We start from the raw sequence: 72,089 nt of genomic DNA, 5'->3' as shown, positions 1-72,089 counted from the left end.
CTAGGATGAATTTCTAGTATTTCTTTATCTTTTACCCCAAAATTAACTTTAGAAAAAGTTAATAAAATACTATTACTAGAAGAAAATATGGCATTGAAAATAGCAACTGAGCATGAATGTTTGGATGACCAAACTTAATACCTAGAGGTCCAAAACTAAAAAAGTAATGAGTATATTGTCTTTGAAGTATAAAATAAATAAGTACTATTGGCAAATTGTAAGTTAATTGTTCTAAATCAAAATTCCTAATTATAATTTCCATTTAATATGGAAAATAACAATAATTATGAAAATTAATCCATCAGAAAATTCTAGAAAGCATGAGCTAGAAATTCAGTTAAAATAATAAAAATAAGACAGGATAGAGGGAGCATGCTGTCATATTTAAGATATATCCTATGGAACCAAAAAACTGAAGGAAAAAGATGGTTTGGGAAAGATGAGAGGAAATGATAGAAAAGGTGATATCAACCAAGATGCACTGCACTTACAGACTGACATATTGAACAAAGGAAAACTTTTACTGGATGTAGTTTATTTTGCAGATTAAGCTTTACAAACCACATCAATGGTTAAGAATTGTGAAACAGCTGTGCACTGGTGACTCATACCTGTAGTCCTAGCTACTCAGGAGGCTGAAAGCTGAGGATCACGGTTGAAAGCCATGCGGTTCAAAGCTAGCCCAGGCAGGAAAGTCTGTGAGATGCTTAGCTCCAATTAACCACTAGAAAGCAGAAAGTGGCGTTGTGGTTCAAGTGGTGGAGCTCTCGCCTTGAGCTGAAGAGCTGAGGGACAGCGCCCAGGCCCAGAGTTCAAGCCCCACAATTGACCACCACAACAAAAAAAGAATTGTGAAACAAAATTAAATTGAAAATGAAAAGTGAAAATACGAAAACAGACATAAAGCAAGCTTTGAAAACAAAAGTAAACAAATGCCCCTCTTGTGCTGCTTTAGTGTTTACAACATCCAGAAATAAATTAATGGCTTTTAAAAAAAGATTCTATTTTAGAACTCAAGACACAAGGGTTAAATCGAAGTCTTTCGCTTCCACCACCAGCCATCACGGGTCTGTAGAGAGTAAGAACCCAAGTCACCGTCTGCAAACAGGAACTTAGAACCTCTCAGTCAAAGAAAAGCTCAGGCCTACTCACCCTCTACTTTGCTGCCATCCTGGTTTGGAGGGCTGAGGTCCTGACAGCAGCACAGTTTCCCAGAAAAATGTGAGTGACTGAGTACTATCTACACATTCAGTCCATGCAGATGCTGACTCAGACTCACTCAACGTGCTCCACAGGCCTCTCTCCAATCATCGTGACGAGCCTCTGCAAAGCAGAGCTACATCAGTAGCTATCTCTCTTAGTCTCACTTCCCATTAATACACAATGGAGAGAAAAAATAAAACCAGCTGTGTGCATGTAAGCCAGTGTACTTCCCTCTCTGAGCCTTGTCCCTCCCTTTCTCTGGGGATTCAGCAAGTGATATAGGAGAAGCCCCAAAAGTATCTCAAAAAGACGTAAGTTAAGGACAGGTTAGTGATTATTCTTCATCACACTGCATATGTTTTACCTGGCCCTTATCTGGACTCTATCTGGATCGGTAACCTTTCATGTTATTTTGACAGGACACTTTAGACTCAAACAGCATCACTCTAAAATCAGAAACCTGAGTCCAAATAGCAGCTCTTGTTACTAGCAGTAGTATAATTTTTGCCCAAATCTTTCTGACAGAGACAATTAATATGGCTCTGAGTCAACGCTGCATGTGTACTGCTTTCCATGCTAGGTAACTGCTAAGACTCTCCAACCTGTTGATATGAAAAGATCACATCATCTACTACATATGGATGCAAGGTGCGCCTATGTAATTCCACCTGCCTACTATTAAAGTTTAAAATTAGGCTACAGCTATTGTTTCTGATTTAAATATGATTTAACGTATAACTTTAGTGACACAGACTGGCATACTTAAATATCACCTAAATCCCCATTAATGAACAGGGAATTGCCATCATTCCACAAGGTTCAATTCTATACCTTCTAAGTCAATTACTATCCCTGCTTCCAGAGGCTAAGACTACTATTTTTTTCTCTCATTAATTAGTCTTGCCTGTTATATATTTTCATAAAAATGTATATTCATATTTGAACTGCTTATCTTGTAGAAAAGACACAATTAGAACTACTTATTTCTTAATAGGGTCTATTCTTGCTTCCCATACCACGATGCTCTGTTATTGGATACACATACATTTATAATAGCTAGATTTTTAAAATAAATTGACTTCTAACATCATGAAACATGTTTCTTTATTACTGGTAATATTCTGTCTTGAATTCAATTTTCTCTGATATTGCAATAATCATTCCAGCCTTCTTAAGCTACTTACATATCTTTTCCATCTATTACTTTTAATGTTTCTGTGTTCTTGAGCTATTTATTGACATTGAACTTGGGTCTTTCTTTTTTATTTACTTTGATAATAACTATTTTTATTTGGAATATTTTGTCCATTAGCATTTATTATAATATTCAATATGATTAGACTTTGGTCTACATATTTTGTATATGTTTGCTTCTTGGTCTCCAGTTTTGTTCTGTTTTGATCATTATATCTATGCTCTTCTTTTGCTAACATGTTTAACATTATTTGATTTTTTTTGAATCATTTATAAATTCATTTATTGGCTTTTAGGTATAATTATGATACTTTTGAAATGGTTGGTGTAGTGACTGCCATATATTTTGCACAGTCTTCTTAGAATTACTGTTGTACTAATGCATATAAAATCTAGAGAAATGGATTTCATACATATATTTCATGAAAATGGAATGTTTACTTCACATAAAAGATAAAGAACTTGTAAGCACATGATTACATTTATCTCCCTCTTTTAGGATCCAGTTCATATACGCATTATCTCTACATACTCAAAGTTCACAAGTAGGTGCTCTACTTGTTGTTTTTTCATATATAATGGGTTTTTTGGGGGGTCCAATCGTGGGACCTGAACTCTGGGCCTGGGCACTGTCCCTCAGCTCTTCAGCTCAAGGCTAGCCCTCTACCACTTGAGCCACAGCGCCACTTCCGGCTTTTTTCTTTTTCCTTATGTGGTGCTGAGGAATCGAAACCAGGGCATCATGCATGCAAGGCAAACGTTCTACCATTGAGCCACCTTCCCAGCCCATTTCATATATAATTTTTAACTGAGAAAAAAATCTATTTTCCTGAGTATTTAAATTTCTCATATTCCTTGTTTCTTCTTGAATATCTGATTTTCATCCCATATAATTTTCTTTTGATCTGAGAAACTTCCCTTGGCATTTCTTTGAGTGCAGTTCAGCGGGCAACAAATTCTTAGGGTTTTTGTTTTCCATCTGAAAATGTCTTTATTTCACATGTATTCTTGAGGGAGACTTGGACTGGGTAGAAAATAATTGAATGTATCATTATGTTCAACACTTGAATTTTTTTCTAGGCTTTAATGTGTAGTTCCAGAGTCTTCTAGCCCCCATAGTGTCTGATGAATTATTCAAATTATTCCTTCCTTTGGTGAAATAGTTCATTTATATTCAGCTCCTTTCTCTCTTTCCTTCTCTCTCCTCTCTCTCTCTCTGTCTGTCTCTGTCTGTCTCTGTCTCTGTCTCTGTCTCTGTCTCTCTGTCTGTCTGTCTGTCTGTCTGTCTGTCTCTGTCTCTGTCTCTCTGTCTCTCTGTCTCTCTGTCTCTCTGTCTCTCTGTCTCTCTGTCTCTCTGTCTCTCTGTCTCTCTCTCTCTGTCTCTCTGTCTCTCTCTCTGTCTCTCTCTCTGTCTCTCTCTCTCTCTCTCTCTCTCTCTCTCTCTCTCTCTCTCTCTCTCTCTCTCTCTCTCTCTCTCTTTCTCTCTCTCTCTCTCTGCCTCTCCCTGCCCCCTCAGCAGGGTCTCATTTACATTTACCAAACTGGGCTGGGAATTTAGCATGTAGCCCAGGCAACTGGGATTATGAGATTATGCCACCACACCCAGTTTTCAAGGTTCTCCACTCTAATTTTTTAGCACTTCCACTATGATTCCTTAAGTGTGGTTTTCTTCCTAATTGGCTTAGTTGAAGTATACTGAGCCCCATTAGCATTTACTTACATCTCAAAATTTATAAAAGTTTAGGCTATGCTTTTGTTTTACCAAGATGATTTGAATACCAGTGTATACTTTTCCTCAAATTAATAATAAATCTGAAAAAAAGTTGCCTGTATTCTGTATGTCTCTTTAGTTTCTGAAATGGACTTGGCACCATGTCTGAATCCTTTTGTTCTGCCCTGCTTTTCTATATTTAGGGGAATATGAAAATAGATTTTGCTCTATTTTTGTGCTAAATAGTGACAATTCTTCTTTACATGTGTTTTCAAAGTCCTAGTTTTTTTATTACATTTTGGAACAGTGATTAGATTTGATTTGTACTATTCCATTTTTCTTAGGTAGCTTCCTTTGAGATATATTTCATGAAAAATCTTAACTGTAAAAATAACTGAAATGAACATACATTGTATAAAAAGCAAAATAATATACTTACAACATCTGTTTGTATGTAAGACAGTATATAAAGAATGTACACTAATTGACCAAGGAAAGAGACCAGTAGCATGTAGAAGAAATTAGCTTTTCATTTACTAGTAGGTTTTTTACTATGTGTTTATTTATTTCCATGTAAATGCATTATTTTCATTAAAAAATCAGAAACTAAGGAAACTCTTGTAACAACCAAAAACTGCACCAAGAGCTCTATTTTCAACAAAATCTTGTTTACATGAATTTATCTAAGTTCACAAGCTTAAAAAGGCAGCAAAGTGGATGAATACCAGAAAGCAGAGACAACCCTTGTCAACTGAGAAATGAAGTTAGACAACAATGGATATCTTATTCTTTTTTTAAAAAAAGAAAGTATTAAGCAACTCCATTTGTAATAGCCCCACAAAAAATAAAATACCTAGGAATTAACTTAACTAAAGAAGTGAAGGACCTCTATGATGAAAACTTTAAAATCTTAAAAAAGGAAATCAACATAGAACTTAAAAAATGGCAAAACCTCCCATGCTCCTGGATTGGAAATATTAACATAGTGAAAATGGCAATACTTCCCAAGGCTATCTACAAATTCAACGCTATACCTATCAAAATTCCAACCTCATTCTTCAAGGAAATAGAAGAGGCAATCCAAAAATTCATATGGAACAATAAAAGACCCCGAATAGCAAAAACGCTCCTCAATGGAAAGAACACTGCTGGAGGAATAACAATACAAAATTTCAAACTCTACTATAAAGCCATAGTAATCAAAAGAGCTTGGTATTGGCATAAGAACAGACTTCAGGACCAATGGAATAGAATTGAAAACCCAGAAATGAACCTACAGACCTATAGCCATCTAATCTTCGATAATGGAGCTAAAACAATAGAATGGAAGAAAGACAACCTCTTCAGTAAATGGTGCTGGCAAAATTGGTTAACTACATGTAGAAAACTAAAGCTAGACCCTTATATATCACCCTGCACCAGAATGAACTCCAAATGGATCAAAGACCTTGAAGTCAAAGCAGACACTCTGAAAACATTACAAGATGGAATAGGAGAAACCCTAGGTCTCCTTGGCTCAGGCCGAAATTTTCTGAATAGAGACACGGAAACACAACAAATCAAAGAAAGGTTGGACAAATGGGATTGCATAAAGTTGCAGAGCTTCTGCAGGGCAAATGACATAGCTAGCAAGATCAATAGAAAGCCTACAGATTGGGAAAAGATCTTTACTAGCCATACAACGGACAAGGGTCTCATATCTAAAATATACTTGGAACTCAAAAAATTAACCCCCCCAACAACAAATCTTCAAAGAAACAACTGCCCAATAAATAAGTGGGCTAAAGATTTAAAGAGAAACTTCTCTGAAGAAGAAAGAAGGATGGCCAATAGACACATGAAGAAATGTTCAACATCTCTAGCCATAAAAGAAATGCAAATCAAAACAACATTGAGATATCACCTCACCCCAGTTAGAACAGCAAAAATCAAGAACTCTAACAACAACAGATGCTGGAGGGGATGTGGACAGAAAGGAACCTTACTTCATTGTTGGTGGGAATGTAAACTTGTTCATCCACTTTGGAAAGCAGTATGGAGGTTCCTCAAAAGACTTCACAAAGATCTCCCCTATGGTCCAGCAATCCCACTTTTGGGCATTTACCCAAATGTTTACAAACAAGACCACACTAAAGCTACCAGCACAACAATGTTTATTGCAGCATTATTTACCATAGCTAAGATATGGAACCAACTCACAGATGCCCCTCAGTAGGTGACTCGATCAAGAAAATGTGGTATATATACACAATGTAATTCTATGCCTCCATCAGAAAGAATGACATTGCCCCATTTGTTAGGAAATGGAAAAACTTGGAAAAAATTATATTAAGTGAAGTAAGCCAGGCCCAAAGAAACATAGGTCCCATGGTTTCCCTTATTTGCAATATCTAGTATAGGTATGAGTCAAGCGGAGAAGGTCAGATAATGTGATGTTAGGAAAATGAACCCTTAAATATGTATTTTAATGTTTTCGTTTCTTTCATGCATGTGTTTCTAATGCATTTAAAAGATTATTTCTTTGTTGCTTTGTATGTCCCTCCCCCACAGTGTAACCCCCACTTTCACTATATTTGATGTCAGTATAACATGTGGAGGAGATGGGGACAAACAAGTCGTTTAAGGATTCAGGTGGACCTGTTGCAACAATGAGAAGTAAAAAATGTCATGTCAAAACCAGCTTTACAATGTCGGTGTGGGGGAGGGAGGGGGGTATGATTGGGTGGGGGTGAGGGGGGAGGCTGGGAAGGGAGGTGAAGGGTAAACAAAGGAGGAGGCTGCAATGCTTGGTAAGAAATGTATGCATTATCCTGCCCATGTAATTGTAACCCCTCTGTACAGTATGTTCTCAAATAAAATAAAATAAAAAAAGAAAATGTGGTATATATACACAATGGAATTCTATGCCTCCATCAGAAAGAATGACATTGCCCCATTTGTTAGGAAATGGAAAAACTTGGGAAAAATTATATTAGGTGAAGTAAACCAGGCCCAAAGAAACATAGGTCCCATGGTTTCCCTTATTTGTAATATCTAGTAGATGTATGAGTCAAGTGGGAAAGGTCAGATAATGTGATGTCAGGAAATGAACCCTTAGATATGTATTTTAAGGTTTTTTTCTTTTATGCATGTGTTTCTAACGCATTTATAAGATTATCTCTTTGTTGCTTTGTATGTCCCTCCCCCACAGTATAACCCCTGCTTTCACTATATTTGAGGTCAGTATAACTTGTGGAGGAGATGGGGGAAAAAACAGTTGTTTAAGGATACAGGTGGACCTGTTGCAACAATGAGAAGTACAAGTTGTCATGTCCAAAAGGAGCTTTACAGCGTCGGTGCAGGGGGGGGGGGAAGGGGGGAAGGAGAAGGATTGGGATTGCGATTGGGGGGGAGGGGGGAGGCTGGGAAGGGATGTGAAGGGTAAACAAAGGAGGAGGCTGCAATGCTTGGTAAGAAATGTACGCATTATCCTGCCCATGTAATTGTAACTCCTCTGTACAGTATGTTCACAAATAAAATTAAATTAAATTAAAAAAAAAGAATACAGTATGGTTCAATTTATATGAAGTTAAAGAACAGACAAAATTAAAAAAAAAAGAAAGTATTAAGATACTGAGCATTGGTTTTCTCAGACATATACTAGTTATTACAAATAACGGAAACCATGGGACCTATGTTTCTTTGGGCCTGGCTTACTTCACTTAATATAATTTTTTCCAAGTCTTTCAATTTCTTAACAAATTGGGCAATGTCATTCTTTCTGATGGAGGCATAGAATTCATATATATATATATTTTTTTCTTGATCCAGTCACCTACTGAGGGGCATCTGTGAGTTGGTTCCATATCTTAGCTATGGTAAATAATGCTCCAATAAACATAGTTGTGCTGGTAGCTTTAGTGTAGTCTTGTTTGTGATCATTCGGGTAAATGCCCAAAAGTGCGATTGCTGGATCATAGGGGAGCTCTATGGAGTCTTTTGATGTTAGGCGAAAAGAACCCCAAGATAAGGACTTAAATGGTTTTTCTTGCTTGCGATTGTTTCTAACATATTTATAAGATGATTTCTTTGTTGCTTTGTATGTTCCTCCCCCACGGTATAACCCCTGTTTCCACTGTATTTGATGTCGGCATAATTTGTGGAAGGGGAAGGGAAAAACTAATTGTTTAAATAGGGATACAGTTGGACCAATTGCAACAATGAGATATACAAGACGTTATGTCAAAAAACAAATTTTACAACTTTGGCGTGGGGGGAGGGGGACGGGGGGGGGGAATGGGAAGGGGAAACAAAGGAGGAGGCAACAATGCTGGATAAGAAATGTACCCATTACCTTGCTCATGTAATTGTAACCCCTCTGTATGGTATTTTCAAAATAAAAAAATAAATAATTTTTTAAAAAAAGGTACTGAGCATTGGAAATAACAAGATAAACCACTAAAATGTCTTTGCATACTTCCAAGTCTCCCTTTACAAGTCAAACATCTTTCCTCCCTTTTTTTTTTGTTGGTCATGGGGCCTGAACTCTGGGCCTGGGAGCTGTCCCTCAAGTGTTCAGCTCAAGGCTAGCGCTCTACTGTTGAGCCACAGTGCCACTTCCGGTTTTCTGGTGGTTTTTATTGGACATAAGAGCCTCTTGGACTTTCCCGCCTGGGCTGGCTTTGAACCAAGATCCTCATATCTCAACCTCCTGAGTAGCCAGGATTACAGTCCTGAGCCACTGACGCCCAGCCCCTCCCCATTTTGACTTACTGTTAAGCTGTATGTAATTCAACCAAAATATCTTATGACTCTCCAAAGCCTAAGCCATAATGAAACCAAACATGTCTTACGTATTCATAATTTGTATTATGCATACGCGCCCTGGAATAGAGTTTATAAATAGGTTTCATTTTTCGGGTTGTTGTCTCTATGCTTTTATTTCATTCACAGTTCTATGGGATGTAACAGAAGGATGGTGGCTTGTATCCCATGTGACCTCACTGGAAGCAGCCCAATCTTGTTGCTTAGTGAAGCTAAGTCTGGTGTCCAAATCCACAACACTGTGCGTTAGTTTACTCACCAAATGTCTGATAGTTTGGGGAACTAGAGTGGCCAAACTGCAGCACTGTGTTCTACAGTGCATGCCAAGTCATAAAACAAGAATATGAACATCACACCATAGCCTAATATTTTAGAGAGAATAAATTAGTCTTTTTGAATGATAAATGAATCATTGGATAACATTTATTGTGCCAGTACACTTTAAACATGGTATCCTATTTAATCTTCATAAGAATACTTTCAAGCACAAATTACAGCCCATATTGTAAAGACAGGCTACCAATGTTGAGAATGCTTATGTTCATTTCCACACAGATGGTGAGTGTCAGAACTGAGATTCAACCTCAATTTTACATGTTGTCCATATTTTTCCTTCCTTCAATCTATTTGTATAGGAAGATATATCTTTATTTAAACCTGTTGCTGGTCATACCTAGAATAACTTATAAGATGAGAAATATTATGCATAAATATATTGCATAGATACAGTATTTAATTATATGCACAAAATATTTTTACTTCCTTGGAGTTGGCAAGGACTGGAATCATCATAGCATTGGATGACCCATGTTACTTTCTCTGTATATTTGTGTCCATCAATAAGATATGTGTGTATACTGCAAAATTGGATGTCTTTTATAATAATAGCAGAAGGCACATTATTTTGACCATTTACAAAAGAGTGTGATTAACCACGTCTACTAGAAATGTGAGTATAAAGCAGATGACACACAGTTAATGATTAATAGTACTGTTGCTCACCAGCAATTATTTCTTTTTCTCCTGGAAACATGATGATTAGCCAAAGACACTCAGAATCTGGCTCCATAATAGAGGGTTGGGTCCAAAGCCAAGTTTCCTGGTAACTCTGTAAATAACAATATGTCCCACAGACCAGATTCCTAGCCTGCAGGTACCATTATATCACATCCTCCAGTACTGTGCATTGGCGACTGCTCATAGACTTACATCTTGGAAGAAACTCAGTTGGAATTACAAATAAAAATTCTAGCCTTGCTAAACTACTACTTCAAACAAGTGAGCAAGTCTAAATGAGAGCTACATTTCTAAGTAGCCAGTCTCCATGACTGTGCTGCTATGGGTAAGTAGTAGGGAACAAAGAGAGAAGTATATTATAATATAGCTCCAGAGATTTAGCACAGGCAGGTTACAGGCAGAACTCATGCTCTTATGCACAACCCTTGGTAAGTCTCTTAGCCTCTCTCATTTCTGGAGGAAAAAGCAATGATAGCAATGAATCCAGATGCTCTGAAAGTTTATTATTAATATATAAGAAACTATTTAGTTGGTCTGGCCATAATTTAGTAAAATTACATTTTAGTTAAGGTGCTTGGATCACAGGCAGGTGGGATATCAAGTTACACTTCCATGGCTTCACTGATTTTGGAAGTGCCACATTTTCATTACCATCTCTTTAATATTTCTTCTTCCTGTCTTTCCACCTATGTCAATTGAGTTTCATTCATATATACAGCACATGCTTATAAAGTGTTTCCCATGTTACGCATTACTTTCATACTTTCTTCTAAATTGACCTAGTTCAAATGCAGGCAGCTCTGTTGTCTTCCAGGATTAAAATTAAGACCTCCAGAAGTATGGTGTATTCTTTTATAAGGTACATTCTAAGCAGATATGACTAATTAAATAAAAACTCATGGTTTATACTATAATAAAGCTAAGTTCAAAATTTCAAATGATTTCCTGAAACACCCACAGGGCTGAGCTTAGGACAAGTTTCCCGATTCCTGCCTCCAATTTTCATATTTATTAAGTGCATAAAAAGTACAAGGAATTCAATTATTTTGCTCATCTGAAATTGTGTGTCTGTGAGAGGGTTGAGGGTTATCTGAGCCACCATTTTTCCTCGTCATTCTGAAGCAATCAACCTGAAAGCCGTGCCAAACCTTCTTAAAACACTGACATCTTCTAAAACGAATGGATCCAAAGACTGAATTTCCAGTCTTTTGAGATTTTATCTAGGACTCTATATCAGAGCTTCATAAGGTCCCTTTATCTGAACAGTTTCCTAAATCAGGATATTTCTCTTCATATCAATTTAAGGCTCTCACAAACATTTTGCTGATTCCAGGAGGCCGGGTTCTGATCACAATGTACCACTTATCAGTGGTTTCCAAGAGGCTCATGTCATTCAATGAGATACTTGTGACCTACTAAGGATTAAAATTCAGGTCTGAGTTATATATGCATTGGCCCATCACTTCCTATTCTTCAGTTTGTGTCTCCAAATACAATTTTGAAAGTCTAGACACACATTTCACATGGCTGATGGATAACATCCCCAAACGCCAACAGAAGAGATCGTGTTTTCTTTAAAACTATCAGAAGCTACTTCTTGATTTCCACTTCCAACCATGAGATTTTCAGTGATTCAAGTCAAAATTGATAATGTTCCCTTTGTATTTAAGGAGTCAATCTTACTATAAAATATGATCATTTTTCTTCCTTTTGGAATCTTTTCCAACTTAATTCTTCCTTAGGTTCTGAGACTTATTATCAAGTCTAAAGTAATATTGTTTCACAAGAGTCTTCTATTTGGAGTATCAACCTTTAGTTTCTCTTGTCAATTCAATTTATATATTAAGCAAGATTAATTTTATCAAAGTACTTCATTGACCCTTCTTCTGCCAAGAACATGTAATGTCATAATGTCTTCCTGGTATCTAGGAAATACATTTTGTGGTCCTTATCTGCTATTTAAAGCTGACAGGATTTAGTATTTCCAGCCTTGGGCTGACTCTGCCAAACCATTCATTTGTTGAAGTGGCAGCCTCCATTATACAGAAAGTAACCATACTTAGACATAAGATCATAATAAGGAAAATAAGTTAAAATGAGGATGATACCTGGGTTCCTTATCCAATTTGACAGACACCCTTATTAAAAAAAAAAAAAAAAAAAAAAAAGGAATGCTTACCTGGTGTCCAGGCAGCAAGAGCATGTAGCAAGCCAAACAGAAAACCACAGAAAAATCCAACCCTAGGGTAGTATCTAGAGTTAGATTCCATCCTCCAGAGTAGTAAGAAAATAAATTTCTATCATTTAGTCTAGGACATTTTGTTATGATTGCCCTAGAAAGTATATCTATTCCAAACATAACTTTTTTTTTTTGCCAATTCCTCTCTATCCATTGAATGGTTTTCCTACATTGCCCTTATTCCGTTGGGGATTAACTTTCTTATCAAATCCCATTTTAACTTACATCCATTTTACTAACCCATCATTAAGAAAACATTTCCCAAACTGGCAATTCCATAACCTACTAAATTATAACTCCTTAAGTCCCTACTTGAAGACAATCAATGGATTCACTTATTAACAAAATCACCATTTGTGTGTGTGTGTGTGTGTACATTATCTCCTTATACTCTGTCAGATTCTTCAACAAAAGAAGTATGAATCATTGTTCTTAGCACTCCCCAAAAGAGCCCTGCCTATACAGAGCCTGTATCATGAACACTATCCATATAATAAATTACTAAATGATACCAAAGTCAAATGATAGCAATAAGAAAAAGATAATGGCCACATACTGTATATAGACAGTGAATCATTCATTGAACCATCACATTTTGAAGTAGGTGTTAGTCACAACTAGTCTTATTTCCATTTGGAAGATGGGAAATGTTGAATGTTAGAATGCTTCAATATTTGAATGTAAGTATAAACATTAAGCACAGTTGACTCTTGGGTTCTATATCTGCCAATTCAATCAACTATTGATGAAAAATACTTAGTGAAAAATTTTGTTTGTATTCAATATATATTTATTTTTCCCTAAATATAAAAATGTAAGTAATGACATAGCATGTATGTTAAGTATCATAATTAATCCACATATGATTAAAAGCAAAAAGGAATATATGTGTATGCATTATATGTATGATAGATATATGTATTGTAAATCTGTTTATGTATACAAATATATGTATATTTGTTTTACTGTATACATAGGTGTGTATAGATAGATAGATAGATGGACATAGGTATGTGTTTATGTATATAAAATGTGTGTATTTGTACGTATATGTATACATAGATGTAGGGAGATAGATAGATAGATAGATAGATAGATAGATAGATAGATAGATAGATAGATAGATAGATAGATAGATAGACAGACAGACAGACAGATAGATGCAAATACTATGCATCCTCTGGCTTGGGAAAACAAGGATGGGGTGAGGGGTTCTTCAACTAGTTCTCTGGGGATACTAAGAGTTCAGTACAGATGACCACAAAATATGTACTTTTACTTTTTCTACTGCTTTACATTGCCTTGTTATTATAACACAATTTAAAACATATTCATCTAAGAACATCTTAGAATAGCAGAGTAACAATTTAAAAAATGTCTGGAGAGTTGCCTTCAAGACATGGGCTTAGTTCTGGTGAAGTAAGAGGATAAAGAATATGTTGTTGTGGGTGTTGTTGTTTAAATGCCACTGTCTCTTCTATGTAGCACACCCACTCAGGATAAGAGCAGCACTTTCACAATGGACAATTCCTCTTGAATTTGTGAGAAAGCTCACCATACAAACCTATGTCTCCCATTCCTTAATATAGATAGCTAGAGCTGCAGACAGCTAGTTTATGGCATCTTCAATCTCGGGATCTTATTCAAAAACTGCCTCACAGAAATCAGCTCTCCTTAATAGAATGATTTTTTTTCTAAAAGTATTAGAAATTTTGATTTTTTTAAACAACCCTCATGTCTCCAAAGTAATCTACATGGATAACAAAAATAACTTATTCTTCAGAGGTATCTCTTAAATGACATGATCTTATGATAACACACAGAATTTTCTGGCACAGACTTAAATAAAAAATTGGAAGGTGTACTTGACCATTAAAAATAAAATAAATCAAATATCTATTATGTGCATATTGTGGCTCTTAATGAAAATTTCCTACCATTAAGTTGATAAAATGGTTCCATTATCTATTGCATCTTTAATTCTTCAAAAGACAGCTATGTAAAAAAAAGAGGATTTAGAGAGACCAGTGATTTTACAATAATACACTTATCTGTAATTAGATAAAATTTGTACTTTCTGTGGCTTTAATCTCCTCCTTCTAAATCTCATGAACAGTAAATAAAGAATGAATAGACTAGGCTATCTCCAATGTGCCCTGCATCCACAGGAAGGTTCAAGAGAAAACCACTCATCTATTCACTCAAACAGTTCGTTAGTATGTGCACACTTTGAGCTAAGAATAGGAGGTGAAAAGCACAATTCCTGCCTTGAAGGCAGTTTATATAAAATGAGGAAGGCAGATGTGAAACATAGCATTGTGAGTTTGTCTTGTAGGAGTTGAAAAGACCAAGGGAACAGAGTGTTTCTACCACTCCAGTTCAATAGCTAAGTTCTTTGTAAAGGTGAATTGCTTTGGAACAAATCAACCAACCTTTTTTTTTTTTTTTTTTTTTGGTGCTGGAGATGTAACAGAAAGCTACAGAGACTTGTACGTGCTGAGAAGCTGTCTAGCCCTGAACTACAACTCCAGTCCAACATCAACCAACATCCAAATGAATGTCTGATATCATTTGGAGGTAGGGGTGGGGAGGTTAATAATTTAACCCTTTGAAATATAAAAAGTATGAAATTATAAATAAAGCATACTCATTTAAATTGAAATTAGATTTTTAATCATCAAATTTCTCCCTGCCAGCTAAAATTCTTCAAAGTATTTTTTAAATAAGATTGCATGTTTGCTAGAAACAGCCCTTTCTTGTTTGGAGGCTCCAGAGAGAAAGGATATACTGATCAACCTTTTCTTTATTTCTAGTTTTGAAAGACCCTTATATTTGAGTTGGCTTCAAAGTTTGTTTTGATAGCTGCATCAAATGATAAAATCAATGGCTAGTTAATAAATTATGCTAATAAAATTGACAAACAATAAGCTTATTAATTTTCTCCTTTGTAATCCATTGTTTTCTCATTTATAAAATTCTTAACATAGCCCTTGGTATTCAAGATGATTAATTAACTGTCTCATCTGATGAGTGAAGCAATTTATGAATAAAATATTTGGGAAGTATTAAAAATTGAATACAATTGAAATGTTTTCAGGTTTTTGTTGGCTTTATTTTGTTTTCTATGGTTTGTTAGACATTGTGATATGCTTTTGCATTTGATCCAGTGCATAATCTCTTGAAATTACTCCTGTTTTACTCATGAAGACAATAAATTCTAGATTAAAAAGAGTCCCTCTGCACCCCCTCCAAAAAAACCCTTCTACAACTAGTGTAGAGCAAGAAGAAATAGAGAATTTTTCATAAAAATAAAGTGATAGTTGAACTGGAGAATTAGTAGGAAGTAGAAATAGAAATGCAAAAAGGAAACGTTCTTGGCACCTGTATTCTAGATCATAAAATACAAGATCTTCATACTTCCAAGAAATTTCTAAAAGGCTTATTTCGAAGTTGGTTTGAGAAGGAAACAATCATAAGTGTGTTTATGATCATTGGGACATTCTATGGGGTGTTTGAATGAGGAAGAGTCGAGTAACAGCAAGACACAACAAGAAGGAAAAGGGAAATATCTCACAATCTGGTTTGAACATTTATATGAAAAAAGAGAGTCCTCTGATGTAAGATTGTAGATCAGAAGTTTTTGTTTTGTTTTGTTTTTTCCTCTGAAGAGGAAAGAAGGATGGCTAATAGATATATGAAGAAATGCTCAACTTCCCTACCCATAAAAGAAATGCAAATCAAAACAGCATTGAGATACCACCTCACCTCAGTTAGAATGGCTATAAAACAAGAACTCTAATAACAACAAATGCTGGAGGGGATGTGGACAGAAGGGAACCTTACTTCATTGTTGGTGGGAGTGTAAACTTGTTCAACCACTTTGGAAAGTAGTATGTAGGTTCCTCAAAAGACTCCATATAGAGCTCCCCTATGACCCAGCAATCCCACTTTTGGGCATTTACCCGACTGATCACAAAGAAAACCATACTAGAGCTACCAGCACAACTATGTTTATTGCAGTATTATTTACCATAGATCAGAAGTTTTATCTGTAATTCTATGAGTGAGAAGAGGGGAATAAGAAAGGGTTAGTGGGGTGATATGATCCAAGTACACTATATACATGTTCATGAAATTCCATAAAGAAACACTTCTATAAACTAAGGTTAGGTTAATAAAAAATTTAAAAAGAAAGCACTATATATTCCAATTGGTCTTTCAAAGTACTAGTTTATGCTTATTGACCAGGCATGATTATTAAGAGCACCCCTTCATTTTTGTGAAGCACCCCTATTTGGATGATGTATTATATAGTTATGCTACTAATTAACAAACTAAAGAACATATGGTTATGTTCCCGGTCCTAGAATCTCAAGGAACTTTCACCCACACACCTGTCTTTGTCTCCACTTTAGGGACATATGTAGTTTGGTTCACAGGTATCACTTCCTCATAGGAATATTTAGAAGCTCAGTGCAGACTAACAGCTGAAATACAAAAAAAATCATGAAATATGGGACTCACTGTGAAAAGGAGGTAGATGCTGCTCCAAAAAGAACATTTAGACAGCAGGAACAAAAGCAGGATGTGGAACAATATGCAAATCTGAACCCTCCAGGTGAGCTAATCCTTAAAAGCAACATATGTACTGAGATAAGAACTAATTTCTAGAAATAATGAGAAATTTAGCTGTGGTTTTTGTTTTTTGTTACTTTACATATAAAACATATTTTTGCACATTATATCTGTACACATATTTTTGTTGCTTTGGTGTGTGTGTGTGTGTGTGTGTGTGTGTGTGTGTGTGTGTGTGTGTGTAATTCACCTAATAGATAAGGGGAAGAAGCAAGAGAAAAGACAAAGGCAAAACAAAGTATCTGAATGGGAAGATTGTCTTCCTTTCCTTCATTGAAAAAAACAAAAACAACTAAACAGCAGATTGCTTGCTTAGCAAACACAAGACATTGAGTTCAATCCCTAGAACTGCCAAGAAAAAAAAAGAAAGAAAAAAACTAAACTAAATATAATGGATCTTTAAGAAGAAAACTATCATCATTTTTTAAGAAATTTTGTATTCTCCTGTGGGATTGATTCACAAGACAGAAATCATCTTTCTGAAATTTCCCATCCAAACATCTACCCTCCTCACAGTCTCAGACTCCAAAATGCATGCACATTACCAAGATCTAAGTGATGATTTTTTATAGCACTGGACTATGAAGTCAGAGTTTTGGCTTGCTAGGCAGGTACTCTACTACTTAAGCCATATCCCCCAGTCCTTTTTCTTTTCAGCTATTATTTAAGAAGAGTCTCCTGTCTTTGCCATAGGTGAGCCTCGCTATTTTCTTTGGCTGATCTAAACCATGCATCTCCCAGTCTCAGCCTCCAAGTACCTGGATTACAGGTGTGGCACACAGCACCTAGCCACTACAAGATTCTTGAACCTACCAATGCCACAATAATGCTACCATCCTCCTACAACTGAATTACTCAGAAGAGTTAGACAAGAGAATTCACCCAGAAACTAGGTTAGCCTACACAGATGTTTTGAAATATATAATAGTTTTATCAAAGGGACAATGGCCAATTGATACAGTCATTTCATTTTAATTGTATCAGTATTGTTTAATAGAATGGTCAAATCTCTTGGAGATGAACATCTCGTTTGTACAATCAAGACACAGTGGGAAAATGCTGAGAAAACTTTGGAACCTGATTGAGACACTTGCATGGTCTTTCCTTTGAATCTCAGCTCCTCATTTGTGAACTGGAATCTGGCCACTGTACTTACTATATGACATTATCTTTCTCCTTCTTGATTTGCTCTACTAACTTTAATCTCTCTGATTTTGCCCTCAAAGCAATTTATATTAAAATATTTTCTGCAAAGCTCCTGATATTGACCCATTTCCAAAACCTAATATATACAAATAAGCATGGCAAATTTAAGACAGAGAAAGTAATATATCTTTACTATTGGTTTTAAAATAAGTTCTAATACTCAAGCGAGTTGCCCTTATTTCAACGTACTTTATTAAGACCTCTACATAGACTGAAAGACATCTGTGAACTTCTTGGAAATATGGTAAAGTATTTTGAGACCTGTGTTGAAAAGTCTTTTACTAACCAGAAATATGTATATATACATATATACATATATATATATATATATATAATTACAAAAACTGTTTATGTAATTGGGATTTTGGACAAGATCTGGAATACTTTTCAACATGAACACAGATAGGACCTGATTTCTGATCTTAAAGATGAGAAAGAAATAGTGATTTTCCAGTTTGGATCTGAAATGTTCCCCCAAAGACCAGCCTGTGACACTGTTGGGAGGTGGTGCAAGCTTTAGGAGCGCAAGTCTAGTCCACGGAAGCGATGTCATTGAGGGTGGGCCTGGAAAGGGATATTGAGGCCCTGTCCTCCTCTCTCCCTTCCCCTCTCCTGCCCTTGCTCCTGCCTTCACTCCCCCTAGCTCTCACTATCCCTCTCATGCTTCCTGCCCCTGGGGCTCTGGCGACCACCCATCCTTCCTTCTCCCTCTCTCCATCCTGCACATTATGAGATGAACAGCCTCTCTGTCACACACTCCTACCACCATGTTGTTCTATCAGACCACACTAGTAAAAGCAGAGGAACCAACCAATCATCGATCAAATTTGAGAAACTGTCAATTAAAATAGAAAGTCTTTTCCTTCTTTGAAATTCCCTCAGGCATCTAGCAAAAAGCAGACTAATATAGGAAACTACGGTATCATCACCCAACAGGCTGGGAGCCTATATGGAGCAAAACGTGAAAGGAGGAAGTGCATACATATTTGTGTGGGGTTGGTTTTGTTTTTTTTTTTTTGCATACTTGATTCTTGACAACAGATTCCAGCTTTAACCTTTCAATGTGGACTCACACCACTGACTCTCCAGAAAACCTTCCAGGCCTTCTTTCAGCCTTAGACTGGGGCTCCATCATCAGTCCCTCTTGTTCCAGGGCTTCTAGCTTCTGACCGAGCAGCTACTAGGCTCTCTGGCTCTCCAGCATGAAGATACTCATTGTGACCCCTATAGCCTCTCTAATACATAGGCCAACCTAACACATTTCCTTTCAGAACTATACATTCATATCCTGCTGCATGTGCTTCTGTGAAGAACTTGACTAATAAAAGAGACAATCTAAATGAAGACAGAATGATGTAAAGCTTACAGTTTGAGCAGCATGTACCGCTCTGTGGATGTCAAGCTTTGTGGTCCTTACATCACTGGGGGGGGGGGGGCGGGAATGGCAGATCTCTATTCATGCTTTCTCACCAGTATTCACCCCTTTTCTAGGGATGTAAAAATGGTTGACAATAAAATGGACATTTGAGTCTTCTTGATTGCTAGCAATTCAAGTTTATATAGGAAACAGAGTGTTTATGAAAATAACATAAGGAACTGTGTTAACCAGTTTCTAAAGGACTTCTACATTTGTGAAAAAATTACTTTTCCTTTCTCTGTGTAGGGAGGGAGGGTGGAGAATACATTAGTTTTAAAATATTTAATGACAAAGTATTATCTAGTGGAACACAGAACTTGTCACTTATAACCTTATTTTAAACTAATTAAACTATCAGTCTTCTTCAGCTATTCTAAACAGAACACAGTCTTTGCACTTGTTTCTGGTCAGTTCTTAATGGGATGAATGTGAAGTCATTTATCTTTCCCAGAATCCCCTCAGCTATATCTAAGCTACTTTCCTATAAATGCCTAAGATTTTTAATTCAAGCTTACATTTAGCAAGATATATAGCAGCCTGTTTGACAGCAATTGGGACACACACCATGACAAGCTCTATAAAGAATGTTGAGAGTTTCACCAGGAAAAGAGCAAGTGGAGTCTTGCTGTTTCTAACCCTCAGAAATTGAGATTTAATATCGCTTGACATCTGAGCACTGAAACTCAACCCAGACTTGTAAAAGTTCTTATTTAATTCTTAGCATTGCTTAAGAGTATCAACGGTAAGACTAAATTTATCCAAGCCATATCAAGGTCTAAAATTTTATTACTGTCTCAATTTTCCCACTGGGAATATTTAGGGTTCTCTTGGAAAACAGTTTCTAGATAGTCTCCCCCCCTTTTAGTCTAAAAGAAATATGAGAAGAGCACTATCTTATCTTGTGAATCACCAGTGCCACAGTTTCACAACTGAACATCTCTCAAAGTCCCTTAGAAGGCTTGGTGCCCAAACCGTGGCACTGCCAGGAAGGGATGAGACTTCTGAACAAGTGAGGCCTATACTACACACACAGATAATCCTAGACGCTTTATACGCTTTATACATACAAGATTTTCATTCTGATTCTGCAAAGCAGGTCTTTATGTATTCTTTATGTATGTGTGAGTACATACAGGTATTATGACATATGCATACATAATAAACATAGAGGAAATGTAAGTTAAAATCATAATGAAGTACTACTTCCTACCCACAGCCCATGGCAGCTAAAATGAAAACCAAGGTGAAAAATGCAACCTATGAGCAAGGATGCCACTTGCTAATGGAAACATAAATTTGGGGAAATATTAGCAGTAATGCACTAGAATACTGACTCTACTCATATCTTACGAACCAGTAATTCAACCCCTAGATGTAAATCAACAAAACTTGCTAAACATGTTCATCAAAACACAGGTCCTAGGAGGAGGCAACAATGCTTGATAAGAAATGTACTCATTATCTTGCTCATGTAATTGTAACTCCTCTGTATGATATTTTCATAATAATAATAAAAATGAACAGTAAAAAAAGTACTAGAGTGTTCAAAGTAACACTATGCAAAACCTGTAATTAAACCGATATCCATTAACTTGCCTAAAAAGGCTGTAACTAGGGCTATAAAAATGGATGACAAAAAATGGAAATTTGATAGCTGGGAGCCGGTGGCTCACGCCTGTAATCCTAGCTACTCAGGAGGCTGAGGATCTCAGTTCAAAGCCAGCCCAGGCATGAAAGTCTGTGAGACTCTTATCTCCAATAAACCACCAGGAAACCAGAGTGGCTCTGTGGCTCAAGTGGTAGAGCACTTGCCTTGAGCTGAAGAGCTGACGGACAGTGCCCAGGCCCAGAGTTCAAGCCCCATGACTGAACCAAAAAAAAAATGGATATTTGAGTCTTGCTGATTGCTAGCAATTTGATACTGGTAAGAAAACATGACTAACAGGAGCAATAAATAAACTGTAGGACATTTGCACAATTAATTAAAGCAAAATCAAGTGTGAAAAATAAGGATGACACCATTGATATAAAAATAGTAAGCAAGGCAATTTTAAACTGTATTGCTAAAAGGAAGAAAGTCAACAAAATGGTTATGCAAGAAGAAAAGAGAAAGATTATCAGTATACGATCAGAGATCAAAGGCATCGGTAGGAAAAGACCTGATGGCATGCTGGTCATGTTCTCTTTATAAATCTTGTGACTAACCAGTTTTATTAAAAAGAAATTTTCCAGCTTCTGTGACCTGAAAGCTTACAATATGTACTTTAGTGTATATATACCAAATATAGGTAGGTAGATAGATAATTATATATACACCAATATATTGTTAGCATATATATATATATATATATATGGATATATACACCTATAGTATACATAGGTATATATACCTATAGTATATATAGGTGTGTGTGTATATATATATATATATATAGGTGTATATATACATATATTAATCCTAAAACAGATTATCTGAATTTAGATAGAATTATAAGCATTTAGAAAGGTCTGTTGAAAAACAAATTTTTCAAAAGGACTCAATATTTGTTGTATTTTTCTGATAGGATGTTTTAAAATACAGAGGAGGGGCTGGGAAGGTGGCTCAGTGGTAGAGCGTTTGCCTTGTATGCCTAAGGCCCTGGGTTCGATTCCTTAGCACCACATAAGCAAAAAGAAAAAAGCCAGAAGTGGCACTGTGGCTCAAGTGGTAGAGCGCTAGCCTTGAGCTGAAGAGCTGAGGGACAGTGCCCAGGCCCAGAGTTCAGGCCCCATGACCGGACCAAAAAAAAAAAAATACAGAGGAATGGGAGGTTTATCTAAACTGTGTTCTGGTATATAGGTGTATCTAAACTATGCTCTCTATATATGTATAAATATTACCTAAAGTTTGTGAGTTACAGAGACACTTCTCTGAAGAGGAAAAAGGATGGCCAATAGACACATGAAGAAATGCTCAACCTCTCTAGCCATAAAAGAAATGCAAATCAAAACAACATTGAGATACCACCTCACACCAGTTAGAATGGCTAGAATCAAGAACTTTAATAACAACAAATGCTAGAAGGGATGTGGACAGAAGGGAACCCTACTGCATTGTTGGTGGTAGTTTAAGCTTGTTCAACCACTTTGGAAAGTAATATGGAAGTTCCTCAAAAGACTCCACATAGAGCTCCCCTATGACCCAGCAATCCCACTTTTGGGCATTTACCCGAATGATCACAAAGAAGACCATACTAAAGCTACCAGCACATCTATGTTTATTGCAGCATTATTTGCCATAGCTAAGAACCAACCCAGATGCCCCTCAGTAGATGAATGGATCAAGAAAATGTAGTATATATACACAATGGAATTCTATGCCTCCATCAGAAAGAATGACATTGCCCCATTTGTTAGGAAATGGAAAGACTTGGAAAAAAATATATGAAGTGAAGTAAGCCAAGCCCAAAGAAATATAGGTCCCATGGTTTCCTTATTTGCAATAACTAGTATATGTCTGAGACAAGTAGAAATGGTCAGATAAGTTGATGTTAGGCTAAATGAAGCCCAAGTTAAGGACTCAAATGTTTTTTTTTCTTTCTTGTGATTGTTTCTAACATATTTATGATTTCTTTGTTGCTTTGTATGTCCCTCCCCCACAATATAACCCCTGTTTTCATTGTGTTTGATGTTGGTATAATTTGGGGAGAGGAAGGGAAAAAACAAATCATGTAAATAGGGACACAGGTGGACCTATTGCAACAATGACATATACAATTGGGTATGTCGAAAAATGAACTTTACAACTTTGGCTGGGGTGTGGGGGAGTTGGGGGTTGGGGGGGTGGGAGATGGAAAGGGATGGGAAGGGGAAACAAAGGAGGAGGCAGCAATGCTTGATAAGAAATGTACTCATTACCTTGTCCATGTAATTGTAACCCCTCTGTACGATATTTTCACAATGAAAAAAAAGCATTTAAGCCCATAAAAAAAGAAAAACTGAACTTTACAACTTTGGGGGGAGTGAAGGGGGGGCGGATTGCAAGGGAAGGGGAAACAAAGGAGGAGGAAACAATACTTGATAAGAAATATACTCATTACCTTGGCTCATGTAATTGTAACCCCTCTGTAGGGTATTTTCACGATTTAAAAAAATCACCTTTTCTTGCCTTGATTTAAATAAAGAATTCAAGTACTCACTTAGATATTTGGCTGAATATTTATTTCTGCTACATAAAGCCAAACCAAAATCCTTGAACCAACCAAGGGAATTTGCCAGGGGAGAATCTCAGTCAAATGCTAATCCCTTATTTTGAGTCATTTTACGCAGCCTTTCAAGTTTTTTCTGTTACTCATATTAATAATAATTTAGTTTATGACAAAATTTACATTATCCATTTGTATGATAGTTACGCCCACCAGGCATGGCATACTGGCATACGATCACTGGATATGTCACACATATCATAAAAGTGGGACTTGGGGCATCAGAAAAAATCCTTTTCCATTATGACTCTCCTTTTATATTACAATATTGTGCACAAGTACCAAACCTCTCTGCGTGTCAGAACTCTCATCTCTATAATGAGAGCGAAGGTCTACCCACATGACATGTGAGGATTAAGTGATATAAACTATGCAAAAGATTTTCTATTTCAGGATTCTGGTTTTTTTCTGAAATCCAAATACATAAGCAGTTTGGTCACTAAAATTATTGTATTCATATTATATACAATTCCACCAAAGCTTTATGTTTATTCTAATCCCTCTTGAACCGGAGCTCAACTATGTTTTAAACTAATGAATAAATGCATGCATGTACTCACATATACTTGTGATGCAGTGGCAAAGTTTAAGAAGACTATTCTATGTTGAAAATACTGTTGTAGGTTCTCCAGGTATATTTACGAATCAAGCAGATGTAGTCCTGTTCTCATGCAACTTTAAATCTGATTATGCATGTAAAATTGTTACTTGTAGCACAAGTATGTTTCATATAACAAAAGCAACTACTGAGGAACTACCAGGCTGATTCTTCAGCCCATTTCAACCATCAAAATCACTTTTATAAGCATGCACGTTTCTCACTAGACTCAGGGTTCTGTCACAGGCTCTGAAATGGTACACAAGAATTTAACTAGGTTAGTCACACTGCTTTATATTTGTACACACATATACATAAATGTTCAACAATATTTTCTCTATGATATGTATTATGTATATTGTACACTATGTTGTGCATTATATTGTGTACCATAGGGTGTCGTAGAACACATATATTTGTGCATATACATATGTATACAAACCAGCAAGATTAACAGAGTTACAGCTTTACTATAACATAAAAATATATGCAAGTATACAGAGCATATATCACAGAATAATATTATTATAATTACTTACTTTGTTTAGTGTGCGTTGTTTCAGTAAGACCACAAAGAAAAAGGTATGTAACATCAGCCTATGATATTAATAAGTCCCATATTACCTACTGTGTACACATCATATCATAGGAGCTAAAATATGTTAAGCATTTGGTGAATATCACTAAGCAAATGTAATATATTTGTGAATAAATATATTACATTTTTCTGAAAACATGTGTATGTGCATTAGGCTGATTTCTAATATACATCAGAAAATTAATTGTGTGGAAAACTTCTAAAATAGACATTTGGTCTTAATTTGTTTCCCAATTCAGATGTAGGTATAAACATATTATTTGGGGCCAAAGAATCTAATATTTTTAATTAAGTTATTTGTATTCTGATTCTGTTTTGCCTGAATAATTTACATGAAACTAGAAACAGATATAAAATGGAAGAGGAAAGCCTTTTCTTAATATATTGTAAAAATAGAATACAACTTAGATATACCACCCATTCCTCTGCATTTTTAAATCATCCTGTCTCAAAAAAACACAACAAACAAATATTGACTCCTTTTGAAAAATTGGTTTTGCAACAGACCTTTCTAAATGCTTACAATTCTAGCTAAATTCAGATAATCTGTTTTAGGCTTTAAAACAACATGTCCAGTATCATGTCCTTACACTGATACATCACAGGCAGAGAATATTAACCACATCACAAAACTGTAAAGAGAAAAGAGTGTGATCACCTTCAGCCAGTACCAATATTTTAAATAATGCATAGCAAAGATGTTATATGAAATCCATTATTCATGGATTTTCTCATACATATATTTGAAAGTGGAATGGTACTAGATGCCCTGGGAATTTTTGTCATGGTGTGTTATGTAGTTCATAACTTTCCACTCTACCACACTTTTTTCCCTAAAAAGAACTCTCTAATTGGATTGTCAGTCATTTATGCATTACCTTCTGCCTCCCTGGCAAATGACATGTTCTCTTCACCCATTTTCTTCTCAGTCTTGGCTATTGGCTGCCTTTGACTCTTTCACACACACGCACATCCTTCTACTTACAGAATGCCTTTCTGAACTAAATTTGGGGCCTCAGATCTAATTGTCACTCAGTCCAGAATTGTATAAAAACAAGTATATGGTATGCTACATGTGCGAGAAGGCAACAGAGAATTACTGAAATCTCTAACTAATGATAAATAATGTAACCTTCTCCAAATCCTAATTGATGCCTTGATCTGATGTATTTTGCTATTAATTTCATTATATAATGTATGTAATGTGTTCTATGTAATGTGTATATATGCCTATATAAACTATCTGGAGAAATCTTAAAAGAAACATCACCTTCAGCATCATTTTGGACTAAACTCATGATTTAATGTTAAAATTTTCACAGTAATGCTCTCAGATTGGATTTAAAAGGAAAAGTAAATGTAAAATAAATTAGAAATTAATGCCTGAATACAAAGCAAAGAAAATCATTTATAATGGGTTTTGAATGGTTTCAGACAAGGTAGCAATAGATTCAGATAGTTTATTGAAGTTCAAATGATTCTTGGTAGAGTGTTGTTGAACACTGGTGACAATCAGTGAACAGGGCAGCAAAAGGAGGAGGCAAGAGTGTCACTGCTTCATGGTAGAGACCATGGCATTGTGTACAAGGCTTTGGGTTCAACCCTGATACAAAAAATGCCGGAAGGTGGCTGAGTGGTGGACTGCTTTTCTTGCATGCATGAGGCCCTGGGTTCAATTCCTCAGCACCACATAAGGAGGAAAAGCCAGAAGTGGCGCTGTGGCTCAAGTGGTAGAGCCTTAGCCTTGAGCTGACTGAGCTGAGGGACAGCGCCCAGGCCCAGAGTTCAGGCCCCACGATCGACCAAAAAAAAAAAAAATCCAAGAGAGAGAGAGAGAGATTTTGTACAGAACATAAATTTCCATTTAGAAAAATGAAAGAAAGACATGCACATAAGCTGTGTAAATAAAATATGATGTGGTCATGCAATCATGAATGTGATTCTTTATGTCAAAAGGCAGAGAGATGGAGGACAATGGAGTGCCCTTTAGGCAGGCAGCTGGCATTTATGCTGGGTTTCTTAGGATGAATGGAATGTTACTGATGGAAAGGGGACATTGTGTCTCAGAGCAGGTAAATACATAATAATGAAGGCTGCAAAAAGATCTACCTGACCTAGGTGAATAAGACCCAGCGCGCCAAGGCTGAGAATTGAATATACAATTGCAAATACTGGTGCTTTGATGGAAGAAAATAGGGGAAAGACAAGGTGGGGAAAAGCTTCAAAGTTGTAGGTCATACACGCCTGTCTGGACAAAGCTAGGGGAATTGAGGGAGAGAAGAAACCTCTATTAGCTTTAGGGGGTGAAATAGTACATCATCCTGAACAGTCATGGCTACTGGTGTGTTAGATATTTTGTAGAGACAAATTCATTACATCGATTAGTCAAGTCATATACATGACTGGACCAACTGCTAATTTGTTTTCAGTCTTCAAAAAGTCCAAGGGCAAGCACTATAAATTCTTTATTTCATTGGCATCACTGTCTGGTACCCAGCAAATACGTTACTCTTGGAGAAAGCTTAAAGTCTTAGAAGTCTTCATCATTGACCCAGTTATTAGTTCAAGAAGAAAGATATTCAAGGATCCTGATAGGGACTACCATTCAACTTGCCAAAAATTTTCACAAATCATCCTAAGATCAATATGATGCAAACAGTATTTCACATGAAAGGCTCATCAGTGGATTAATACATTCCAGCAATATAGTGGAATTCTTTTTCTGTAAAGTAATAATTCCTAAAGATATAAGTAAAGAATAGCATTAGTTTTTATTTTGACTAACATTGTATTTATCAATTCCAATCATAAGAGTCAGAACGACATAATTCTAAAAGTGGATCTGAAAAGAAGATAGTAGGAGCTATATTCCAATATGAGAGATTAAAAAAGCTCTAACAGTATGCTTTCAAAGATAACTGCACAAAATAATTATGCAAAAAAGACAAAACCCAAAGGTTCTTCCTCTTGGTTTCCTACTTAACTGTCATCATCATCATCAATTCTCTCACAAATCTATAAGTTTAAGTAATAATTAATTGTATTGGTATCTTTCTTTTTCTCAAAACAATCCTTTGTAGAACTAGTTAGAATCCACACTAAAGAACAGCAATTTGAAAATAAATAGTCCTCCACTTGAGCACGAATAGAGCATACAGCTATCAGCTAAATTACATAATACAATGTGTGTGTGTGTGTGTGTGTGTGTGTGTGTGTGTGTGTGTGTGTGTGTGTGTGTGTGTGTGTGTGTGTGTAAAGCACACACTAACTCTGAGAAAACAAATCTCTGGAGGAAGTTTGTATAAGAAAGCATTTCTTAAGGCATGCTATATGGAAAATTTTTAGTGTTTTCCCCAAGAGTAAATTATTTCAAAAACTGATAAGTTCAACAAATGGAGTATGTATGTACTAAGGAAAAAATATCAATGCATCAGAGAAAACCAATCTAAGTCAATTTTCTCAACAGAGTGAGTCTCTATGTGTCATCCACCCTACAAGATTACTAGTTTCTTCAAGTCAACCATTCTTGAGAAGATAATAGCTACATAATCTGGATATGAAAGAAATGCTGTATTTTTTTCAACTTAATACATGATATGCATAAAATATAATGGTGTTAAACAGCACATCTTCATTTTTCTCTCTGTCACACTCACATTACACACACATGCTTATATGTATGTATGAATGTGAAATTTATCATGGAGACAACCTCGGGCTCACATAAAATCTGAGTCTAGATTTTTTTCTGTTTAACTTTCTGCCCGCTAGTAACAAGGCACAAAAGATTCTGATGACTGTTTTGGACTTCATTGGTAATTTGAACTATATAACCTCTCCTTATCACTCAAAAGTTACGAATTTTGTACAGTTCTTAATGTTTCATGAATAAAACCTTTGTCCAGAGACAATAGCGTGACTGTCATGAGTAGTTTATCTGTATTTAGACTAAGTTGCCTCTTACCAATGAAGACAGAATCATGTTATCAATGAGAATCAAAGTCATGTTAATGTGAAAAATGTAAAGAAATTTCAAACTCCACAAGTAGACTGTGATGTATTATAATTTATTAAATGGCTCCTTTTTGTTTCTATTTCAGAAAAACAGTAGTAATCAATTAAACTTTAATTTTAACCTCTATCTATATGTGTATACTTACTGAATTATTCGTCATCTCAAAAGTGTTGACTGAGAATTGACTGCAATTAAGCCAAACAATTTTATTTCTTTTTTTAATTTAATTTTATTTTATTTGTGAACATACTGTACAGAGGAGTTACAATTACATGGGCAGGATAATGCGTACTTTTCTTACCAAGCATTGCAGCCTCCTCCTGTGTTTACCCTTCACATACATTCCCAGCCTCCCCCTCCCCCCCAATCCCAATCCTTCTCCTTCCCCCCCCTTCCCCCCTCCCCCCGCACCGACGTTGTAAAGCTTGTTTTGGACATGACAACTTGTACTTCTCATTGTTGCAACAGGTCCACCTGTATCCTTAAACAACTGTTTTTTCCCCATCTCCTCCACAAGTTATACTGACATCAAATATAGTGAAAGCAGGGGTTATACTGTGGAGGAGGGACATACAAAGCAACAAAGAGATAATCTTATAAATGCGTTAGAAACACATGCATGAAAGAAAAAAACCTTAAAATACACATCTAAGGGTTCATTTTCCTGACATCACATTATCTGACCTTTTCTACTTGACTCATACATATACTAGATATTACAAATAAGGGAAACCATGGGACCTATGTTTCTTTGGGCCTGGCTTACTTCACTTAATATAATTTTATTTCTATTTAAGAAAGACAGATGGTGGAGTTCAGCCTCTAAAGAGTTAAATATTTATAGCTAATCTCTCCTAGATCTTCTTTGTAAAGATATAAGGATTCTCTAAGTTAGAGTAATAGTGTCTGATTTGTTCATTTCCCTTACTGTTTCCCTTTTGAATCTTTGATGCAAGCAAAATAAAAAGGAAATGACAGGCTTTCAAGCTATTGTCTTACAACTTTCATGAACAAGTTCCACATTTCAATTCTTTAATGATCTTATGTATCGCTGTGCTATGGAATTTTAAACCTATATTTCTGCCTTTCAGAAGATAAGGTCAAACCACCTTCCCTTCCTTCATCATTTTCCTCGATGTTATTTTTACTGCTGTGGTTTCAACAGTATTCTTTCACTATCTTTACTCTAGCTCCTTCCAGTGGTTAATCACAAATGTGCTTGCAGACAGCAAATATCTGGGAGTGTGTGGAAGAGGCCAGTATAATGATGGTATTGCCTCTGTCCTTTTCCTAGTTTCTCTTGCTCCCGGATTTAAAATTGAGTGTGAGCTTCTAGTGGAGTCTGGATCTAGGGTCCAAGTTTATTTGGAAATCAGAAGGCACTTAATTCACATAGGCACAGCACCTCTCATACTGTTGAAAGTAGAACAGTTCTTAAAATGCGTAGATAAGAATTTCCAAACCTTGGCAAAAATCCAGGAACACATTCCATGAAACACATGATATGTACATTTCCACCAATGGACTTTTCCTCTGGGTTCTAGAGAAAATACTGCTTTCTAATAATGGCAGCAGGTGTTTTTACTAATTATCTTCTAACAGTATTTTTGATGGTTTTAATTAAACCCCAAATATTATTTGTTGAAAAAACAAAGAACAAATAAGTTTCTAAGGCAAAATGAATCGTGTTTTTAAGGATGCATTAAAAAAAGAAAATGTGAACACTACATCTTGTCTCATTACTGAGAGCAAGTGATGTCTTAGTAAAGTGTAACTGGAAGTACAATAATTGAGAAGTTAAATTACTATGATAAATGTGGATTAAAGTTACTGATAGGAAAAGTTCAATAGTTTTGTTAAAGAAACAATACTGTATCTTGTCCCTAAAATAATAGAGAACATAGTATATATACTCACCACCATAAAGCAGTTTTAAATGCATATTGATATATATGAACAATGGCTGACATTTGATACTAATTTTGATTTTTTTTAAATCAGACATAGTGATGTGTGCCTATAATTATAGCACTTGGGAAGGAGATTGTAAAGTCAAGATCTGTCTGGGCATATAATAAAAATGACTGAAAAAAAATGATGAACAGTATCAAAATCTCAAGCAAACCTGATTCCATTCCTAAGAGTTGGCCTTGAGCTCAAGGTAGATTTGAATGAGGAAAGCATCTTCTATTTGGCAGGATTAATCAACCTATTTTAAGACTAGAGATGAGATGGCTTAGCTTTGTGTCAGAGGCACAAGCTGGTAATTTTATTATTTCTCACATTTCATCTCTTCAGCCAAAAGCCTAACCCTAAAAGGTACCCATTCGTAAGAATGTCCAGTTGTATAGCCTCAATTTCTCTTGTCCAACACATTAATAGAAAGAAACATCTCAGAAACAAGGCTTCAGTGAGTATCCCTACTGTCTCCAGAAAATGCGTTCTTGGTCTACTTTCAATGCTTACTGGTTTCAATGCTTACTGATCTGAGGCTGAAGGCAGAGCTATTGTCCATACTTTCTTTGTGGAAGGCTCTCCAGAAAACTTGAGTTAAAGATTAGGATAAGATCATTTTCAAAATACTGTCGTGTACATCTCATTGTTACAATGGGTCATCCTGTATTCTTATTTCAGCATTTTGTTATTTCCCCTCCCTTCCCCAAATTAGAAAAATGTGTATACAAGATGCAGGGCACCAGAACCAAATGCAGTGACAACAGGGGTTATACCATGGGGGAAGAACATACAAAAGAAACCAAAAAAAATCACACAGTACATTATAAGTACATTAAGAACGGTGACATAGATAAAACTTCTTCTGTCCCTATCTTGGGGTTCATTTCATTTAGCATCAAGTTATATGGTCATATGTACATAGTTTTTGACCTCTTCTGCTTGTCCTAGACATATACTAGTTATTGCAGATAAGGGAAACCATGGGATCTATGTTTCTTTGAGTCTGGCTCAAAGAAAGAGGAGGGAGAAGTTGGGGAGGTCGGGAGGAAAGCGATGGTAAGGGAAATATAAAGGAGGGCGTAACAATGCTCAATAGAAAATGGATTCATTACCTTGCTCATGTAACTATAACCCCTCTCTCTGTACAGTATCTTTACAATAAAAATATATATTAAAAAATTAGGATAACAGGTTGGACAATGCTACCTTCTGCTTTTTTTTAATTAAATTTCAATACCACTACCCCATGTTATTTATACCAAAGACAGACTTACTGGCCATCCAAATAGGTGTTTGTCAAATTTAATCAAAATCATAAACTATATAAAGTTAGAACACTTGGTTTCCCATCACTAATAGAAAAATGGTACATTTGCACTTTCTTTTTTTTTTGACTCTGAATTTGTGTTTTTATTGAGAGCACGCTAATTAAATGTAGGCTTAAAACATAATAAACCAGACCCTGACACCTTTGCAAAATCTGATTCGTTTTCCAGGCCACCAGGTCAAGTCCCTTTTTCCTCTGTTTCCAAGTTCGGGGCAGGGAATAGATGAAGATTAGAATGGCCTGGTGGTGAATATGCATAGGCTTGTAAAATCCATATAAATTGGTTAAAGGGCAGTAAAATGTCTTCCTATTTCATGAAGCCTTGGCAGTGTTATGAAGACATGAACATATTTTCAGATGTCAGTGACTGCAGCCCTTGATATGTTGAATTATTTTCAAGGTCATTTCTTTTAACAAAATCAAGGCAAGCTAGAATATGTCAGATGACCTACAAGTGTAGAATGAGCCCTTGTTTTCATTGTCATTTTATAGACATATAGAGTGTGGCTTTGAGGTTCCTGGTTAAAACCAGCCATTGAGCATAAGAGTCACAATAGTTTGCAATATTAGGCACGTGTGGCATCTGTTATCTATATAATGGCTTGAGTTCCCAGGGTCCTTCCAAATGAAAGACTTGCAATACATTTGTACTTTCTGACCATTACGCACTGTCTGATTTCTTCTGCCTCCTTCTAACCCAGGTTTTCCACCCTGTACCAAAATCCACCTCTGGGAATGTCATACTACTTTTACTTTCAGGAAATAAAATCAGAGACACTAGCACAACAAGCTTAGAACTTACTTCCTCACAAGTTGTGTCTGATAATGAGTCCCCAAGATTCTCAATACACCTTTAACAAGGAAACCACACAGGAAAAAAAAAACTGATGGCAAAACAGAAGTATCTCAGAGCACTTAAAAAATAAATCTCATCCTGTATTTATATTTTTTATTTACAGTTTACATTATTTAAGATGAAGTTATCTATCAAATTAAACAAATGATATGTCCATGATACATGACACACATAATAGCCATTTTATTTCTTATGTAGAATTTTAAATGGTATATTTTATCAAGGAGAGAGTCCTACAGGAATGATTCTGAGTCCTAATATCTCCACCACTGTCCACTTGCAACTTCCTGTCACAAGATGAAAAAAAGGGAGGAAACAAAGATAATAGAAGGCAAAACCGTTTTATCATAATCTTGACCCATGTTCTCATGTTCTACTTGTAAATTAGTCATAACTAACAGCCAGCATGCTGGGAAAGGTTATCTCTGTAGGTATCTACTTCCCATCAGCAATTCTGAGCTGTGATAAGGCTTGTGAGTATGGACTGATTGTTGAAGTGTCTAACACATAGTTCATATTGTATTGAGTTAAAACTGATAGCATGAGAAAGCCCTTTTCTTTTTTTTAATTTAATTTAATTTAATTTGTGAACATACTGTACAGAGGGGTTACAATTACATGGGCAGGATAATGCGTACATTTCTTACCAAGCATTGCAGCCTCCTCCTTTGTTTACCCTTCACATCCCTTCCAGGCCTCCCCCCTCCCCCCCAATCCCAATCCTTCTCCTTCGCCCCCTTCCCCCTCCCACCCCCCCCCACCGACGTTGTATAGCTCATTTTGGACATGACAACTTGTACTTCTCATTGTTGCAACAGGTCCACCTGTATCCTTAAACAACTGGTTTTTCCCCATCTCCTCCACAAGTTATACTGACATCAAATATAGTGAAAGCAGGGGTTATACTGTGGGGGAGGGACATACAAAGCAACAAAGAGATAATCTTATAAATGTGTTAGAAACACATGCATGAAAGAAAAAAACCTTAAAATACATATCTAAGGGTTCATTTTCCTGACATCATATTATCTGACCTTTTCCACTTGACTCATACCTATACTAGATATTGCAAATAAAGGAAACCATGGGACCTATGTTTCTTTGGCCCTGGCTTACTTCACTTAATATAATTTTTTCCAAGTTTTTCCATTTCCTAACAAATGGGGAAATGTCATTCTTTCTGATGGAGGCATAGAATTCCATTGTGTATATATACCACATTTTCTTGATCCATTCATCTACTGAGGGGCATCTGGGTTGGTTCCATATCTTAGCTATGGTAAATAATGCTGCAATAAACATTGTTGTGCTGGTAGCTTTAGTGTGGTCTTGTTTGTAAACATTTGGGTAAATGCCCAAAAGTGGGATTGCTGGGTCATAGGGGAGTTCTATGTGAAGTCTTTTGAGGAACCTCCATACTGCTTTCCAAAGTGGTTGAACAAGTTTACATTCCCACCAACAATGAAGTAAGGTTCCTTTCTGTCCACATCCCCTCCAGCATCTGTTGTTGTTAGAGTTCTTGATTTTTGCCATTCTAACTGGAGTGAGGTGATATCTCAATGTTGTTTTGATTTGCATTACTTTTATGGCTAGGGATGTTGAACATTTCTTCATGTGTCTATTGGCCATCCTTCTTTCTTCTTCAGAGAAGTTTCTCTTTAAATCTTTAGCCCACTTATTTATTGGGCAGTTGTTTCTTTGAGGATTTGTTGTTGGGGGGTTTAATTTTTTGAGTTCCAAATATATTTTAGATATGAGACCCTTGTCCGTTGTATGGCTAGTAAAGATCTTCTCCCAATCCGTGGGCTGAGAAAGCCTTTTTCTAACAAGTTAAGTAGAGCTACCCTATGATCCCTGCTAGGTATATTCTGTAAAGAACTAAAAGTAAGTGTTCAAACCAAAGCTTGTGTACACATGTTCATAACAACACAGTTTAAAACATCTACAAGTTGTTTTAAAAAATATCCATCAAAGGATGAATAAACAAACTGAGGTATATTCATATAATGGAATATTGATGAGATACTATAACAAACTTTGTAAGAATTAATGCTAAGTTAGATAAACACAAAAAGTATAATTCCACTTATAGTAGAATGGAAAATTTTTAATAACTAAAAATAGATTTGTGATTTCCAGGAGCTAGTGGGAATAGAGTTCGAGGAATGATTGCTCAGTGAGGGAAGGATTTTAATTAGAAGCTGATGGAATAATATTCTGGAATTAGATAGTGTTGATAGTTGTATAACATCTCAATGTACTCAATGCCACTCAATTGTAAAAATTACAAACTTAATATGTTTATTTTACTACAATTTCAAAAGAAAGACAAGTTGGTTTTTTGGAACATGTACTGAATTAAACCTTAAGCCTATAATGTTTTATCATATTTAATGACACATGTTAATATAATATCATCAGTAGAGTATTAAGCATTATTTCTTGTTTAAATTTATTTTGTAATTTCATAATTTTGTCTTTCTTTAGCACCACAAATTCTACTTTTTAAACAACTTTTAATTTCAGACACTGAGATGTGTGTTTATCATTACCATAGATCCAAAGCCTTGCAAGCATCTGACAATAGATGAAGAGAACCAGGTCCTAGGTGAAGGACACAGGTCTTCAGTCAACATAGAACCTCATCAACAATGGCATGGCAATAATGTTATACTGTACCACAAAGGTCAGATGTTTTGTTACAAAGATTCTTAGCAATTGGAATGCCACCAACTTGTTGATGCTTTTGTGATGTTTCTTTACACAGTGATACATGTGTCACATCACACTTGTTATATGAAAGGCCTTGCTAGTCTCAACCTTAGTGAACATCTGAACACTTCCACTTCAGTATGAGGGGGATGCTGCTCAGAAATCTGGGGAAAAAAAGCATCATCCAATCATAATTCTCCACATGGATGATGTGACATTCTGAACAATGTGTAACAGAACAACCCCAAATCTGCCTATATTTGGATTTGAATCTTGATTTATTTTCTCCGTTATCCTTTTGTGCTTGCTTGCCCAAGCATATTTTAGCTCAATGTCATGGTATATGTGGTTTATTGTCTCAAATGGCAGATGACAACAAAAGGTAGTCTTAAATATTCTGAGAGGCCTATTAGTACAGCTGGATTGAAATTTAACTAAAAATGTCACTATACCAGACCTGTAAGTCCTTCAAATGTTATACATCTTGATCTCTTCATTAATATATAAGAACAAACAAAAATACATGGATGTGTATTTTCATTAGTCACTTACAAAGGTATCGTATGTTTTCGTTTGGACCTACTATCTCTCAGTAATTAGTAGTAATGCCTCTTTTCATTCTCAAAATCTCCAGGTTTAAAAAAGAAATCAGATATTCATCTAGCCAATGTCTCATTTGATACTGTGGATCACTTATGGAGTATTATACAGGACATCTATCCATACAAAACAGAGATGTACATACACATAACACTTAGATCTAGTTAACTGGTAACCCCAAGTTAAGAATCGTTGATGTATGTGTCAGATTCATTACACTAAGTTAATTGATTGATATGCCCAGACCACAGCTAGGAAAGCATGATGCCTACTAAAACACCACACTCCCCTGAAGTAAATTTTATTGCACTCACAAGACTGAAACTAGACTAAATAGATGCCATGACATGACGTGGTACAGTCAGGACTTGAACTAATCACTTAATTTTGTTCACCATGACATGGGCTGAGTACAAGATTCCATATAATAACACATAAGACAAGTAAGACTAACAGAGTAGTAAGTGAATGATATTTACTAGTTATTTGAGTCCAGGCAAGATGCTTAATTTATTTTACCATGTCTTTCTAATTTCTAAAATAGAAAATAGTAAAATAGTAGAGGCATCAACCTCATTGTGATTTATAAGGATTAAGCAAAATAATCTGCTAGCAATGCTTGCAAGACCACCTGGAATATAATAATCCCTTGATAAATGTTAGATATTATTACTAAGCAGCACTGCTCTGTGCAATAACACATAACGTGAATACATGAATACTTAAGTAGACTATTGGACAATCCCCAAAACCAAGAGTTCAGAAATAGTGAAGATTTAATAAAATAAGACATTGCCTTCTCAGTACACATGTATTCTCAAAACATTTTCCCACTTAAAATGGTGATCTGAATCAGAGATAAAAGAAAGTAGATTATTTTTAAAGCACAAAATATTCTATGCGTCTAGCTAACAGAAAATTTCAGGATAGAGTTTAGAGAAACATCCAAAAATAAAATGCTTTAAAATATATACCCCAGTATCATATGACTATTCCTACAAAAAATATTACTAATTTCAGTGGACTATCAATATTCATACTTTGATAACACAATATCCCTTTGCCTACAATTATTCCCCAATGTGGCATACATTGAAGCTATCTCTATTTCTACAGATTTATTAATTTTCAAGGTACAACACTGAACTTCATGTCAGTGGCATGAAGTATTCATTGACAGAAGTCTATTAGTCTATAAATAATGAACTTACAATTTTTGTCCAGAGCAAAGTCTCCATTTTAATATAGGACCAACTTTCTTATCAGAACCAGCTCAAAGAAGGCAGAATAGAAGGAAGAGCGATAATGCTCAGCTAAATTATGTCCTCATATAATTCATGCAGCTTCTTCATCTCAGTTTCCTTCAAACAACAGAATAGGACTTTGAAACATTTTTTCTTAGTTGGGAATCTTACTGGCTATAACAAGTTAGACTGTAAGTTGCTTGACCACAATAGCTCTGAGAAAACTAGGAAGTATCTTTATTTGTTATGTTCACCTCTGGCCTGCATTTGCTCTACTCTGAATTTTTTTCTCTGAAGACTAGAAGAACAGCACCCAAAACATCTGTCCATTTCATGGTATAATATTCTTTATTGAAAATGAACTCTTAAAAACTCTACTGATATCACACATAGCATCTACCATAAACAAGGACACAAATATCAAAGAGAAATTGTTTCTAGAAAACAGGACATTTCTGATACAAATTGATTTTAATTGCTTTATTTCATGTACAGTAATAGTGGACTAGACATCAATCAATGAATTATATCTTTCTCTCAAAAATATTGTATACTTTCGTTATACAGTCTCCTATCATCGTAGTTTTAAAAAGTACTATGCAAACTTGCAAAAAAAATTTTCAAAAATAAATCCAAGTGATTAAAGACATTAAATTATCAAGTCAAGTGACCTGAACACTGAGCATTACTTTGTTAATAAGACTGAATTTCTATGGAGAATGGTTTAAGTAATAGGCGCTACAGCAAGGAATTTGTTAGATCCTTAGAATTCTACAAAGTTATTTCCCAACTTCTTGAAATAAATCAAAGAAAGGCTAAATGTGGAAGTTGATATTAAAAGATGCATCATTGAATTTGGTATTCCAACAAATGCTAGTTTCTTAGAACCCACAGGAAACAGACTATTACATAACACCAATTCTGCAGTCTTAAAAATAGGCATGTCCCTGCCATTCTTCATGAGGAGAATATGATAACTACTGCTTCTCCTTCCAAAAGGGTTTCTACGGGAACTGAGGAAGAAACAAAGTGTTGGAGAAGGCTGGGAGGGAGTTATTATTTCAGTGTTTGGATGTTGAACATGTCTTTACAGAAAAGGTCAACATGTGCAAGCAAGTTGCTTGGAATAGAAAGTTCCTGGGGAAACAGGATAGTAAGATTCAGTCGTGTAGAAGGAATATCAAGGAGGTGTGAAAGGGCTTAACCAGCTTGGGAAGCAACTATTCAGCTGAAGTTGGCAAAGTTGTTATATAAACAGAATATTAATCAGCATCTAGAATCTAGAAATGAAATCTCTCTTTTGATCATTTTCTGTCACTTGTTTAACAATTATTTATGCAGTGCCTCTTTTCTCAGGTACTAAGTTAAACTTAAAACGGTGAAGTCTCATCTCGCAATCTGACAGGAGAGTAAGTAGGACAAAGAAACAACCATTGTCGAACTGACCAAGTGTTTGTGCTTGTGAAATAAGAAAATGACAAATGTCTCAAAGATTAAGAGGAGGGGACACAGCCCAATCTCACATCAGGGTACTGTACTTCACTTTGAGCTGGGTTTTGCAGGAAATTTTCACTTTCAGTGGTCCAATGAAAGTAGGAAGGTGAGGATGAGAAGCAGTATATAAATCTTCTCATTGTCTTAAAACTTGGAAGATTAAGATCCAGGTTAAAAAAATCAATCAACTTTCTAGTCAAGGTAGTGAAGTGAAACATGTCCAGGCAAATACCTGAAATTCTGTCTACCAAAACTTGAACTCACATATAATTATAAGCTCTTCTCCATGCCAACATACTTCTTGATGCAAAACAATGGTAGAGAAGACCAACTAAGATAGACATGCCATTGTTTTTTGTTGTTGTTGTTTGTGTCTCTGCATCATGCATCCCAGAATTATATCCACTTCATCTACAGGCCTTCCTCATGCTCACTAGTGACTTTCTAAAAAGTTTCTAGAATGTTACTTTTGTATGTTCAATAGCATATGCACATTCACAGTGAAGTAAAGTACAAACCATGGAAAACCACTCTAAAGCTTTAAAAAATAAAGACATAATCAGACATAGTGGAAATTATAAAGCAGTCATTACAAATTTGTGAATAAGTCAAAGGTGGCATTGTTTCCAGTTTTGTAAGGCTTTTCAATATGAGGCAGGGAATTGATTGATGGTTAAGAAGATTCAAGTTCAATTATTAATCAAATGTTTGATTGCTACCCAGTAAGTAAGTAAGGAAATAAATAAGTAATAGCATGTGCCATCTCCTTCCTCAGTTATTAAAAAATAGTTAATTTCCATTTGTCTTGACAGAAGACAGTGTAGGGAGAAAAAAAGTTCAAAAACTGACATTTATTGAACTTATCAGTAGGAGTTTAATTCAGTTTCATCTAAGGATTTATAAAATACCTGCCATGCATTCTATTCAAAAATTTGAGGGCTACATGCTAAATGCAGAGTGTGTGTTAGTTTAATATGTCTTATGAATATATGTGCTTGGGCTCAAAGGGACTAGTCACAGAAGGTGCTTACAGTGCCCCATGTTAAATATGATCACGGACTGAACGCTCCCAGCACACAAACAGTAGCAATGCACTGTAATTTTCACCTTTCTCTCAACAGCTTGTAGCTCTGACACACAGATACAAAAAGCACAGTTCACCTAACCTTTTATTTATAATGGAGACTGATGAAGAAGATGCTTCAGGCCTTGTTCTTAGAAATTTTGATGTGGAAATGAACAGATAAGCCTGGTGAGAGATGACACATGTATGACTCTCAGTACACATGCTTCTCTGGCCACTTTTCAACCCCCAGCATCTAGTCCCGGGAACTGTCTCCTCATCATGTATAAGGATCATCTAGCAAATTATGGAGGCTTATGTCAGGCAAAGCCCTCATTTAAAAAAAAATCGATGTAGGTAGCCTTAATAATGGCATTCACTTCTTGACTTCTTTTGCATGTGTGTCAGTACTAGGGCTTCACCTCAAGACCTTGGCACTGTCCCTCAGCTTTCTTACTCAAGATTGGCACTCTACCCCGTGAGGCACATCTCCACTTCTGTCTTTTTTTTTTTTTTTTGGCAGTTGTGGGGCTTGAACTCAGAACCTGAGTGCTGTCCCTGAGCTCTTTGTGCTCAATGCTAGCTCTCTAGCACACAAGCCACAGCACCACTTCTAGTTTTTTTGACTGGTTAATTGGAGTTAAGAATCTCACAGGGACTTTTCTGCCTGAGATGGCTTCGAACCTTGATCCTCAGATCTCAGCCTCCTGAGCAGCTAGTATTATAGGCATGAGCCACTGGCACCAGACCATTTCTGTCTTTTTATGAGTTAATTGGAGACATAGTCTCACAGACTTTCCTTCTCAAGCTGGTTTTCAAACCACAACCCTCAGATCCAACCTCCTGAGCAGGTAGGATTAGAGGTATGAGTCACTGATGCTGGGCTAACATTTGACTATTTTAAGTTTATAAAATAGTGACTAGAACATAGTATGAGATCAGTAAAATTATTTGAATTAATTATTGGCGTTGATTATTGTTATCATTAAGACTGATTTATTTTATTATTTATCAGGAGAGAATTAAGACCATGGCAAAAGAATAGTACATATTATTTCTCTAAATAATACAGGAAGAAACATTTTATCATAATTATGGGGTTTCAAGAGGATTCCTAACAGGCATATTATGCTATAAGTTCATGTGCTAGATTAGAGGTTAGCAAGTTCTGCTGTAAAGGAGCAGAAAGTTAACAGTACAGGTCACTGGGCAACACCCCCAACTGTTCTTGCTGAAAGGCTAGTAGTTTAGTTTGTATTTCATACTTTATATTTGAAAATGTAAACATTAATCTTAGCTTTAAAGCCAAACAGATACAGGCAATAGGGTGAATTTAACATACAATCAATCCATAGTTTTTCAATGTCTTTGCTAGAAAATCACTAAACTATCTTTTTTTTATCACTGGGAAGACATATGTCATGTATATACATTCACACATCCACTTATATGTGTTTTAATGTCTTCAATTGGTAAGAAAATGTAATGCATGTGATTTCGATTGTATGAATATCTACAATACTATTGATAGTGTGACTAAAACAATATGGTGGCACATACCTGTAATTCTAGCATTTGGGAGGCAAAAGCAGGAGAATTAAGAGTTTAAGGTCATACCAGATATATAGTGAGACAGTATCTCAAAAAATAATTTAAAAGAAAGTATGAAGATTATGTTAAGCAAAATGAACCCCAAGATAGAGACACAAGTGGGTTTTTTTCTTTCTTGCTATTGTTTTTAACGTATTTATAATGTACTATGTGATCTTATTTTATTTCTTTTGTGTGTTCTTCTCCCATAGTATAACCCCTGTTTTCACTGTTTTTGATTACGGTGCCCTGCTTCTTGTATATACATTTTTATAATTCGGGGAGGGGAAGGTAAATAACAAAATGGTTAAATAAGGATACAGGTTGACCCATTGTAACAGTGAGTATAAGATACTTGTTGAAAATGAACTTTACAACTTGGATGGGTGGGGGGGGGAGGGAGGAGCTGAGGAGATGGGGAAGGAAGGGATGGTAGGGGAAAAACAAAGGAAGAGGTAACAATGCTCACTAAGAAATGTACTTGTATAACTGTACCCCCTCTGTACAGTATTTTTACAATAAAAATATATAATGAAAAGAAAATATGATACCACCAGTGCTTTAAAAAATCACCTCAAGAATTAATCATTCAAATAAAGTTGAATATATAGACCGCTTTTTCTTATTGTACCTTTCAACAAAAATTTTAAGAGATTTGTATATTTATTATTAACCAAAGAACTAAACACATGAAAAAAAGCTAATTCCTTTAGGAGCAGTCAATCTAATCTGTATACCACTTAACAGGCCCAATGCCTTTAGAAATACTTCACATAGAGAGAATGGCACCAGGGCTCCAGAACAAAGCTTTTTAGAATTTTATGTACCATATCCTACATGGTTTATTTCCTATGTCTAGAGAAATCACGTATAGTTGCTGGAGTGTATTCCATTTCCCTTAGTCTATTTAGATTTACTATCTATTTAATGAATATTATATTCAGAACTTTCTAATCAGGAAAAAGTACAATGCCTGGCACTTGGCAAAAATATAAATAGATAATGTTTTTCTTTGTTCTTTCCATTATTTACATTTCCATAAGTTGTATTTTAGTGGTAGAGAGAAGTGATGGCAAGTAATCCAAGTTATTAAGATAACTTGGGTCTGAAGGAAAGAAAATGGTGCAGTGCTGGATTATAACAGAGGTGGGTTTTCTTTGCATAGAAGGCCAACAAAAGCTTCCTCAGAGAGTTAGCATTTCCATGGGGCTCTGAGGATTTAGGAGTCAGGCAGGAAAACAATGCATAAACTCCTTCCCAAGTAAGAAATTCCCAGAGCAGGATTTCCTATGTGCAAGAAATTGTCAGAAAGCCTGTGGCTGGAGTAGAATGAGCCACAGAGAAATAAATGCATGAGATCAAATAAATAGGCTGCCATAAAACATGGGAAGACACACTAATAGGAGAAGTTTGACTAGCACTCAAGAGTGGTGTGAGACCACAGAAGGAATTTTTAAAAAGATACAGTTGTACAGTGCAGTGAATAGACCAAAACCTAGAAGTTCTTTTATGCCTTTTTTTTTTTTTTTTTAGCATTAGTCTTTCTAGGAAGTCGAATGGATAATGTAGTACTTAAAATAGTCTTTGGTTTTGCCATGGACTCTGTTCCCTAGACGCTCATGATTGACAGTTTTGAAATCTCTGCTCACATGTCTCCTGAGGTTGTGTCATAATTTCAGTAATCACCATGGCGATTTAACCACTCCGTCCAAAGTGAAAAAGACATTGTCATCCCCCATGATTTCTCAGTGTTAGGCAGGGGAAAACAATCCCTGATTTACAATCATCATGAAGATCTTAGCCCCTCGGGGAAGCTATGGTGTTGGCTGCTGTCATGCCTCCAGATATTCATTCTAACATCACTGAGCATCCTTCATCACTGCAAATTATACTGTCTGTGAACTGTGAACGCAGAAAGGCACGGCCACACAAGACACTACTCTCTCAACTACTTCAGGGTTCATCCAGAAATTTTTCTGGGGTGCTGTTCTAAGGTGCTGAAATTTTAGGGAGACCAAAACAAAACTCCTATTCCTCATGAAGTTACTATAATCTGTTGGAATTGTTTCCACATTATATATGCCACATTTGCTTACAAAACTACTTTTTCAAAATTGCCATTTTTTTCATAAAAATAAAATTACAGCTAAAATACCTGCCTCTGTCTCCAAATTGCAAAGAGGTACTATGATGGCTAATTTTAGGTGTCAGTGCTTTATATAAGGATGATTCTGGAGAAGATTGGCCTGGGAACAAGTGGGCTGAGTCAAGATGACTCACCTCCTTCAGTGAGGGTTTCATTCAATTGGCTGGGGATCTAGATAGAGCAAAGGTGCAGAAAAAAGAATATACACATATATAAACTGCAGTGCCTTTCTTCTACTGTCCTTGGAAACTTTTTTTTAGCTTCCGACTCTGAGGCTTACCCCAGAAACCATCAGCTTCTTTGTTCAAGATGATTTTAGACTTGAAATACAGCAAACTACTAATTTCTCTGAGTTTCCCCTTACAGGCATCCTTGAGGTTTCTCATTCCTCACAATACTGAAAGCCAATACCCCTAAATAAATGCCCTCTCATTCATCAATAAACAGGTGATGATAGATAGTTAGGTGGGTAGATAGTCACAGGTAGGTAGACAGAGAGACAGAGAGACAAACAGACAGACAGACAGAGAGACAGACAGACAGACAGACAGACAGACAGACAGACAGACAGACAGACAGACAGACAGACAGACAGACCGACAGACAGACAGACAGACAGACAGATAGACAGATAGATAGATAGATAGATAGATAGATAGATAGATAGATAGATAGATAGATAGATAGATAGATAGATAGATAGATAGATAGATAGATAGATAGATAGATACCCTACTTGGTTTGGTCCCTCTGGAGACCCTGACTAATACTGGTACCAGTTCTGAAGCTGTATGATATGATGGCTGAAGATTCTATGTCAAATACACCTGGAAAGACAATAAAATCATGCAGTCAGCTTAAACACTGCTTATAAATGGCTAACCTGAGACTTGCAGAACAGAAGGAACCTGATTTAACACGTGTATCTTAACATGTGCTCTCTAGGGGTGTTCCTATCACATCTCAAAGGAAGCCCCAGGGCCCTCTCAGTTTTGTAGACAAGTGAGTGAACTCAGAGAAGTACAGAGATATGCCCAAAGGCATACACATTTCAAGAAACAGAGCTACTATTAGAACCCAAATTGTCTTCTTCCCAGTCCAGTCCTCTTTCCACTAAATAAAAAGATGATCAGTTATAGAAGTCTAACTCAGCAATATGACCTTTCCAACATGACCTTTTTTGACTTATATTCAAGGAATTTCATGACATTCATTCTTAAGAATGTCAACCTTGCTTGAACTACTGTAATTGTGGCAAAAGAATGGTCATAGAAATTGCTTCAAATAAAAAAAAAACATGTTAACTAAGGTAAATGAAAGGACAACTGCTTTAAAGGAGTACAGTAATCTATTAAGGAAGAATACTACAATAATAAGATGAACATTTTCTGGGTGCTAGAGAACTAATATCTGTACATTTATCATTTCATTTAATGGGACTTATTTAAAGCTACTGTAACACTTCACTTATCAAGAGAATAAATGTCAAGTTCTTATTCCTAGCAATAAAGATCAGACACATACTGATTGCTATGCATTCAAAACCAGAAAACTAGACATATTCTTAGACGGGCCAAGAGCAGACTGACATACTTAATTTTTTACCCACAGACTGTACTCTTAATCCTGGTCAGCCTAAGATTTGGCTACCTTAGCAAAAGAGCATGTCATCTGTAAAGGTGAATACATGGAAGAAGTCAGGAAACAAAAGCAGAAGGCAGAAAATCATTGGCTCCATTCGCTATTTCAAGCTAAAGATTTACAGAGAAACTTCTCTGAAGAGGAAAGAAGGATGGCCAACAGACATATGAAGAAATGCTCAACCTCTCTAGCCATAAAAGAAATGCAAATCAAAACAACATTTAGATACCACCTCACCCCAGTTAGAATGGATAGAATCAAGAACTCTAATAACAACAGATGCTGGAGGGGATGTAGCCAGAACCCTATTGCATTGTTGGTGGGAGTGTAAACTTGTTCAACCACTTTGGAAAGTAGTATGAAGGGTCCTCAAAAGACTCCATATAGAGCTCCCCTATGACCCAGCAATCCCACTTTTGGGCATTTACCCGAATGATCACAAAGAAGATCACACTAAAGCTACCAGCACAACTATGTTTATTGCAGCATTATTTACCATATCTAAGATATGGAACCAATCCAGATGCCCCTCAATAGATGAATGGATCAAGAAATTGTAACACATTTTTTCCACATAATCCAAACTCCAAACTCACAAGGTTTCAAAAACTGGCCAGATTATTTAAGAAAGCCATCTATGCAACATAATTGCTTACAGAATTGTACACACACGCTACTTTGAATTTCCAAGAATGGGATAGTTTTTGACATTTCTTTGAAAGAGAATAATTTTGTTTTATCCCATATCTTTTAAAAAAGCGGGGCGTTCTCTTGTCTGAGAAGAGGAAGTTTTGATGTTTCTGATGGCAGATTACAAAGATCTTAATTAGATACAGTGTCACTGTGATTGGTTTAGAGCAATGGATGAACTAGATGTACAATGAGAGCATTTAATCACCCTGGCTACCAACTTCCAATTTTAACTCATGGGGCTTCATGGTTTCAGGTGTCTGTGTCTATGTGCTGTGCTTGTAGAGCTAAATATTACCTGCAGTAAAGCCACATCAATATTACCTAGAAACGTTATAGATGTAGAATGTCAGGCCCCATGCCAAACCTATTAAATGCAAATCTTCATTTCCATAACATCAATACTATTTTGGTGTACTCTGAAGCTCACAATCACAGCTCTGTATGCCACTCCTTACAGAGGAAAGTTTGATCTTTTCTAGTTTCCTAAATTTTTTACTTTTTAAAAATTATTATAAAGGTGATGTGCAGAAGGGTCACAGTTACATAAGCAAAAAAAGAGTGTATTTCCTTTTGGACAATGTCACCCATTTCCTTGCTCTCTCCTAATTTTTCCTTCCCATTCCCACCCATAAATTGTATAGTATAGTTCATTGTCAACATGGTGTCCAGTAAGTAACATTGTTGCATTTGTTCACCCTTTGTCCCTCTATTTCTGGGAACACCTCCCTTACCCTCCCAAAGACATGTAAATGAACTGAGAAAAGGGGAAAAAACAAAAACAGCAAAAAAAAACCTCTTCTTTTCATTTCCTGGAGTTCATTTCAATAAATATTATTTTATATGATCTATGCACATAGGCATTGTGCCTTTCTGTTCCTCTCCTAAGGGGGCATTAATTTTTTGCGAAAGAGAGTGGCTAGGATTTGGACTTGAGTCTTCCCAACTTGTAAACCTCCATGCTTCTCACTGTGAAATACACTAGTGGTAAGTACCTCAGCTGGAAATACATCAAGTGCTTATAGTAGTACTTGCTCAATAAAAATGGTGGTTATTGGTGGCAATAAAAATAAAGGTGGTGATAAAGAAACATGATCAGGATAATGCTGATAATAATAGAGATTAGTAGGGGGGGTGGTAAGATGTGTGTTTTAGATGTAATTAAAAAGGATAGATGTAACAAGAAATAAAGCTAAGAAACAAGAAAAAAATTAAAAAACGAAAGACTAGCTTGTCCCTAACCAGTACCTTTCTCAATAGACTCTTTCTATAAAATAGTGTGTCCTTCACTATATGGCTCAAAATTAAGACACAGAATGATTTTATCCAGGAAAGAAACACCTAGAAAGACAGGTAGTAAGAAAGTGAGGTCTTCTGTGATCAAAGACTATAGCTAACTTGTCTGGAACCAGAATGGATAGCAGTGCCGTCTACAGCCAGGTGCAGGCAGGGGAGTCCTGGGCATTGTCGGGGGTACATAGAGCAGAAAGGAGTGGTAATTGCAGTTTTCTTGTGCTGTTTGGCAGACTAGGACTAAGTAAAGCGGGACTTTTGTAGAAAAGGTATTTTCCATTAAAATGGTTTTACTCTGACTTAAAAGATCCACTAAATCTGCCAACTAGTTCAATTAACCTAGATACCAAGTTTTAGAGTTGAAAATTCCACATCTCAGAAAAAAAAAATCTTTGGCAAACTGGAATCATTTCTAGCTCAGCTTTTTAATACTGCTTTATTCTGATTCAATGTATGCAAAAGATATTCTTAATTTTTTTTAAATTCTGTATATTTATGAAATTAGTCGCAACCCATCATAGAAGATAAATGATAGGTATATAGAGACAACAGATGCTAGAAAGATAGATTCGCTCTCCCTTTCTTTAAAATTATTTCCTTAAGGAAAAAAATATAAAATAAATTCTAAAACAAAACTAATTATCTGAGAAGTTGGAACAAAGGGTGAACAAATACAACCCTGGCACTCACTAGACATGGAAAATGAACTATACATCTTATGGGTGGGGACAGGAGGAAAACACTGGGAGAAAGTGAGGGAAGGGGAGACATGGCTCAGAAAGCATTGAACTCATCACCTGACTCGGGTGACTGTAACCCCTGTGTATATCACCGCTACAATAACAATAAACTATATTTTGAAAACCCCAATGATCTAATTGCGGAGGGTGAAAATTATGAGACAGGTACATTTATGTACATTTTTATTCATTTCCTTTGAACTGAAATCCTCACAGCTTTCAGGGACAAATACAAGGACCAACCTGAAAACCTTCTAGCATGTGCAGAACAAAAATATCAGGCTAGAACAAATAAGCAATTCTGGTCTGGGAGTGCAGTCTGGGATCTGCCCTTTAAAAGGGCAACGGTCTAACAGCTTGTTAGTAGGCCTTTCTAAAGGCCAGCAACTAGGAAAACAGACCACTGGATATGGGTCACCCCGTAGAAAACAAGCCACGTTCCTAAGGATATTTGCAATGCAATGAGAACCTCCTGTCCAGAAGTAAACCCAGTCACTCTTGGACAGGAGCACCAGAATAGAATTTCAAAATGTTGCTCTGCTGCTACATGTGCTTGACCTGGGAGCACTTTTTTTTTAAGGAATGTATGCTAAAGAAATAAACCAAGTGACAAAGAAAAAGATTCTATACAGAAATGTTCATTTCAAAGTTATTTGATAATACTAACAAAACTTTTAGCCATAACAGAACAATTACATAAAAAATAGTTTTCCTACCTAATGGCTACCATAAAAATCAAGTGAATAGTAGTTGAGGAAGATAGTATTCTGTATGGCTTAAGTAACCATTTTCACTTTGTCCTTACAATAACTCTTTGAGCTATACATCATCTTCATCTTTATTGTATTCATTAGTAAATAAATCATTAAAAAGATGAAAATGAATGTTCTACAGCCACACATCCTATAAGTTTCACAAGGAGGATTTTGTGTGTGTGTGTGTATGGCTGTGTATACACACATACAGCTATGTATTTCAGAGGGAAAATTTGACACTGTTCCATAATTTTTTATAATTTAAAAACATATATGAGCATTTCCCATTAAAATTAGTGTATGTTATAGACAACAAACTACTATATTTTAAAAGAATATTTTTGGCCTAAGTAGATGAATGGATCAAGAAAATGAGATATCTATCTATCTATCTATCTATCTATCTATCTATCTATCTATCTATCTATCTATCTATCTATATTCTATGCCTCCATCAGAAAGAATGGCATTACCCCAGTTGTTAGGAAATGGAAAGACTTGAAAAAAATCTAAAAATAATTGTCTGTGATGATTAATTTCTCAATCTACCTTTGATGCTGTTTTTTAAATTTCTTTGGCCTTCACAGAATGTACTTCTGTATTTTCTTTTACTTTCCATTTATCTTGTTTAGAAGATATATTATCTTTAAATAAAGAGGCAAATGTTATTTGAGCAAAGGCTAGGGACACATTCTGTGCCCTTAATACAAATAATTTTAACCAATTTGACAGATAGAGTGCCATTACATCATTTTAGATACTAATGGGCATAATAATTCTTCAACCTCCTCATGAAAGAGAGCTCTAAAATGAGACGACTGAATGAAAAGAAAATGTCAAGTTATTTATGGTTTCTATCTCTATTTTATGACTCATAGATGGAAGGTGGTCTCTTTCTGGAGCCATGTGTCTAGCCTGACCTTGTCTTCAAGGGAAATTTGTTGCTTTTGGCCAGTGTCTTCTTCCACTTGTTTATGTAAGCTGCTCAATCTGGAAGCCACCCTTTCCTGTACTTAGTACACAGAGCTCAGGGAGGCCCCAAGTCCAGTCTTCCAACACAGCTATCATAACCAGAACCTCATGTCTTCGGGGCTGCCACGAAGTGTGTATCAAAGAGCCTACTATCTATACATTTCCCTCCATGACATGTGTCTAACAAGAGAAATATTGAGTAGGACATCTCGCTACTCAAGAGGCTGAGAGCTGAGGATCGAGCACCAGTCAGGACAAGAAAGTCTGTGAGCCTCATCTCCAATTAACCACGGAAAAAATCTATGTAAGTGTGGCTGTGGCTCAATTGATAGAGCACTAACCTAGAGCAAAGCTGAGCTCAGAGACAGTGCCCAGGTCCAGAGTTCCAGCCTCAGGACTGGCAGAGAAAGAGAGAGACAGAGACAGAGACAGAGAGAGATTTATTACAGTAGCATAATATCTTATTAATTTAATAACTTCAACAATATGAATTAAAATAAGGCTATTACTGGGGTAGGGAAAACTATCCTTTCACCAAAAAAAATAATCTTTGTGAGTTTATCAATAAACATACTGAGCATACCTAGTCCCAAGATCTGAAATTCAAAGTGTCTCCAATTCCAAAATGTTGGGACTACCATCATGATACAAATGAGAGATTTCATACAATTAATCATTATTCATGTACAAAAATGATTCAGAACATTTTATAAAATTACCTTCAGACTATGTGTTTATGGTATAAATGAAGCATAAACAAATCTGATGTTTAGATTTGGGTCCCATTCCAAAAATACCTCCTGGTATATATGCAAATATTCTGAAATCTGAAAAAAAAAATCTGAAACCAAAAAATTATCAATGCCAAGCATTTTGGATAAGGGATACTTAATCTGTATTCAAACAGAGATTTTTCTTCCACATCATTGCCTGTCATGTAAAAACCCTAGTGAATTAACAAAGCAAGCATCAAAATCCATTTTCATCTTTCTCCCTAACATCCACACAAGATTGCAGTTATAGATTTGAAAACTCACTTTGCATAATTGTCAAGTGTTGGCATTGAACTGCAAACTTGACTCAAAAGTGTAAAAAAATAAAAATAAAAAGACATAACGTAGGAGGTAAAAGGATTTTGAAGGTCATCTAGCCCTTTAGGAAATTTCCACAAGTCTCACAATTAGTTGCTGCAAAGAAAATCTGGTCTTTATACATCCTCAATCTAACTTTATTTTCCTCAATATACAAAATGTTTTTATCTTGTCACTGAAGTATTGTTTTTAAATATAAAGATGGCAGCTACACAGAAAATGTGCATTGTGAAGTTCTGACTTTCCAAAACCCATGGTTCTATCATATATGTGGATGCCTCATTTAATTAGGACATGCTATCTGTACTTCCAACACACTTCCTTCTTATTTTCTTGGGGAACTATGAGTTCGGTTTTGTTATTTTCTCTGGCCTCTGCCACTTGAACCATGCTCATTTGCTGCTTTCTTTGTATCCCTATGTAACCGCTGTTTATGGGTAGACGTGTCTCCCTGCAAGGAGGTGGCTATTTGTTTGCTTTAGAGATCTTCCTTTCTAATAGTCTGAGATGTTACAAATAGTATGTGCTGTATAATACACAGTATTAAAAATTACATGATGATCACTATCGGAATTTTCCCATGTATAAGTGAAGAGACATTGCATTTATCTTTTATTATCGACATCCTCATATCATAAGCAAGAAAAATAAAACATGGATTGTAGAACTGGTACAAAGCAGAACAAGGATTTAAACAAGGCTTGGTAATAATGTCTACAATTTTACCCCTGTATAATATCTCAATGCACATATCTGAGTTTATCAGGGAATATACAGTTTGAAAGAGTAAAACTTAGTAGCATAATATAGAACAGATAATTAATTTAATGCCAACAGAAGCTACCTTGTGAAGAAAATCTCTTGTAAGTCTTCCAGGTTAGTTAGCATGTCACTGACATACACTGGATAAGCAATGATTTGTTCAGTGGATTCATGGGTAGTTAAATAAAACTGGAGAATGGTGTACAAATGGAAAAGGGATGATTAAAAATCATTTGAAATCATGTCTCAAACTATGTTATGCTATCAAACTTTCAAAATTCTTTGTGTTTATGGACGTCTGCATTGTTTATATAGGAAAATGAGATCAAAGAAGGTTACAGAAAAAGAAATCCTGAGGCTAATTCTGTGTATCATGCAGGTTAAAATACTCCTTATTTATTTGCACTTTAAATCTCACTTTCCCCTAAAAATATTCTCCCTGGACTCACATAAATCCATGTGAAAATGTTACATTTTAAAATGTCAACACAATATTAAGTGTTTATGTCATTTCGTCTTAGATACCATTCCATGAGTTTTTTCTAGATATAATTTTCTGATTAAAGTAAAACTGATTAAAAACAAATTAAAAGTAAACACGCACAGATTGTTTCCTATTCTGATCTTGACTTGGAAATAGAAATAGGAATAAATGTCTTATATTCAATGCTGGCCACACTGGTGGAACTTTGACAATTTATATGCAGCAGTTAGAAGTTGTTGGTTCACTTTTTTCTTTCTTTTTCCCCCCTTTGGTTTATTCCCTGTGGTCACTGTGCTTTATTTATATACTCTTATATAAGTTTATCTGATTTATGGAAGGGAAGGGGAATCACAGAAATGGTGGGATAACGGGTGAACCAATGCAACAGCGATACTCACTAGACACTATGTTGAAATGAACTTTACAATTTGGTGGGGGGATGTGGAGGAAAACTGGGAGAAAATAAGGGAATGGGTACCACTGTTCAAAAAGAAATATACTCATTACCTTAGTTTTGTAACTGTAATCCCTCTGTACATCAGCTTTACAATAAAATTTATATTTAAAAAAGTTGTTGGCTCATTGAATTGCAGATATAAGGACCACCAGAGGTTATTTGAATCAGATAACATTTTGCACTACCCAGATGTGGCTTTTGTGGTTGCAACCAAATACTTGACATCCACATGGTGACAACATTCCAGGTAGAAATGTTTCTCAGGGATTTCAAGACTGATTTTAAAAAATGCTGTTGATGGTTGCAATCAAAGGAAGGATTTTAATTTTTTAAAAAGTAAGCTTAGCCGGGTGCCGATGGCTCACGCCTATAATCCTAGCTACTCAGGAGGCTGAGATCTGAGGATCGAGGTTCAAAGCCAGCCGGAGCAGGAAAGTCCGTGACTCTTATCTCCAATAAACCACTAGAAAACCGGAAGTGGCACTGTGGCTCAAGCGGTAGAGCGCTTGCCTTGAGCTGAAGCGCACAGGGACAGGGCCCAAGCCCAGAGTTCAAGCCCCACAACTAACCAAAAAAAAAAAAAAAAAAAGTAAGCTTTACATATAGTAGACACACATCAACATACTCTAAAAATGTTTTTTAAACTAAACTCTCATGTTGAAAATAAATGCTCTGTGACTGGTTAGTGGAGTTAGAAACTCACCTATTCTATAGCCAGTTACATTTGTCTCTAAAGTCTGCCTGTATGTATCAGACATTAGAGCGTGAACTTAACCCAGTGCAACTTGCATTTGTAAGTGGGCAACTATATCAAGTCATAGAACAGCAGCTTGAAGCCACGTACTCCCGTCCTTCTCCCCAGGGAGACTTCATTTTCCCAGAGAATTTTTCTTCATTCCTTCCCTGACATAAACATAGCACATTATTTTAATGGTAGTGGTTATTATTGTTGATGTCGCCTCCCAAATGATGCATCCTAATGTAAGAATTTTCAAAAACAGTGGAAGTTATTGGCAGAAAATCATAGGTATTTAGCATCCTAAAGAGATTTATTGGTTATGAAGTTCAGACAACCTGTGTTTTTATTTGGTTTTGCAAAGTCTGTATAAGCGCACTTTTAAAACAAGAGCATATTCTCTAGAAGTGAACGTTTTGCCGCAAGCATTCAGAGCCTTCACTTTTTTTCTTTGAGATCTTAGAGTTAAATACTATTCAGCATGTATGATGTATCGGGTGATGTCCTCGCCCCACAGCTATTACTCTCTATTCCACTGACCACTGACAATCTGGCATCAAGTTGCAATGGTTCCTGTGTCCTAATTACTGCTGAGAAGAGGTCAATATCCACTCTGCTAAGATTAGTATCATGGCTTTGACAGACACTCTTCACAATCCAAGCAGACATTCTCAGTCGCCTCAGGCAGCCTGTGAGTGGGGGTCGGCACTGGAGGGCCCAGCTACTGTGTGGCCTAGAGGGAAAACAATGGAGTTCATACACTAGAAACACAAACCAGACTCAGCCTCTGTGCTTACAAACATTTTCTGACTCTTCAGAAGGGGCTGGAGAATTGCAAGGAGGAAGTGTGCTGTGGTATTTGCCAGTTTCTATGCTGTTCCTGCTCCTGCTATGATTTGTTTCAAGCTGCCAATTTGATATTCATGGGTTTGTAGAACAATTGGTTCTTGTGAACGGTGTGAGCTGCCTCCAGCACACCATTGAGTATCTAATAAACATGTCCATAAATAAATGAAAAATGGTTACTGTGATAAGTGCTATGAAGGAAAGAAGGCAAGTCTAAAGAAGTATGTGGTGGGAGCATTTTTGTTAACAAGAAGGTCAATAGAGAGGTAGCAGATCCTGATACACACACACGCGTGTGCACACACACACACACACACACACATACACACACACACACAACTATCCCATAAACATTCACCAGTTCAATCTATGCTAATAGCATTCTACTGCAAACACCTGAGACTAATTGCAGGCTTTCTCTCACACCATGCCTGGGCCAAACAAGAAATGCTAGGGCATGAATGCCCTTGGGAGCAATCCTCCAACAATGACAGATGGGAGTAGGAAGACAAAGCATTAGAGGCTTGTTGTTCTACAATGTGTTCCACACTATTCCTCTGAAGTTCTCTGCAGACTTCAACCCCAGATGCCCATAGAAGGAGCTGGCTAATCAATGCTCCCTGTATACAGGCTTTCTGTCCATTTGTGGCATGTCTGCCACCCCCTCCTATGGGTTTTTCCTAGAATCACCTCCCCAGTAAATTATATGAACTCCAAATCCTTGCTTCTACGGACAATAAACCAAATGCAGTGTTTATTTTTAGAGATAAATCTGAAGAAAGATTAAGAGTTGAGTAGTAGAAGAAGGAAGGCAGAGAAAGGAGCACAGGAGATTTATGGCATGACAAAGAGTTCCTATTCCTAAAATCACCATGTTATACAACAGGTCATACAAAACCACAGACAAAATGCTTCACTACTGGGAAAAAACCTGATAGGAACCTAGTAAAAATGGCAGTGTAATTTTCATGTTAATGATTATGAATGCATAAGCAATGCCTAGAATTAGTTGTAAAAAAATGATTGTAAGCCAGGTGCAGGTGGCTCATGCCTGTAATCCTAGCTACTCAGGAGGCTGAGATCTGAGGACTGCAGTTCAAAGCCAACTCAGGCAGGAAAGGCTGTGAGACTCCAATAAACCACGCAGAAATCTGGAAGTGGCGCTATGGCTCAAGTGGTAGAGCATTAGTCTTGAGCTGAAGAGCTGAGGGACAGCGCCCAGGCCCAGAGTTCAAACCCCACAACAGACAAAAAAAAATGATCATAGCTTTTTATGCTTTCGGTGTGCGTGGTGAAAATAATATCAACTTTTTCAAGAATACAATGTACTATCATTAACTATTGCTGCCATGCTGTGCTATAGATCTTTTAGACTAATTTTTTTAGCTTTGATCAACATCTCTCCACCCCATTCGTTTGCTTTCAGTCATCATGTGTATACATGTTCCAAAACAACATGTAGTGACCATCAATATTTGCACTTTGCTAATTGAAAATAAATAGGACAGAAACGTAACAAACAGAAAAAGAAAAGATACAGCTTGTGACTTCATGAAAACAGAGATGACCAAACTTTACAATATTTTGCAGAAAGACCCTGGCATATGTGTCTCTACCTTTGAGACGTATGTCCATTGAGACATGTATCTATATTAGCGACTCATTTCGTCAAAATAAAAAAACCGAATTCAACAAACACCTTGTTCATTTAATTTCTGGCATCAGCACTGAAAACCTCATGGAGTCTCACTATGTAGCCCAGGCTGAGCTGGAACTCTCTCGGTATGAGGCCCAGACCTACCTCAAACTCATAATCACAGAGCCTCTCCCTCTCGAGAGCTGGGATTGCAAGTGTGAGCCCATCAGGCCCAGATCACTTTTAAATGGCTTTCTCATCAGTACTCTGGCTTTGCCCAATAGTGAAAGGCTTTAGAAATTGTAGTAATGTTTGAAACCACCATGCCAGATACTACTAGTACTAAAAGGAGGCACTTGTGCAGAATTAGATGGTTTTGCTGAAGGTCCTTATATACAGATAGCACTTTCTCCTTCATTGTGAGAACTGTTGATCCTAATTTTTTTCTCTTTCTCTTTTGTCTCCAATCTATGTGCTTAACAATCTTTCTGTTTCTGTGAACACTTCAAGCCAGGTTTTTCTTCACAGCACTCCAAGTCACAGATATTTCTTTTCTTTTAGTGACAGAAACTGGTGGCTTACAATGTAGATTCCTTCATTGCTCAGAAAATATCACATGTTCTTTCATTTATTTCAGTATTTAAAGCTTTCCTTTTACATGCCTTACTGGTGATTTTGACTGGGAATCTTGAACATGTTTCTAGTTTAAACTGAGTTAGGGTTTGGGGTTTTTTTTTTGTTGTTGTTTTTTTTGGGTCTGGTCGTGGGGCCTGAACTCTGGGCCTGGATACTGTCCCTCAGCTTTCAGCTCAAGACTAGCGCTCTACCACTTGAGCCACAGCGCCACTTCCGGCTTTTTTTTTCTTTTTGCTTATGTGGTGCTGAGGAATTGAACCCAGGGCCTCATGCATGCAAGGCAAGCGCTCTACCACTGAGCCACCTTCCCAGCCCGGGGTTTTGTTTTTTTACACAGAAAAGTTCACAAACACAAAAGAGCAAAATACAACACTGTAATTTATGCCAAAAACCAATGTAGCTGGTATATATTAAAGGGCACTAATGGAATGTGTGAATGTGCATGTATCCATGGTTTTTGTTTGCCTACATGGTCAACTTAGTGTAGTTATCTGAATTTGCCTAATGTTACCTATAGGAGAAATAGCATATATGTAAGCACAAACTCACGACACAGTAGAACTGTCCTAATCTGTCGATGATATTGGGACAAATTCACATTTCAAAGCAAAACAAAATACCATCTGTGTGTGCGTGTGTGTGTGTGTGTGTGTGTGTGTGTGTGTGTGTGTGTGTGTGTGTGTGTGTGTGTGTGTGTGTGTGTGTGAAATATGGTGAAGTGTTTCTTACAGAATAAAATGCTAAGTACATATGTGGGTCAACAAAATAAAGAAAACAATATCTTCCCTAATTGGTCTTCTAAAATATTCTGACCTCCTTTAATGTATTTATGTTGGGAAAATATCTCTTGGTTTACATATATACAGAGCAAGGGATATGCCTTTCATCTGCAATGTTTCACAATTATAAAGACAGATTCGAGATAGATACTAGAGGAAATCAGAATATGACTGTCCAGTAAAGTTGAATACTTTCCAATTCAAACACTGAAGACAATAAAATCTTAGGGCAAGTTTACTACTGGAGGCAGAATATAAGCTACACATTCATGTTCTATTTGTGAGTAGACACTACTATTAACAATATTATTAACACATCAGCAGTTTATTACAGATACACTTTTAAGGAAAGGGGCAGAAGCTAAGCAAATATGTAGTTTCAAGTGAAGCCTAATTTCATCCTGATCCATTTTGAAACTCTAAAGAATAAATTACACGTCCGAATGTATCCTATCTGGATACAAAGGAGGTGGACTTCTGAATCCTTGCCATGGTCAACTATTAGCCATGATGCCAGTGAAGGAGTTCAACTTGAATATGTCTTCAGGAAAGGTTGCCAGATCAAAGAGCAGGCATCTGGAGTAGTTGTATGGGTGAATCCTAGAGCAGCCCCTAGAGCCAGTTGGTGGATGGAAATAGATAAAAATGTATCCATAATACCTGAGAAGTATACTCACTATATCTGCTACAGAGAGCAAGCACTATTTTCGAGGGCTGTGTGTCAGAAATCAACACATTATCTTATTTAGAGTCCTCAATTACCTTGTGTGATAGACAATATTATTATCACCATCTGATAAATAAATGTGAGGCTTTTAGTGTTTAGGCAATTTGTTCACCGTCACACACGAGTTAGTGTGAAAGTCCATTACACATCTTTTCAGTCCACACCTCATTGCCTTTCTCCACAGTTATGTAATATTAGATGACTTTTGTTTTTAGTTTTTTCTTATTTGCTAGACTAGACATGTTTCTTTCAATGAGAGTTTAGAGAAACCAGCTCTGGAAAACATGAATCAGAGAGGGCCTGTCTTGGATCTCCATCTCATCTGCCCATGTGGAACAACTGAGCTACCATACAAAGCTACCTTCTATGGGTTTCAATCCTTCATGGGTTTCTATTTTCCAAGCAAGATGCTGAGAGCTTCTATTCTGGGCCACATTTCAAAGATACATGCATTGTGAACAGCCTGAGGCAAAAAAAGACAATGTCTCCATCTAAGTCAGAGGACAGATGTCTTGCTTGAACAGAACATCTCAGGGCAAAGTGTGGACAGTCTTGCTCACAGATCACCATCACCTCTTACAAGAAAGGCTATTTTACCCTGTGTAGAATCCTCAGACACAGAATCCCTCCCTTCCTCCCACCATCCACCTCTGCACTGTCCCGTGGCATTTTGGGGAACAAGAAAAAACAATGTAAACATGAATCTCATGCCATGCATAATACAGTTTTTTTTGTCACTGACCCAGGAGTCTGTGTCTGCCTCCAGCACGTATGAAACTAACTTGTTAGCTTTCATAGAGAGTACAATCTCATATCCTTCACAGTTCCTGGTATGCCCACCTTCTGTCCTTGTAGGACATTATGAAGTATAACTCATTAATTGACATTGTCAAATGATGAACTTTCTGGAACTTGGTACATAATTCAGCTGAGAACTGGTGCTCATGTTCCCCAAGGACATTCCAAACCAAGCTGTGCAGCTGAGACAAACTCAAAGGAAGACCCAAGCCTTTGACAGTCAGAATCACATTCAAGCATGCCAACAGCCCACTGATGTGACATGCATGTTTCCAAATGAAACAGTTTGGAACAAAGCTAGCAGACAGAATGGCCCTCTCAAAAGCTGTGAAGGGCATTTGGCTATTTAGGCTACTTATTGGAAGCGGTACGAGTTTGGGTTTAACTTGATTGCCTGGTGTTTCATCCCTGTGTGAGTTCCCTTTATAAAATCACTGCACAGTGTGACTTGGAGAATTAGAAAGAACATGGGTACTCTGGGGTCTGTAACAAATATCAAGACAGGAGACTCTTCAATAGGAACTCTAGTACTCAATAGAGGTAGGAAGAGTTTAGATAAACACATGACACATGAAATATATGATATATTAATATTCACTTTGTTCAATATTGAAAACATATGCCAATTAGATTCAGTAGTTACTATTATAGATACCTCTAGCTCTGCATAAAAGCCATCATTGCTTATGAGTATTTTCAGAAGTTAGACACAAAATTGTCTTCTTTTTCAGTTTGTGGTGCACATAGCATATAAAAGAAATATTCATTATAGTTGGCATAAATAATAATAAGTAACATTTATGAATCATTTATGAAATTCATGTCTCGCTGCTAAGCTTTTTACATCTATAACCCACTTAAGTATAACCATAACCAATGACAAAGCTATTATTTCAAACAGCTTGCAAATAAGAAACTGTAGCTGAGAGAGAATAACTACATATTCCTGCCAAGGTTACAAAGCTAATGATTTGGAGTTCAAATTTAGCTGTCTTCAATTCCTCGTCCTTGCTGGGGGAGGGGGAGTAGCATAATAGCACATGCTCAATAGCTTGTATCTGAGATAATCAGTGATATCATGTTAATCTGTATGGAAGCTGTGTAGGATAAAACTCGTGCAGGTTACTCCTCTTGATTTCAGACGTTCATCTTTAAGAGACAGGAAAGGATTTTCATCATACACAAAGCTCATTGCTGATGTCAGTGTTCTTCACTTCTGTGCCATTTGTTTCCCCTCTCTACTGATCAGATTTTATGAATCCTGAAATCCTCAGAACTCCAGTGCTTATTCACTACTTCCTTCAGATGGTCTTTGTCAAGTTCGCCCATGGGCAGGTCTCAGCTCCTATATCCTTCATCTGCTCTAGCCCCAAATGATGAAAATAAAGTGGCCTTTCATGCCTCCAAAGGAGCTCTCCTTTTCTACACTTTGAAAGGAGAAGTTCCTTTGGTGGGTGATATAGAGAGTTTCTGAACAGATGGCACATTGTCTTCAAGGAGAGCTTGGCTTTGTTTATTTGAAGCCCACTCTGACCCTAGCCACAAGGGGCTCCCCGCTAAGTATACTATGGATGTTATTTCTACCACATGGAGAGTTGGCATGGTGACCCAGAAACATGAGGGAACCCCAGGGGAGTGGCTGTGAACAACTTTCTCTTTTGTGATTTTCATTTTTCATTATGTTTGACATTTTTGAAGCCGAGCTTTTTAAGAAATACCAGTTTTAGAAGCACAGACTGAGGAAATATTTCAAGGGAATGTAGAGCAATCACAAAAGAAAACAAGCACGGCAGAAAACGTGCCTGTTTGAGATGGGAAATGGTATATACGCAGTGTCTTTTATTTTCTCAGTTAGCCAAATGAAGTGTCAGTACATTGTTCTCAGAACTTTCAGAAATAAACAAATAATCAAATCACATTCGCCTTTTGTTTGTTTTCAAACATCTGTGATGTTAGCTGTTGGCCCAGTGTTTGATGTTTCCAACTGCAGAATACATCTGTGTAAAGTAGAGAAATTTCAAAGATCCTCTCGCTCCAATTATTAAGGTAGAATCCACACTCCCTATGTTACTAAAGCCGCAATGTATCATTTAGTCAGGCAATTTAGTAGTTGTATTATTTCCATCCTTCCTGGGATGTGGATGTTCTAAACTAGTCAGCTAAAAATATTTGACCATATTTGAAATTGAAAAATGGCTATTTACCTTTAAAAAATATCTATTTTTACCCTAACTTCTTTATTGGGAGAATTTAATAAATAACAGGAGGTTAAAACAGGGACCTGTTTTATATAAGTTGGAGAACATGATATCCATTCTTGTATAAATGTATTCAATGACCATTTATTGAGGATTAATTATTCCTAGACTTTTGGCACTGTGGTAGGAATTAGAGAAAAGAATAGATGGAACCCTGTTGTCACTGTATTTGATTCTGGTGTCCTGCATTTTGTATATACATTTTTCTAATTTGGGGAGAGGGGGAATAACAAAATGCTGAAACAAGGATATAGGTTGACCCATTGTAACAATGAGATGTACAAGACACTATGCTGAAAACGAACTTTAAAGATTCAGGGTGGGGGGGCTGGGAAGGTGGCTCAGTGGTAGAGCACTTGCCTCGCATGCATGAGGCCCTGGATTCAATTCCTCAGCACCACATAAGCAAAAAGAAAAAAGCCAGAAGTGGCACTGTGGCTCAAGTGGTAGAGCGCTAGCCTTGAGCTGAAGAGCTGAGGGACAGCGCCCAGGCCCAGAGTTCAGGTCCACAACCAGACCCCCTCCCCAAAAAAAGATTCAGGGTGGGGGAAGGAGTTTGGAAGGTGAGGAAGAAAGGGTTGGTAGGGGGGAAACAAAAGAGGGAGTAACAATGCTAGATAGGAAATGTACTCATTACCTTACTCATGTAACTGTAACCCCTCTGTACAGTATCTTTACAATAAAAATATATTAAAAAAATAATAGATGGAGAAGCAATCATCTCTATAATTGGGCAGTTTCTCAACTGAAGTGCAGTGTGAGTTACAAGTGTGACATGAACTTCTGATCACCTGTACTAGCTTCTAAGAGACCATACCTTCCGGCGGTTGTGTGGTTCCAACTGGTTTATCGCCCCGTCCCCACCAAAAAAATAACAGGCTCTTCTATGACTCTTCACTGAATGGTATCTAGCTGCTCTCCCTCCTCCATCCCTCTGTGTCTGCAGATCCAGTGGGCATTGCCTGGCACTGCTCAACATGGTATGTGCCTTTTGACCACATAGTTCCCATACTGCCTTCAAACTGTCAATAATCAGGTGCAAGTGTGTTGGTTTAGAACCATTTGGAATCTTTGTATGAGAAACTGCGACACGAGGCTTGATTTAAGGTCCACAGAATATGTTAAATAGTCCCAAACTGGTTTGTTGAAGATGAGGAAAAGATGAAAAGGTGAGGTAGAGGATTTTATATAAAGAAGTGTTCAAGGAGAAGGTAAAAAAAAAAACTCATCTTCTCAAGTTTCTGTAATGCCTGTCCCCTTGCAGTCTGTAGGTCTTGTTTGTATTTTTTTGGTAGCACACAAGCACAAGCTAACTTCCAGAGAGAGAGACATACTCTACAAACATCGGTCTCATCACTGACAAGGAAATTTTTGACATGGAAAAGTTTGATTATATTCTAAATTCATTCCCACTATGAAAACTTATTCTAGTATTACTTTTTTCTCTAAAAGATAAGGTAAAGGTGTTCGGTTCCTTAAGTATGACAATGACCATAAAACTTTTAAATGCTTGTAAAGTATAGTAATATCTCTTACATAATCAAAGTTTCTGCCATGACAACTTCCAGAAGACTGAGAAGGTTCAGAAGGAAAACTTGACATTAACATAATAAACAAGAATTTTATTTCTGGAAAGATGCAACCGTGGTGTGTTTTTTCTCTCTTGCTTCCAGTAAGCATAACTGCTGAGAGCTAAATTGAGTCCTTTCAATTCATATACTGGAATGTGGAGATGTATGAACAGGCAGGACCTCTGAAAGGGAACTGGGGGTAGATGATATCATGAGGCTGGAGCCCTCATGATAGGATTAGAGCCTTTTTAAGAGACAGGTCGGATCTTGGCTCTTTATCTGCTCTCCATCATGTAATTATATAAGAAGACAGGCATCTGCAAATGAAGATATAAATCTGGTATATGAGTAGCTTGATCTCAGACTTCCTGGGCTCCAGAATTAATAGAAATACATTTTTATTACTTAAATCACCCAGTCTCTGTTACTCTGTTAGACTAAGAAAACAACTAGTAACTTTGGATAGTATGCATGAGATAAGCAAAACTAAAATGTAGAGAGATGTAGGTAGACTGACTAGAGACACAGGACTTAAACATTATAGTAAGTGGATTCTCTGGAGGGTTTTGGAGTCGTATACACCAGGATTAGAGCTGGAAATGATAGAAATCCAAAGATTCCAAAGTAAAGGCCTAAACAAAATACTGTTCTTTCCAGCTGTGATCCAGGAAAGGTGAGTCTCAGAAAGACAGAAGCTTTTAGAAAGTAATTATTCCATTACAACTACCCACCTCTCCAAGTGAAAACTGCAGTGAACAAAGTTGAACAGTGCTACAAGACTACTGTAGTGATAGATAAAACCTAACTTCCACTCCAATTCAAGAAAAAGCAGGATTTGTAAGTGCTAGTGTGAACTGGTGGGAAACAGCAAAGAATGTTGAAGTGAGGTTGATCAATATGATGTATCCAGTATATCGAATTGTTCCTGAGTCTACCAAGTAGACTCAGTAACATATTAGTAACTAGGCCATCTGCATTGGCTAAGTGACACCCAAGAAATGATTTTTCTTCTTTCCCACAGAGACTGAGAGATGAACTATCTTCTTCAAGTTTACATTTCAAATAGATGTGTCCCAGATCCTCCAGAAAGACTTTCTTGGGTTGTAAAACTGATTAGAGATGTTTTTAAAAAGGACATATATCTCAAAGAGGTGGAGAAAGATATTACAAGTTTCAAAGGCCAATGTTAGAAAGAAAAGAGTCAGAAGTCAACAAGCAGGGAATGTCTAAAGTTCAGTTATGCTGCTTTGACACACAGGCACACTCTCCACCCATACATACCAAAATCAGATGGGAAGCTACTTCCACCCTTAGAAAGCTACATAAGGATATTCAACATCATAGCTCAGGTAGTGTCAGAAAAGACCAAATAAAATGTCATAACTCTCTTACCCATGAGCACTCTTTCTTCCCACTGGGATGGGAGGCTTAGTGGGAAGTCAAGACAACACAATGACCAGTGAATACGATGTCACCACTAACATAGTGCTAGGGAAAAACTATTAAAAACCCAAACTTCCACCTTCATGCATTAGCACTAAGAACCATGCCTTGACCTTGAGCTTCCATGAAGGGCAATGTGGAACCTCAATTTTTAACTTTGCAAGGAGGCATGCCTCCTCCTGAAACTGAAAAAGGTAAGCAATCCACAATTATAGGTTGGAGATTTCAAGATCTTCTCTAAGCAACTAGTATAGTATCTAAACAGAAAACCAACAAGTATACAGAAGAACTTAGTAACACCATAAACAACAGGATCTAATCAGTATTCATAAATAATTCCAACCAGCTAGAGAAAACAAAGAGGAACACAAATCAAGACAAAGCAGATAGTGAAGCATAAGACAAATCTTAAAAAAACTTAAAAGAAAGGGCTGGGAAGATGGCTAAGTGGTAGAGGGCTTGCCTCGCATGCATGAGGCCCTGGGTTCGATTCCTTAGCACCACATAAGCAGAAAAACCCGGAAGTGGCACTGTGGCTCAAGTGGCAGAGCACTAGCCTTGAGCTAAAGAGCTGAGGGACAGTGCCCAGGCCCAAAGTTCAGGCCCCATGAAACAACAACCTTAAAAGAACTAAAATCAAACAAAAGTTTTTTTCTAATCATGACAGAATACAACTAGGAATTGATAATAGAAAGATGAAAAATCTTCACTTAGCAAATCAGTAATGGATTTCTAGTAATCTATGAGACAGTGTAAATTAAATAACAATATAATAATGTAAATGCAAACACTGAAGTGAGTGAAAGTAAAAATATAAAATAACAGAATTATAAAAGCCCACCTAAACAATATTGAAATGTATTTTTAATACGATAAAAAACAAATTCCTTAAGTCAACTTTCTAACCTCCCACAACAGCAACCAAGAAAAGAAAAGGTAGAAAACCACAAAGCAATAAAAAGAAAAGAACCAACACAAAGGCACAAATCAATTAAATTGAAAACAGAAAAGCAACAGACAAAATCAGTGAAACAAATAGTTGAGTTTTTTTAAATCAATAATATTCAGGAAACTCTTAGCAAAATTGGTAAAGGAAAAAAGGAAAAGAAACACAAGTTACCAGCATCAGGAATGAAACTGGAAATATAAGGACAGACCCTTCACTTCACACAGATAATAAGGGAATAAAACAGAAGCTTTTCAGGTATACGTTAATCCAACAACTGAGATGAAATGTGCTACTTCCTTGAACCTGTGATATTAAAACTCCTAAAATAGAAATTTCCAAGTGTAGGGGGCTTCGATAGAAAATGTAAACATTTAAGGAACAAATAACAATACCTCTACAGTGTCTTATCCAGAATACAGAAGGCTGGGATGGAGTTCGGAAGTAGAGCATGTGCATTGCATGCAAGAGGCTGTCTGCTCAATTGCTAGTACCTAAATAAAACACAGAAAATAGGAGAAGTACAAGTTGTTATGTCGAAAACAAACTTTACAACTTTGGTGGGGGTGGCAGGGAGGATTGGGTGTGGGGGGGGGATGGAATGGATGGGAAGGGGAAACAAAGGAGGCGGCTACAATGCTTGATAAGAAATGTACTCATTATCTTGCCCATGTAATTGTAACCCCTCTGTACAGTATTTTCACAACAAAAAATAAATTAAAAAAAGAAAATAGGAGAGTAGAAAGCACTCCTGTATTCAGTTTTTAAAATCTAGTATTAGCCTGATAATGATACTAAAAAACAAACTCTGGAAAATAATACCCTTTATGGATACAAATTCAAAAATCCTTAACAAAATGAGACTCATTATACATCAAAAGAATTTTACATTGTGGTCAAGTGGGTTATTGCTAGAGCTGCAGAATTGGTATAGAATGTGTCAATGTAATCCATTAAATTAACAATCTAACGAAGAAAGTCACATCAGAAGAAGAAGAAAAAAAATTGGCAAAATTAAACATGTATTCACGATAAAAGTCCTCAAAAATATGAGGAGAGGAAACATTGACAATAAGCACCCATAAAAGCAGTACAGCTACCTTTACTTTTATGGTAATGACTAGGTTTATCTCCTAAATGTAAGAAAAATGTAACATCAGTTTTCTCACTATCAGTCAACCTTATCTACAGCAGTAGAAAAGTTATTATAAAGTTGGAACTGGTGGCTCATACCTGGAATCATAGCTACTCAAGAGGCTGAGATTTGAGGATCATGGTTCAAAGCCAACCCAGGATGAAAAATCTATGCAACTCTGATCTCCAATTAAACATTTTAAAACAGGAAGTGGCACTGGTCAGGTGGTAGAGTGATAGCCTTGAGCAAAAAAAAGCTCAGGAATAGTGCCCAGGACATAAGTACCAGCTCCAGGACACACAAAAAAATTATTATAAATGAGTAAACAGTAAATAAATAAATGTTCGTATTCATCAAACAAATGAAAGCCCTCCTTAACTTTCTTGAAAATATATTCTACAACTTTCCTAGTTTTAATTTAATCCAAGTTATATGTCACTTTAACAAAATGCAAATTTTCACAAGCCTCATCAAAACTATTGTTTACTACAAAATAAAAGCTAAATATTTTAATTCACATTTAATAATTTAAAGAAGGTTGGAAAGCTGGTTTAAAGAATTACTTGTCATGTAACTGTAACCCCTCTGTACATTATTTTACAATAAAAATGTATTAAAAATAAAAAAGAATTAACTTAAATACAACTAGTAAAAATTACGATAGTAACCATAGAGAGATAGATAGATAGATACATACATACATACATACATACATACATACATACATACATAATACATATATACATAACTACATAGATACATAGATACATAGATACATAGATAGTCAATAGTTTTCTAAGAAATATGGCCAGACATACACCACGATCAAACAGGATTCATTTCAGGGATGCAAAGCTGGTTCAACATACGCAAATCAATTAATATAATTCATCACATCAACAGGAGCAAGTATAAGAACCACATGGTTATCTCAATAGATACAGAAAAAGCATTCAACAAGATCCAACACCCCTTTATGATGAATGTCTTGGAAAAATTAGGAATCCATGGAACATTCCTCAATACAATAAAGGCTGTATATGACATACCTACAGCCAGCATTATATTTAATGGTGAAAAACTAAAGCCATTTCCTCTTAACTCAGGAACAAGACAAGGATGTCCATTCTCTCCACTTCTCTTCAATCTAGTATTAGAATGCCTAGCTACAGCAATGACAAGATGTAAACATACAGGGGACCTAAATAGGGAAAGAAGAAGTAAAACTCTCCCTCTTTGCAGATGATATGATCTATTTAAAGAATCCCATAGACTCCACTCCCAAATAACTCAAGCTGATTCAAAACTTTGGCAAAGTAGCAGGGTATAAAATTAACTCCCCAAAATCAATGGCTTTTCTTTATGCCAACAAGGAGAAAAGTATGGCTGAAATTAGGAGAGCAACTCCATTCATAATAGCCCCACAAAAAATAAAATACCTAGGAATTAACTGAACCAAAGAAGTGAAGGACCTCTATGATGAAAACTTTAAAAAGTTGAAAAAGGAAATCAGAACTTAGAAAGTGGCAAAAAAAACTCCCATGCTCCTGGATTGGAAAAATCAACATCGTGAAAATGGCAATACTTCTCAAGGCTATCTACAAATTCAATGCAATACCCATCAAAATTCCAACCTCATTCTTCAAGGAAATAAAAGAGGCAATCCAAAAATTCATATGGAACAATGAAAGACCCTGAATAGCAAAAATGATCCTCAACAGAAAGAACACTGCTGGAGGAATATCAATACAAAATTTCAAACTCTACTATAAAGCCATAGTAATCAAAACAGCTTGGTACTGGCACAACAACAGACCTCAGGACCAATGGAATAGAATTGAAAATCTATAAATGAACCTACAGACCTATAGCCATCTAATCTTCGATAAGGGAGCTAAAATATAGAATAGAAGACATACAGCCTCTTCAGTAAATGGTGCTGGCTAAATTGGTTAACTACTTGTAGAAAACTAAAGCTAGACCCTTATATATCACCCTGCACCAGAATTAACTCCAAATGGATCAAAGACCTCGGAGTCAAAGCAGATACTCTGAAAACATTACAGGATGGAATAGGAGAAACCCTAGGTCTCCTTGGCTCAGGCCGAAATTGTCTTAAAAGAGACCCAGAAACACAACAAATCAAAGAAAGGTTGGACAAATGGGATTGCATGAAGTTACAGAGCTTCTGCATAGCAAAGGACATAGCTAGCAAGATCAATAGAAAGCCTATGGATTGGGAGAAGATCTTCACTAGCCATACAACAGACAAGGGTCTCATATCTAAAATATACTTGGAACTCAAAAAATTAGATCCCCCAACAATAAATCCTCAAAGAAACAACTGCCCAATAAATAAGTGGGCTAAAGAGTTAAAGAGAAACTTCTGTGAAGAGGAAAGAAGGATGGCCAATAGACACATGAAGAAATACTCAACCTCCCTAGCCAAAAAAGAAATGCAAATCAAAACAACATTGAGATATCACCTCACTCCAGTTAGAATGGCTAAAATCAAGAACACTAACAACAACAGATGCTGGAAGGGATGTGGACAGAAGGGAACCTTACTGCATTGTTGGTGGGAGTGTAAACTTGTTCAACCACTTTGGAAAGCAGTATGGAGGTTCCTCAAAAGACTCCACATAGAGCTCCCCTATGACCCAGCAATCCCACTTTTGGACATTTACCCAAAAGTTTTCAAACAAGACCACACTAAAGCTACCTTCACGACTATGTTTATTGCAGCACTATTTACTATAGTTAAGATATGGAACCAACCAAGATGCCTCTCAGTAGATGAATGGATCAAGAAAATGTGGTATATATACACAAAGGAATTCTATGCCTCCATCAGAAAGAATGACATTGCCCTATTTTTTAGGAAATGGAAAGACTTGGAAAAAAACTATATTAAGTGAAGTAAGCCAGGACCAAAGAAACATAGATCTGATGGTTTCCCTTATTTGAAATATCTAATATATGTCTGAGTCAAGCAGAAAAGGTCAGATAAGGTGATGTTAGGGAAATGAATCCTAAGATATGTATTAAAATGTTTTTTTTCTTTCATGTGATTGTTTCTAATGCATTTATAAGATTATTTCTTTAGTGCTTTGTATGTCCCTCCCCCACAGTATAACCCTGCTTTCACTGTATTTGATGTTGGTATAATTTGTGGAGGGGAAGGGGAAAAACAAATTGTTTAAATAGGGATACAGGTGGACCCACTGCAACAATGAGATGTACAAGTCATTATGTCCAAACCGAACTTTACAACTTTGGTGGGGGGGAGTAGGGAGCGGGGTGAATGGTGGGGGGGCGGAGATTATGGGAAGGGAGGGGGAAACAAAGGAGAAGGCTACAATGCTTGATAAGAAATGTACTCATTATCTTGCCCATGTAATTGTAACCCCTCTGTACAGTATTTTCACAATAAAAAAAAATAAAATGATGTTTATTGAAATGAAAAAAAAAATATGGCCAGAAGGGAACCCTACTGCATTGTTGGTGGGAGTGTAAACTTGTTCAACCACTTTGGAAAGAAGTACAGAGGTTCCTCAAAAGACTCCATAGAGCTCCCCTATGACCCAGCAATCCCACTTTTGAGAATTTACCCAAATGATCACAAACAAGACCATACTAAAGCTACCAGCACAACTATGTTTATCGCAGTATTATTCACAATACCTAAGATATGGAACCAACCAACCCAGCTGCCCCTCAGTAGATGAATGGATCAAGAAAATGCGGTCTATATGTATATATATATATATATATATATATATATATATATATATATATATACATATATATATATATATAAACATACACACACAATGGAATTCTGTGTCTCCATCAGAAAGAATGACATGGTCCCATTTGTTAGGAAATGGAAAGATTTGGAAAAAATTATATTAAGTGAAGTAAGCCATGCCCAAAGAAACATAGGTCCCATGGTTTCCCTTATTTGCAATAACTAGTGTATGTCTGGGACAAGCAGAATAGGTCAAAAGCTATGTACATATGACCATATAAGATGATTTAAGAAAATGAACCCCAAGATAAGGACACAACTTGTTTTTTCTTTCTTGCTATTGTTTCTAATGTATGTATAATGTACTATGTGATTTTTTTGTTTCTTTGTATGTCCCTCCCCCACAGTATAACCCCTGTTTTCACTGTATTTGATATCGGTGCCCTGCATCTTCTATATACACTTCTCTAATTTGGGGAGGGGAAGGGAAAATACAAAATGCTTAAATAGGGATACAGGATGATCCATTGTAGCAATGAGATGCACAAGACACTATGTTGAAAGACGAACTTTATAATTTAGGCAGGGTGGGAGGGGGAGTGCATTTGTGGAGGTGGGAGGGAAGGGATGGTAGGGGAAAAACAGAGGAGAAAGCAACAATGCTACATAGGAAATGTACTCATTACCTTTCTCATGTAACTGTAACCCCTCTATACAGTATTTTTACAATAAAAAAACATTAAAATAAAACTTTAAAAAAAGAAACGGAGACTCAGCAGACACTTTCTTAAAATTTCTTTTTTTTTAAATTTTATTTTATTTTATTTGAGAACATACTGTACAGAGGGGTTACAATTACATAGGCAGGATAATGCATACATTTCTTACCAAGCATTGCCGCCTCCTCCTTTGTTTATCCTTCACATGCCTTCCCAGCCTCCCCCCTTCCCCCCACCCAATCCTTCCCCCCCCCCACCAGCATTGTAAAGCTCGTTTTTGACATGACACTTTGTACTTCTCATTGTTGCAACAGGTCCACCTGAATCCTTAAAGGACTTGTTTTTCCCCATCTCCTCCACAAGTTATACTGACATCAAATATAGTGAAAGCAGGGGTTATACTGTGGGGGAGGGACATACAAAGCAACAAAGAAATAATCTTATAAATGCGTTAGAAACACATTCATGAAAGAAAAAAACATTAAAATACATATTTAAGGGTTCATTTTCCTAACATCACATTATCTGACCTTTTCCGCTTGATTCAGACATATACTAGATATTGCAAATAAGGGAAACCATGGGACCTATGTTTCTTTGGACCTGGCTTACTTCACTTAATATAATTTTTTCCAAGCCTTTCCATTTCCTAACAAATGGGGAAATGTCATTCTTTCTGATGGAGGCATAGAATTCCATTGTGTATATATACCACATTTTCTTGATCCATTCATCTACTGAGGGGCATCTGGGTTGGTTCCATATCTTAGCTATGGTAAATAATGCTGCAATAAACATAGTTGTGCTGGTAGCTTTAGTGTGGTCTTGTTTGTAAACGTTTGGGTAAATGTCCAAAAGTGAGATTGCTGGGTCATAGGGGAGTTCTATGTGAAGTCTTTTGAGGAACCTCCATACTGCTTTCCAAAGTGGTTGAACAAGTTTACATTCCCACCAACAATGGAGTAAGGTTCCTTTCTGTCCACATCCCCTCCAGCATCTGTTGTTGTTAGAGTTCTTGATTTTTGCCGTTCTAACTGGAGTGAGGTGATATCTCAATGTTGTTTTGATTTGCATTTCTTTCATGGCTAGGGATGTTGAACATTTCTTCATGTGTCTATTGGCCATCCTTCTTTCTTCTTCAGAGAAGTTTCTCTTTAACTCTTTAGCCCACTTATTTATTGGGCAGTTGTTTCTTTGAGGATTTGTTATTGGGGAGTTTAATTTTTTGAGTTCCAAGTATATTTTAGATCTGAGACCCTTGTCCGTTGTATGGCTAGTAAAGATCTTCTCCCAATCTGTGGGCTTTCTATTGATCTTGCTAGCTATGTCATTTGCCCTGCAGAAGCTCTGCAACT

The sequence above is a fragment of the Dipodomys merriami genome, unplaced genomic scaffold (assembly GCF_024711535.1).
Source record: "Dipodomys merriami isolate MVZ:Mamm:240054 unplaced genomic scaffold, mDipMer1.0.p SCAF_41, whole genome shotgun sequence".
Taxonomy (NCBI): domain Eukaryota; kingdom Metazoa; phylum Chordata; class Mammalia; order Rodentia; family Heteromyidae; genus Dipodomys; species Dipodomys merriami.
Note: the sequence above shows the minus strand (reverse complement) of the source record.